The 72,089-nt window shown below is 33.6% G+C and overlaps 5 protein-coding genes and 1 pseudogene across 10 annotated transcripts; 4 read left to right on the top strand and 2 right to left on the bottom strand.

Annotated features, from left to right (window-relative positions):
* The first annotated feature begins 11,834 nt into the window (after positions 1–11,834).
* On the top strand, positions 11,835–17,275 carry LOC115979272. Of its 2 annotated transcripts, XM_031101253.1 has the most exons (4): positions 11,835–12,032; positions 13,489–13,543; positions 15,798–16,132; positions 16,519–17,275. In XM_031101253.1, exons 3-4 carry the CDS (start codon positions 15,800–15,802, stop codon positions 17,047–17,049), a joined length of 864 nt encoding a protein of 287 aa, XP_030957113.1. In that variant the 5' UTR covers positions 11,835–12,032; positions 13,489–13,543; positions 15,798–15,799; the 3' UTR covers positions 17,050–17,275. The 2 variants fall into 2 exon arrangements, with proteins under 2 accessions (XP_030957113.1, XP_030957114.1); XM_031101254.1 differs by lacking the exon at positions 13,489–13,543.
* An 8,308-nt stretch (positions 17,276–25,583) lies between these two features.
* On the bottom strand, positions 25,584–32,972 carry LOC115982777 (alpha-galactosidase-like). The gene is made up of 12 exons (XM_031105489.1): positions 32,848–32,972; positions 30,837–30,933; positions 29,784–29,943; positions 29,265–29,522; positions 28,957–29,131; positions 28,642–28,703; positions 28,211–28,374; positions 27,974–28,071; positions 26,486–26,544; positions 26,261–26,395; positions 26,119–26,170; positions 25,584–25,913 (listed from the first exon to the last, which is right to left on the bottom strand). Exons 1-12 carry the CDS (start codon positions 32,858–32,860, stop codon positions 25,699–25,701), a joined length of 1,488 nt encoding a protein of 495 aa, XP_030961349.1. The 5' UTR covers positions 32,861–32,972; the 3' UTR covers positions 25,584–25,698.
* Positions 32,973–35,696: 2,724 nt separating this feature from the next.
* On the bottom strand, positions 35,697–45,213 carry LOC115982409 (protein PECTIC ARABINOGALACTAN SYNTHESIS-RELATED). Its single transcript, XM_031105000.1, has 11 exons — positions 44,630–45,213; positions 43,558–43,608; positions 43,367–43,457; positions 42,511–42,587; positions 40,531–40,619; positions 38,138–38,257; positions 37,579–37,695; positions 37,334–37,477; positions 37,122–37,245; positions 36,832–37,023; positions 35,697–36,520 (listed from the first exon to the last, which is right to left on the bottom strand). The coding sequence occupies exons 1-11, from the start codon at positions 44,927–44,929 to the stop codon at positions 36,161–36,163; spliced, it is 1,665 nt and encodes a 554-aa protein (XP_030960860.1). The 5' UTR covers positions 44,930–45,213; the 3' UTR covers positions 35,697–36,160.
* Positions 45,214–48,409: 3,196 nt separating this feature from the next.
* LOC115981127 lies at positions 48,410–48,967 on the top strand. The gene has a single exon (XM_031103309.1). It carries the CDS (start codon positions 48,410–48,412, stop codon positions 48,965–48,967), a length of 558 nt encoding a protein of 185 aa, XP_030959169.1.
* Positions 48,968–51,135: 2,168 nt separating this feature from the next.
* On the top strand, positions 51,136–58,647 carry LOC115982408. Of its 5 annotated transcripts, none has more exons than XM_031104998.1 (5): positions 51,136–51,426; positions 54,114–54,481; positions 54,571–54,676; positions 55,350–55,699; positions 58,388–58,647. In XM_031104998.1, the coding sequence occupies exons 4-5, from the start codon at positions 55,368–55,370 to the stop codon at positions 58,395–58,397; spliced, it is 342 nt and encodes a 113-aa protein (XP_030960858.1). In that variant the 5' UTR covers positions 51,136–51,426; positions 54,114–54,481; positions 54,571–54,676; positions 55,350–55,367; the 3' UTR covers positions 58,398–58,647. The 5 variants fall into 5 exon arrangements, with proteins under 5 accessions (XP_030960858.1, XP_030960856.1, XP_030960859.1 ...); XM_031104996.1 differs by having other exon boundaries at positions 54,565–54,676; XM_031104999.1 differs by lacking the exon at positions 54,114–54,481.
* A 939-nt stretch (positions 58,648–59,586) lies between these two features.
* LOC115981126 lies at positions 59,587–68,081 on the top strand (annotated as a pseudogene).
* The last annotated feature ends 4,008 nt before the right edge of the window (positions 68,082–72,089 follow it).

Here is a 72,089-nt window from a genome sequence, read left to right as displayed (position 1 = left end):
AATGTACCAAATCGTGAAGGTGTACATAAGATGTACAGATAGTCTAGACTTGTTGAGAAATTTGACTTCGTTAAAACTGTGTACTAATGTACTAATCATCTTGATTTGATGAAAATTTCGAAATTGTTGAACATACAAAATCATGAAATCTTAATGGAAAATCGAAATTGTTGAATGTACCAAATCGTGAAAATTCAATGGAAAGTTTTGTACATTAGATGTACAAATATTCCGAACTTGTTGAGAAATTTGATTTTGTTGAAAGTACAAAATCGTAAAAAGTCAAGAGAAAGTTGTGTACATTAGTTGTACAGATCGTTCGAATTTGTAAAAAACAAAATTTATTCGTTGAATGTATAAAATCTTGAAAGTACAAAAAAAAATTGTGTAAATTAGATGTACAGATAGTCTGAATTTGTTGAAAAGTTTGAATTCGTTAAATATACAAAATTGTGAAAATTAAATGGAAAATTGTGTACTAATGTATTGATCATCCAAATTTGTTGAAAAATTCGAAATCGTTGAATGAACAAAATCGTGTAAACTCAATGGAAAATCAAAGAACGTACCAATTCATTGAGCAGCACATATCAGTGTAGCAATGGTGGACAGCAAATCAAGGATGCTAGTAAAAACGCTCTTCCCATAATCTGTGACTACTGGTTAGAAGTAATTGCACATGGGTACTACTGGTTAGAAGTAATTGCACATGGGTACTTCTGGTCAAGGCTCAATAGTGCCGAGCTGTTTATTATCTTTGGTCATTTGCAAGGATGCTAGTCAAAACGCTATTCCCACAATCCGTGACTACTGGTTAAAAGTAATAGCACATGGTAAAGCCATCTTGAACCTTGAAACTAAGCTGTCAAACAATCACATCTCAAAAATATGTACATTAAAATCATCACTTTGCTCTTAGAAGCATCACTCTTACAAATTAAGCAGCCCTACAGCCTGAAACACTGAAATATCTCTTGTAATTGTAGCCAATTACTATTACGCTATAGATTTTGAATACATATTTACTCAACTGTTTGATCAAACATCGTGGTCATATACGTTTAATTATGGGTGCTAATGGTGGACACAGCTCACCCCAAAAATTGATGCATAAACTTTCCAGGGATGCTCTACATCCTTGAAAACGATGCATTGCAAAGGGTTGCATATCTGTGTATTCACGTGGTGAGTCCTTGCTTTAGGAGCCATATGGTTTTTTTGTGAAAGAGTGGTTGGTCTGTGTGGTTTGGATGAATCTGTATGTATTGAATCTATTAAATTTTGCTACAAGTAATGTACAATAAATCTAATTTAGGTGATAAGTGTTATGTGTGTAACATTTCAAATTACACAAACAGAATATTGGAAACATCAACATATCTAACTGGAGGCATTTCACTTCCTAAGGTGTTTGCTGCATTACAAAGCAGAGGACATTGTCCAACCAAAGCACAAGAATCATATGTAGCAACAAAGAACAGCAGGGAAAAAATGAGCAAGTGATTTCATATAAACTTAGCCAAAACTAATGAACAGTTAATCTTTAAATTTGCAAAAGTTGAATGTACGTAATCATCAGTTGTCAGACATTAACAACAACATTCTGTATTGCACTGAACGTGTAGACATTAACAACAACGTCTAATGTTCGTAAATAGAAATTTTTGGAAATCATCATTGCTTGAATCTGAGAAGTCTGAAATATCTCTTTCATCATCTAACGCAGTAACTTCATTAATAGACTTGATAACTCGCTTTTGCGCCTTCCCTTTTAGATGCTTCCTAGCTTTTTGGATTGCGTGAAAACAGTCTAATCGCCTTTGCATTTGATTGTTCTCTTGTTCAAGACGAGCAAGTATGTTGGTAGGTTCATCTCTAGGTAACTCGGTTAAGCGTGCCTTAGGAACTCGTAACTAGTACCATCGACAATACACCTCCAACTCACACCTCTTCTCATATAGGGTTGACCATGGTGGTTCTGCTATGGTGAACTCTATTGCAGTGGTATCTGTACTTAGTTTTGTAGGTTTGCTGACCATGATGTGTCCGACGCTTCCAAGACTCTCGTACGTGTATATTGCACATTAAGGAAATCTCTCTTCTTTCCAACCCATTTTCGTCCATAGTGTTCTGTTGATCTGCTGGAACTTGTGATAATCCATTTGTTGAAGTAGATCCAAACTTCTTTCGCATCATATGATTTGATGTTGAGGCGTTGCGACTCATAGCTTAGTCAATCTACAAAGTTGGTGGGGTAGAAATAAGATCATTATTGCGGTGCATTTATAACCTCATTTCATGTTCCAAGCATTATAATTTCAGTTATTAGGGCTTGTCATGTCAATACAGGCCAGAAAAACATTACATGAACAGGACTTTAAATGTTCCCAATGTCACAGTGAGATTTGAAGATGTGAGCAGTGGTTGCAAGGTTCTTGAATAGAGCATCATATTTAATTGACACAGTGCTATGTCCCTGGCACCTGGGTACAATTATTCAAATATTTAAGTATTCACGTGAATATGGATGATATGACTGGACAGTGTATGAAATCATACCAAGTTGTTGAGCATCACATGTGAAATAGTGGCGTCTGTTGGTGCATGTGGTTCGCATGACCACAGTTGGTGCTACAGCAATGGGCTGGTGACGTGTCTTCAAAAAACTACTCATGCCACAGTTGGTGCTACATCATGTTTACTATATATTCAAATCTGCTTACTGCATTCCTAAAATTTGTTTTCTACATTAATTAAAACTATTCACTGTTTTTTCATAAAAATTGTTCACTATTTTCTGCATAAATTATTTTTAGCATTCTGCATAAAATTATTTCCTGTTTAGCATTATTTGAAAATTTGTTCACTATTTTTTCTGCATAAATTATTCACTGTTCACTAGGTCTTTTATGGTCCGGATTCTCTGATACCAATGACTACCCAGGGGAGAGCACAGCAGTAATATGGAAGCATAAACAATGATAAAATAGATAATAAAGAAGAAAATAGCAAAATAGATATTTTCAAAATAAGGTTAAAATGGAGTATGGAATATTAAAACAGAAACTAGTAAAATCTTACTTGAATAAAAACTTCAATCTTTGATAAACTTGAAAATAAACTGCTAACTTTGATACAAGCTTGAAAATAAAACTGTTTAAAGAGTTACAAGATTACAAAATAAAACTATCTGAAGAGAAAGGTTACAAGATTACAAGAAGGGGAGAGATTACAAAAGTCTTTTTGAGGGAAAGGGAAGGCTATTACAAAAGGCTTTCTAAAACTTAAAACTTAAAAGCTTAGAATCTTGGAAACTTAAAAACTTAGAAACTTGTCTTTTGTCTTCGTAGTCCGTCTCTTTTATAGGTGCAATGAACCATGGTAAAGTAACCTACGTAGGTAAATTTAACTAAAGTTAATCTGTTGGTGGCATGGAAATTAGTATTGATGAGTAGTAGCTTGTCTGGGAATCTTTCAAATCTTGGGAATCTATCAAATCTCTTTTTATGCATGCTAGTAAACAGTAGTAACTTTTGAACATCTATCTGTATCTATCTAGACTGTCTGTATCTGTTTGGACTATCTTGATTTCTCTGGAAGCTATTCACGCGTGCTGGTGAATAGTGATCTGTCGCCAATGAAATAGTGATTTCTCACCCGTGAATAGTGATCTATCGCCAATGAATAGTGATCTATCACTGCGAGAGAGCATTCTGTCTTGGCATATCTATCTTTCTTTCAATCTGTATCCGTGTAGTATATTCTGTTGGATTTCAAGGGGTAAGGTTCTAATGGCAAGTCTCGTTTTTTGCTGAATCTTAGGGTGGAACTTTGAAAAGCTTGTTCCCATAAGATAGCTTTTAGGAGACTGTGATTTTGTCTTTGTGGAGCTTGAATCTCCAACCTCCTTGCTAGGGAGTTGACAACCAAATGCTTCAATAAATGCACTAGCACTAACAAGATGTAATTCCAAAGCCTTAAGGATCTTTTGGAATAATGGTTTCTGTCTAAAGGTGAAGGCTGCTTGTAAATTATCAAGAAGTAATTTAATATGAAAAGGAACGTCTATAAATTCTCCGTCTCGAAAAATAAGGTCAGTGCGAAGCACTTCTTGCAGAATTTCACTTTTTTCACTACATGAATACATTGCCTCTACTAGCAACGTATCCTGAAGGGATATTGTCTCTATCGAGACGCCTTCATACTTATCTGAAATCCTTACTAAAGGCTTTCGAAATTGTTTAGGTTGCACCGCTGGTGCCTTACCCTTTCCTTTCATATCCGCCTGGGAGGTTCTTTTACTCATAGTAGTCTGCAAATGGGTTTTGGGAAAAGGATCATGTCTTGAAATATGATTTTGAAAATAAATATTTTCTTACAAAGCTTCTATAAAATTTATTTTAAAAACTTTTTTGTCAATGCCCTTTTGTAAAGTCCTTTTAAAATGTTTTATAAGAAAATCATCTTTAAAATTTAAAGCATATATAATAAAACAAACTTTTTCTATACACCTTTGTGCTCTTGCTGAGTAGTGGAAGTAGCCATGATGATCAGGGTGACTGGAATTCAAAAACTTTACAAATTCTGCCATGATTCTATCTATGTATATATTACTATATCTCTCACTCTGAGCAAATTTTATTAATGTAGAAACAGATTTTATCAATGTAGAAAAATAGATTCGATTATTGTGAAATTCAAACATGAAAAAGCATTCAGATTTGGCATTCAAATTTAGAAAACACGATTTCACTAGGTGTTTTATGAGAAAATAGTGAACAATTTAGGCAATGAATAGAGAATAAATTATTAAGAAAAGAGAGTGAACAATTTTTTAAATAATGCTGAACAGAAAATAATTTTATGCAAAATCCTAGAAATAGTTTATGCAAAAAATACAATTTTCGTTTTGGGTTCTAATCGTAAAACTTCAACTTTCACTAACGTACTTCTAAATCTCCACGGGTCGAATTCAAAGAGCATCCTTCTGGATAGTCAATGGTGGAACCCAAAAACATCATTTTGGATCGTTAATGGTGGAACTTTGAAAGCTTTTTCTAAATCTCCAATAATTTAATTATCACATTTTTTAATCGCCCCCCCCCCCCCCCAAAGACAAATTCTTGCCTTTGCCACTACTCATTTGGGTTCACTACTAACATCACTTTTTTTACTTACCAATAACCACTCACGACATCAACAGTTTGTAAAAATTATTGTAAAATAGTTTGTATCTCTAGCATTTTCCCAAATTTTATTACATTGAATTTATAAATTGATATGTCATCAATTATAAATAGACAATTCAAATATTCTTTTATGAGGTGGTTGATGCCCATTAATCACATTCATTGTCATATTAATTTGTAAGTTTTATATAGTAAGTTTGTAGTACCTTTAGCATTTTTCAAAATAATATAAATATAAAATTTGATCATTATGAATAAGTATTTATTATGACTGTATTTTATATGGAACTATTAAACGCATAATTAATTTAATTATTAAAAGGTATTTATTATAGTTGTATTCAATTTGTATATGGAACTATTTACTCTATTATTTAAAGGAAATATTATTCTTAAAGATTCTAATATCCTTTATTAATTAAAACCTTTTAGAATTCTAGTAGAGGTGTGTGTTGGCTTAAGCATAGTAAGTAGTGTTGAGGACCATTTTTTTGGCCCACATGGCTTTACTTCATTGGCAACCCATGCCACATCAACATATTATTGATTTTTTGGGTAAATCTATTTAAAGCCCAAAATAAACTCATATCTCATTCAACTACATGGATTGGGCTCACATGGCCCGCGAGATCCTTATTTCAAGAGGCAGATTCATGGTCCACATTTCCTCTTCATCAATTGGGATCATAACCCCACGACATCATCAACATCAACATATGGATCGGGCTTAAGCAATGAATCAAAACTCACGGCCTATATTACCTCTCTTACACTCATGACAAGCAGCTTCTTCAACAAGAGCCCATATTTACACAAAATGACAACAAAACCCGAGGTACGTCATCTCATTTTTGGCTTATGATCCAAGCTCATAAGTCTCTCTGGGGAAAATTTAGGAGTCGTGGTTTGGAGGACCAAGAGGTATGTTCAGTAAAGCTCTAGCGATTTAAAGTTGATAAAAGAGACATGTTGCTTGGCGTGTCTCCTCCAGCTCCCTGAACTCTGACGAGTCCATGTGTAGCAGGTAACATATGGTAAGCATCTCTTATCACATAGCACCTTAGATGATAAAAATTCCCTATTGCTCTTTTCCTAAAACTTAACATTCATCATGTGACAAATACTCAATATCTCCAACCACCTAACTGCTGGGAAGATAACTATTCATTCAATCCCCAGCCATTGCTATACAAATTTAGAAATTTCATTATATTATTCTACATAAATCTACATTACTACTTTCAGCTAAAATCCAACTCAAACACATGGCCAAATCTGATTGGCTATCTTTAATCTCCAACTATATACAAAATATTCATGATATCTCTGATAACCAACTGTTGTCTACAACAATCAGACCATATATTTCTCTGCCAACTGCTAGAGCAGAGCATTAAATACTCTTCTTGCTCACCAAGATTATGTCACAACACAATGAGGCCTTGACTAAATCTCTAAAACTTCATTAACTTTCAAACAATCCTTCATTACTTACTAGAAATGTGTTGTAATGGAACCTTGCACCAAAAACACAAACACCCAAAAAAGGAAACAGTTCCAACTAAACCCCAACAGTGTATTCTTGCACTTGACACCTGGCTGGAAGTGATGTCATCAGCCATTTAATGCTGAAATCCCAACAACCAACTGCTTTACCCAAAATAACAAGATACCCTTCAAAGAGATCTTACCATTTTTCAACCAAATCCATGAAATGACCTCTCCAGTAGTCTGAAATCACCTAACTGACTTCATCTGCTTCTGCCTAAAGCAAACAGCTGTCTTATGATAGCTGTGATAGCTGTCTCAGGATAGCTGTCACAGCTTTTCCTTGATAGTTGGGACAACTTTTTCAGAACAGCTGTGACAGCTGACCCAGCGGCCTAAGCATTACTGATTTTTCCACATTTGGCTAAAACCAAAACCAACTATTATAACTACTTTTTTCTTCCCAAAATACCTTCCTTTTCTGCTACTCTTTCCCCAACAACTCTTACCCAAAATAGAAAGAATACCTTAAAGTTAAACATACCTTTTTTGGCCAAATCTTAAGATGGATTCTCTGAAGATTCATTGCTGTTTGGCACAGATTTTGGCTAAGATTATTTGCTAAAATACCCCCTTAAACTCAGCTCTAAAAGGGGACCCATCATCAACACCTCAAAGGGGGACATCAATGGAGAAGAACAACTCTTTCATGAAACTTCTCTATTCTCTCTCCCTCTAATTATCTTCTTAAGCTCTTAACTGAGCTTCTGGGTTTTTGGTTCCCAAATTAGAAACTAAACTCTTTAGCCCTTAACCCATAAATGCCATTCATAAGCCCTCATACATCCTCCAGCAAAAAATCCTAGCAGCTTTGCTAAACACACTACAACACTATTACTCTCTTATACTCATTATCTCATTCTCCATATTCTAAAAATACATATATCTTACTACCCATATCTCTAAACATCTCTTTCTTCACTTCTCTTACAAAATCTCATACACACTTACTACACCATTACGTATAACACACCACAACTCTTCTAAGCTCCACTCTCATACTCTCTCACTCTGAAATTCTACTATTTTGTTGCCCATAAACACATCTCTATACTCTTTTCTTACAAGATCTTTCTTCTTAGAAAGCCATCTTTACAACTTCTCCAGCGGTTATAATCTCACATTTTTACTATCTTTAACCTCCATATCTCTCATACTTCCATATATCATACACATCACAAATACTACATCCCACAAAACATCTATATCTTTTCCCATCTCTACACTTGTCAAGAGATATCAAACACTCATACTAAACGCCCTTCTCATGGAAGGCATGAACTTCTATTACTAAAGCCCTTCTCCTAGAAGGCACCAAGATCTCATAAAAAAGCCCTTCTTTTAAAAGGCACAACTACTTCTTACAAAAGCCCTTCTCTTAGAAGACACAACTAATTCTTACATAAAGCCCTTCTCTTAGAAGGCACAAATACTCCATACAAAAGCCCTTCTCATGGAAGGCAAGACTATTCATAACTTCACAACAACTAAAAGAGCATTGTCAAGGGGAAAACTCATTTAAGTGCATGAGAAGAGGGGCAAGCTTAACCAACCCCTACACATAGCTAGACATACTCTCTCTCCCTCTAGTTGCACCCATTTTCCCCCCTCAATCTTGAAGTTATCATGGAAAACTGCATCTCTACCGTTGGGGTCACTCTGCCAGGATATTATCAACTCATAGAAGTTATACAGCTGGGGCTACAAACCATACAAAGATAAGTGACTTTGCTTCCTTATCTTTAAATTTACATCATTAAGTATATGATTACTTCACATTTAAATACATACTACTTTATTCCAAATACTATTACAACTATTAACCAAGGCTTAAACTCATTTAAATGCATGATAAGAGGGGCAAGCTTAACTAGCCTCTACTGCTGGCATTCTGTTGGAATCCTATCAGCTCACTGATGCTACACAGCTGGAGCTATAAACCATAAAAAGATAAGTGACTTTGCTTCCATATCTTTAAATTTACATCATTGAGTACATGATTACTTTACCTCTAAATAAATACTACTTTATCGTGATTACTTCAACTGTTATTACTTCAACTGTTATTACAACTACTAATTAAAGTTATCATATCAAACGCATATCATATATTTATTCGACCATTATCGTGATTCTTAGACTTTGGCTTTAATGGTTTTGTAGGCTTAAAAATACGCCGATAGCCATTGGACCACATGGCCCAATGTTGAGTTCCGGAGGCAACTCCCCAAAAAAAACCCGAGCCTAGTAAGATCATCCCTCCAACGGATCACACATGGCTGGGCAACCGAAAAAGGCCCCCGAACAAGTAGCTTCTTATTAAACTCTTGTAAACATTATACTTTGGGAGGTTGATAATTGGTTTTATGGTGGGTTGTTGTGTTGGAGCAAACGGGTAGCGTGCATGGTGTTATAAGGTGGTTTAAATTCATATTGAGAGTGTTTCTTATTTTTTGGGGAATTGTGAGTGGATATTGTTGAATTATATGTGATGGATATTACTTAATTTTTTTCAAAACTTGTAAGCATTATATATTGTTTTGTTGAGAATTAGTATTGTGATGGGTTGTTATGTTGGAGCAAGCGGGTGGCTTGCATGGTGTTATAACGTAAATTAAATTCATATTGGGAGTGTTTCTTATTTTTTTAGAATTGTGAATGGATATTTTTGAATTATATGTGATGGATATTATTTAATTTTTTTCAATACTTGTAACCATTATATATTGTTTTGTTGAGAATTGGTATTGTGGTGGATTGTTGTGTTGGAGCAAGCAGGTGGCTTGCATGGTGTTATATGGTGGTATAAATTGATATTGGGAGTGTTTGATTGTGCAATGTATATTTGTTTAAGTATTAATAAAGACTTGTGCATTCACGAATGGGATATGACTTTATCTAAGTAGCTTATAGACTTAGATATTAGAACACATTATGCATGAGTTGTCCTTATTTTGCTAAAGTAACATTCACCATAATACTATAGCTTTTTTTTTTTTTTTTGAGAAGAACCATAATACTATAGCTTAGGTACACTATTTGAGGCGCAAGCTAAGCAAGAAGAGGTGCAAAAGAATATCCTTAACTTTTGGAGGAGTAAGGGTTATGATGACACTCTTACCTATAAGGGTGGTTCGTCCATAGTTTTAAAAATCGGATCGGACCGGCCGGTTCGGCTGGTTCAACCGGGAACCGGACAGTAATCCGGTCCGGTTATGCTTAAAAACCGAAAATGTAAGAAAAATCGGATTTAACCGGTAACCATTGGTTCAACTGGAAAAATCGGAAAAACTAGAAACCAAGATGGTTGAACCAGTTTTGCAAAATGGATGAAAGAGATCTGAAATGGAGCTTTATTTTACAGAAAAATCTTCTTTTTTTCTCAGATCTGCTGGTCTAAATGGGTAAGGACAGATTTTTTGCTATAAAAATCTTCTTTTTTCTCAGATCTGCTAGGATTGAGAGAGTGAGAAAATTACTGAATGCTCATGCTTGGTGTTGAAACCAACCTCTTGGACTAGTATGATGCATCCACAGCTCTTCGGTGAGATAGGAAATGAGAGGAGCTGATGGAGATCAACTTCCAGAGAGCGAGAGATAGAGGTATTGGAGCCTGGAGGACAAAACAATGAGAATGAAAAAATAAAAGTTCCTGATAGTAAACCGTGTGAGCCTGTAGGGTGCTAGATTTATGAGGGGAAATTTTTATAAAAAAAAAAAAAAGAAATTAAAGAGGAGTGTACGTGTATGGCTGGGAATGGGATGGTGAATTGGTCATAATAATTAACAAGTCAGTGTGTTGTCTAATCACTTGACTTTAGGGGGGTTTTTTTAAATTTTTTTTTTTTTTTTGAATAGATAAATAGTTAAAGTTGACTATTATTTACAAAAATAAAAATTTGAAACTTTAATAGTAGATTATTCTTTTTTTGTCAATAATTACTGACTAGAAAAAAAAAAGTAGTATGCAAAAAAAGAAAAAAAAAATCTATATTTTATATTTTCTTAAAATAAGTTATTAAAATTTAAAATTCATATAAAAATTATTTAAATATTTAAATAATATTAATTATGACATCATTGGTTCGACCATCGGTCCAACCCCGGTCGGACCATAAAACCAGTAATCAGTCTCTTTTCTGGTTCTTTATCTGTTCTGGTTTTTAAAACCATAGGTTCGTCTTTGAGCTAAAAAACTTATTGGTTAGTATTTTATCTTAGCAATATGGTGTGACTACTTTTAATGCATTATTTGAAACTAATTGAATTACATTACAGTTGAAAATCTATATTTGCTTTCTACTACTTATATATTAGTAGTTGTGATTTTAATTCATTGGTATGCCTACTCTTAATGCATTGTTAGAAATGTTTCTTATAACATAGTTAATGTTTTTACTTTACGATTTTAATGTAGTATTGTTTTTATATTTGTGCAAATTTCTTATTGGAGGCTTTTAAGGCATTTTCTTTTGGCACTACTTGAAGACATCTTCTTTTGGCCCTAATTATATTATGCTAAACTTTTTGTATTGTTATAAAACATCTTGCGATATTGTATGTGTTGCAAACAATTTGTATGGATGGATTGAATTGGATACTTGTTTTATTTTTACTTGTGAAATGTATGGATCGTCTTCTTATAAATGTGTTGTTGAAATAAATGTGTTATTCAAATGTGAGGTTTTAATAATGTAATGACAGGTTACAAATTAATATCAAAGATAGGAAGAAATTAAAGACAGAATATTAGTTTTAGCAATGAATTTTTCCGTCACCAAATATAGCAACAAAAAAATTTTGTTTTAGTGACGAAATATTTCATTGTTAAATGTAGCAGAATTTTTTGAGAAATAGTTTTAGTGATGAAAATTTTCGTCACTATATATGCCTGAATTTTCTTAAAAATAGTTTTAGTGACGAACTTTTTCGTCACTATGGCTGTGTTTGTTTTGACTTCAAACTAATTTCAGAAATGCTTTTCCATAAAATAGGTTGTTTGGTTGGTCCGGAAAATTGGGTCAAACTCAATGTTGACCGTAAAATAAGTGACCCAAGGCAGAAAACCATTTCAATTCTCATTTTCACTTCAAACAATTTCCGTCTGAGCTCTCTCACATGCACTTGAAGCAGCAAGTGCTCTCCAAGCTCCGATCCACACACTGAGCTCCAAGCTCCAATCCACACACCGAGCTCCAAGCTCCAAGCTCCGATCCACACACCGAGCTCCACCATCTCCCTCACGCCAAACACTCAAGATCCTCTCCCTCACGCAGCCGATCCTCTCCACGCACGGTGAGTTTCCCTTTTCCATTTCTCAGTCCGATCCACCCTTGATTCAGCTGTACCCAGTTGTTGATTTTCTATTTATCATTGTTTAATTGTTAGAAGCTAGCAGTAGGTTGAGAGATCCGTTGGTTGGGAGGTGGATTTTTCTAATGTAAAAGAAAATGGTTGAAAGGGATTTGTTACTCCGGATGATGTGCTTCAATTGTATGTTTGAAGGGATTTTTGTGCTATGATGGTGATTTGGTAATTAACTAACTCCTGTGTGAAATGATAGTGAAATTTGAACTTGCTGCAGCTTGTTTTGATAGCTTTTAACTGGGTGAGACTTTGGTCACACCAAATAAGGGTAATATTGTTTGGATTTAGAGTGTATCTTGATATGTTCAAAATGGCTTTGAAATTTCTTTGTATGATTTCTACTCTGTAACAATGATTAGCATGTTAAATATTGCTAAAAATAATTTATGTTGTTTTTCTGGTGATGACAGAAAAGAAGAACTTTTAAGTTCAATTTTTCATGTGTTTACAACTTGGCTTCCCCATCTTTAGAAGGGTTCAAAATTAATTTCAATGTTGCGTGATAAATGGAGTATGATTGTGCCCTGTACTGTTTGAAATCAATTTGGAAAGAAGTAGGTCTTTGTGTAGAGGCTCAAGTTGTTGATGTCAAAGCTGTCTTGTTTGCAGCTTTGACAAATCATCACAGTAAGCATTGAGCAGGCATTCACTAATGTTCTAGAGAAGATTTTTCAGTTTTACAGGAGCTTAAAATTTTTGTTGAAAAATGTAAAGAAGCTTTTTATTAACAAACACGGTTAACCGCTATATTTCATTCTTATTTTTGTTTTTTGCCCTGTTTGATGATCAATTTTGGTTTATGTATTAATTCTTAAAGTTCTAGCACAATGAAAAGCCAATTGGATGCATCTAGCATCTACCAATTGGATGCATTTAATATCCATTACATATGGTATATATATAATTTTTTTTTCAGACATGTTGATTGTTGAACTGTAGTTCATTCATGTGAGTATCCAAACTTGCTGTTCATTGGGTGTTTGCAATCAACATATATCAATTATATGACTCTCATCAATAGTAGGCTTTTAGTCTTACAAAGAACTTTTTTTCATCTGAAAATCCTGTCAACTAGAGCATTCTCTTCAGATTATATAACCTAGATTGTTTATTAAGAAGTGATTGGTGAAATCATATTTGTAGATTTTGCATTTCTAGAGTGTAAACCTCTTGACTTATAATGGCAGCTGATTTGGGGATTAATAGAGGACATGACCATTTATAGTCATTTTAATATTATCACATTTATTATAGCTAACCATAATACTAAGAGTTTTGGCACATCTGTTTGATGATGTAGAATCCGTGCTACTTTGGAAGTATTTGTGCTTAGTTTTGAAGCTATTGTTTTCCCTTTTTACTAAATGGTTTCTTTTCATTGCAGACTTTCTCAAACACAGTCGAAGAAAAGGCAAAGTGGGTTTCCAACAAACTAAAAGGTTTGGAACTATATTTGAACTAATTTCAAAAATGCATGCATACAAATGCTGCAATATATCGGATTTGTTTTATACCCATATATTTATTTGTTTATTTATTTATTTATATAATTATTTACTTTATATAATTATTTATTTATTTATATAATTATTTATCTATTTATATAATTATTTATTTATTTATTTACTTTTTTTAATTATCCATTTTTTATTTAAGAAATAAACAAATAAATTATCCATTTTTTTAATTATCCATTTTTTATTTAAATATTGATTTAAGAATTTAATTTTGTTGGTGTTACAATTATACTGAAATAGAATGCTGTGATTTGTTGGTGTAGATATTGATTGTGATGGTATTATGTTGTAACTTTTGTTAGTGTTACAATTATACAGAAATAGAATGCAATGTGATTTGTTGGTGTAAATATTGATTGTGATGGTATTATATTGTGTACATCGTTGATGTTACAATTATACAGAAATATATGTGCATAAAAATTTTGGTACTCGTTATTAATGTGGTTTAGATGTTTTCTGTTTGTGGCTGTTTTTATTTACTGTGTAATCAATAGCATGCTTGTTTACATACCTCTTAGACCACAGTGTTTGTGATTTTTTAGATGAAGAAAAAAACCAAAGCTGCAATTCTTGCCTCAGTTGCATCTGTCCTCCTTGTGAGGGTTGCATTGTTAAGGAAATTGCAGCGTAGACGTAGATAACTGCCTAGGGCGCCTTATGTTAATCATGCAGCTGAGAGAGAGGAATACAAAAATAGTATTTTGCATGGAAGTGAGAGATATTGTGTGAATCAAATTAGGATGAAGCCTATAGCTTTCCACCACTTATGTCACATCCTCACTAAGGGGGAGCACGTACGCCCGACTATTCACATGTCTGTTACGGAGCAAGTGCTCATTTTCTTACACATTATTGGTCATAATGTGAGGTTTCGTGTAATGAGTAGTCGGATCTATAGATCAACTGAGACTGTTCATAGATACTTCAAGGTCGTCCTTAGGGGGGTCCTGAAATTATATAGAGCTTTAATAAGACTACGTAGCGAAGATACACCCCCAGAGATAAGGAATAGTAGAAGGTTCTACCCATATTTTAAGGTAAATATTGCGACTTGTGTATTTTTGTAAATTGTGAAGATTTGTGTAATTTTAAACCATTATGGCTGTCGAAAATTAGGATTGTGTTGGAGCAATAGATGATACACAAGTTCATGCATCTATGCCAACTGAAATACAAGGAAGATTTCGTGGTCGTAAAGATGGAACCACGCAAAATGTGTTAGCTACCATTAGTTTTAACTTAAAGTTCACTTATATATTGGCTGGATGGGAAGGCAGTGCACATGATTCATATGTGTTAAATGATGCATTTGCTAGGCCAGGGGGATTTTCAATTCCCGAAGGTATTATATGATTACTTCACCTTTTAGGTTTATTAGTTTAATAAATATTGTGCGTTTTCCTAAGCATAGTAGTGATTTGGTTTTATTTTTGAATATATGTAGGTAAATATTATCTTGGTGATGCTAGGTATGGTAATAAAAATGGAATATTGTCACCTTATTGGAGTGTGCGATATCACTTGAAAGAGTTTAGTGATCATCCTCCTAAGAATGAGTAAGGATTGTTCAACCTCTGACACTCTTCATTGAGAACTACCATTGAGCGAGGGTTTGGAGTGTTGAAGAAACATTTTTGAGTGTTGGATGCAGAACCATTTTGGTCTTGTGAAACCCAAGTGAAAGTAGTGTTAGCATGTTGTATGGTTCATAATCACATTATGGGGGTTGAACCAAATGACCATATTATGGAAGATGCAATGAACCAAGTAGAGTCTAGTGACCCCCAACAAGAAACACAATCATGTCGAGAGTCCATTGAAGACAGTGGACTGTGGAATGCTAAGAGAGATGAGATATGCCAAGCTATGTGGTCTGATTATACTAGGAGTGGAGAGTAGTACTTTATTTAGATTTCTATGATTGTAATATGTGTTTTTTCTTTTTTTTTATTTTGTAAAGACAGTGTATTTACTATAGACTTCTGGTGGTGTAATGAAAAAGTATTTTCAGCATGACATTGTTATTTCCAGTGTTAGCATGTTTCATTCTGTTGTGCACATCTATAAGCGTGGTTGTATGTGTGTTTGATTTATTGTTCATATTCTGAGCTTAATTACTAAATGCTACTCTCATTTTTAAATGCTACTCTCAATATACAATTTTCATATGTAGTAATGTCAAAGGGCAAAGAGAAGGTGAGCAGCAGCAAGCAGTTCAGGTGGCTGCCACCCATGAACTCAACGATGCTTAGGATACTTGCGCAAGAGGCTGCAAAGGGCAACAAGCCCTCTAGCACTTTCAAGGCAAGCTCCTTTGCGCTTGTAGCGAAGGAGATAACTGCCCAATTTGGGGTTGAGTGCCACCCCTCTTATGTTGAAAATCGGATGCGGACTCTAAGGACCATATGGTCCACTTTTCAGACTATTAGAAAGAAGAGTGGCTTTGGCTGGGATGATAACCTAAAAATGATAACATGCGATGCGAAGACATACCAAGAAGAAGTCATGGTATGGCTTCCAACTATATTTTCTTAATATAAATGATAATATATGTTTTTGCCTTTTATAATCTATGAATTGAGAACAAGACAAGGCTGCTTAAGTACCCTCTTTATATGAAATTTATAGTGTCATTCTTTTCAGGATTCCATTGCTTTTATAAGGTTTTTCAAATATAACTTTCATGTGCGGATCTATTGTAAAATCTGGTCTTAGCATTTGTACATTGTATTTTCTGTTGTACTTATCTTCAAAATCATGGGTTATGTCTCCTGTTCCCTAACAGATTTTTTTGTTTATCATTGACCTAAATGGCATCTATATTGAATTGAATATTGAATTTATGAGTGAAGTGATTATTGCATTGTTATTATATGTTCCTTTCTCCCTTACAGGCGCATCGAAAGCATGCGGAGTATCTAAACAAAAAAATTGAGATGTATGATGAATTAGCTATTGTTGTGGGGAAGAACACAGCCACGGGTGGCTTTTCTAAGTCCTATGTGGATATTGAGAATGAGCCAGACAATGGGGACAGTGCTGAGTTTGTTGCAAACAATGTAGAGGAAGGTGTGGTCGAGAAAGGGAAGAATGCAGTCGAGTCATCCACCACTAGGTCGGGAATTTCCAAGTCCCACAAAAGAGTGCGTGCACCTTTTAATGCTGTTGATAGTGTGTTGACTGATCTGTCTGATCAGCTGAAGGAAATAGTTGTGGCTCTGAAAGAAATCAACCGGGGCCCGGTGGATTACACAGCTCTTTACAATGAGGTCATGGCTATGATGGCGAATGGGTATAGCGAAGACATGCTCGCAACTGCGTTTGACCATCTTTGTGAAAATGAGAAGACATCACAGGGATTTCTAGCCAAGAATGCTAGGCTGAGAAAGCTGTGGTTGGATGGTTTTTTGTTCTCACAACTTTGACTTGTCTGTTTCATGTCGACTGTGACGATAGCTTTAGGAATTAACTTTTGTTGTAGTACTAGTATTGACCTACCATTGTATTATATATATAGTCTTTTGTATCATCGGGACAATACAATTGCCCAAATTATGTATTTGTACTATTCAGATACCACAAGTAGGTATCATTTTTGTACACCATGGAGGTGTAATGCCAATGGTGAACGATTGATGTGGTTGTTTTTATATAAATATTATGGGTATATTAAAATGATTATTTTTTATGTTGAAGTGGATGATTATTTTTGTACTATTACAGATATGTCTAGGCAATGCAGGTGCTTGAATTTGGATGATTATTTTTTATGTTGAAGTGGATGATTAGTTTTGTATTGTTACAGGTTTGTCTAGGTAATGCAGGTGCTTGAATTTGTAAGGCATTTCATATTTTCTGTAAAATGATCCACAAACCAAACATGGGAATTGAATTTCTGTAAAAAATGAATTCCAAACATGGGAATTGATTTTTCCGTAAAACGGAAAGCATTTTCCGTAAAATGTTTGAACGAACCAAACACCGGAATTGATTTTCCGTAAAACGAATTCCGAGTCAGCCAAACAGCCTGAATACATTTTCCTTTCCCGAAAATAGCATTTCCAGAAAATATTTATTTTCCGAAAATATTTTACATGAACCAAACACAGCCTATATGTACTCGAATTTTCTTCAAAAATAGTTTTAGTGACGAAATTTTTCATCACTAAATATGATTTAATAAAATAAAGTGTTTTTGGTTGAATAGTGTTTTTAATGAAGAAAACATTTAGCAACAAAATATTTTCGTCACTAAGACCTTTAGCGACTAGGTATTACCGACGAAATGAATTTTGTTGCTAAAGGTTCTTGGCGACGAAAAACTGGACATTTAGTGACGAAATTCGTCACTAAAATTCATTTTGTTGTAGTGATTAGAGTCTTAATAAATCATTTTTCAAATACAATCATAATAAATGCTTAATAATATAGTATATAACTCCATATACAATTACAACCATAAACAAGTGGTTATCTTCTCTTCACCACAAATCCTTATATTCTCATTAATTAAAATAGTTCACTTTAAATAAAACTCTATTATATAAGTTTCAAGAAATTTTAAATTCTACTCCTACTATAATTTTATTACCAAAAATTTTAAAAAAATTAAAATTTATTTTCATTATGTTAATCTTCTTGTCATAATTTTGTATTTTAATATATAAATTTTAATCAAATTTGTGTCATGTGTATTGCTTTTATAAATACAACAACAACAAACAACGTCTTTGTCCCAAAATGTTGGGGTCAGCTATGAATCTTCAACAATTTAGTTAGGATCGACCATGTATATTATTTACTTGTATTCTACCCCTATCTAAAGTCATGCTTTATGTTATTTCCTTAATTGATATGTCTTTTTTTATTACTTCTGTGGATGTAATTTTTTTTTTTTTCCTCTACATTTTTTTCATTCTCACAATCATTGCTTTTATAAATACATACATACATGGTACATACATACATACATATACATATATATATATATATATATATATATATATTTCACACTTTTATCCTCCTTTTTAGCTTATCTATATATATATTTAATCGAAACCTATGAAACTCCCACAATTTTCAATGTCAGCATTTTATTTTATTTTTTTAATTTTATTTATATGTTTTGATTTATTTTTTTCCAACCCATTTACTCACATCAGCATTATTAAAAATAAAAATTAAATCTCATTATTTCCCCCACCAAATACACATTACAAAATCGATACTTCTTCAAAACCTAAACCTAAAACCAATACTTCTTCAAAATCTCTCTTCTCTTCTCACACGCTAACATCACCTTCCCCTAAACCTAAAACTCACCCTTTCCTTCCCCCAAAATCAAAACCCAAAACTCAAATTCTCCCACCCATGTTGAGCATAGCTGAAAATTATGGTTGTCCAACCTATCAAATCAGGGTTCTTTATGTGATCAAATGCTTTGTGGCAATCTCCTACGCTTCCAGTTTTGGAGTACATAGTCATCAGTGAACTGCCAACAAAGACATCTGAATCTAAGCCCAACTTTGCAATATAGACATGCAGTTGAGTCCCAATGCTTGATCTATTCAAAAGTGCAACAGCTCCCAGCACGATGAAACTGTGATATAGTCCATGGCAAAATTAGCCATCAGCATATCACGGAACAACATAAGGGACTTTTCAATGTACCCATTTTGGCCTTTTCAGCATATCACCCTTTCCACACCCAATGCCTAGGTACACTTGCTTTCATTTTTCTCTTTCCTCTGAATTTAAGTTTTTCAATTGAAACCAAATAGAGGAAAGGCAGCCTACTTAATGATGAAAACAGAGGAAATATCTCTCTCTCTCTTTTGGTTTGGAAATATGATTTAGGTTAAGGTATTGTGGTCTGATTGGTTTTGATTTAGGAAGAACAGATGCTTGACATTGATTTGTAAAGCCTTTGCTTTTTTTAATTAGGGTTATTTTAGGCAGGGTACCAATGGTTGTTTTTATTTGATTTTTTAAATTCCCCAGTTTAAATTATTTAACAAATTTACCATCTTTTTCTCATATATTTGTTTCATGTTGACCTTTGGTTCTTTGCAGTTCAATTTTCAATAGTTTTAGTTGTGTTTCTCTTTGTATCTGTAATTGAGTTTGTGCACACACTTAGAAAAGTCTTTGTGTTTGGAACTCTGTAACTGAGTTTAGTATAATCAATTTTAATTTTTTTTTTTTTTTTTTTTGGTGGAAACTAAGCTATGGGTTTCAATTTGTTTAGTTGTGTTCTGTTTGTGTGTATATGTGTACATACTATGTATGTATTTAAGCTTCGCTAAAATTAATGCTATGTGTTTCATATTGTTCTATCGGTTTTGTATTCCGTGACTAGTTTTCTGTGTTTGTGTGGTTGGCTTCAATGTTTTGCTTAATGAAATGATTTGGGACATGAAATTTTCTAAACTCTGTTTTTAGTTTTTAACTGCCTTGATTTAAAGCTTTGAGAACTTCTAGTTTGTTCTCTTGATTGTGGTTTACTTTTATGCCAAAACTGATATAACTACACTAAACTTTATTTAAAGCTTTTTTTTGAGTTGTGCTTAGAAAAGATGAATTTTCTTTTCTGCATGTTGTAGACATTCATTACATTGTTCAGATTGTGTGTTGCAACACAATCTAAATTTTATATGTTAAGGATGCTATGCTACCTTAGCAAAATTGGTGTGGGTAAATTTTTTGTAGGCCATGTGACCCAAGTGTTTAAAACTTTTTTCAACACAAACAGAAAATTGTAGAGTGTAGCTTAACATTGTTAAAATTTTAGAAGCAGAAAGTTGTAAGTCAAACTTAATGTTGATTGAATTGTATTGCTATGTTTCTCTTTGTGTTTGAGCACACACTTAGATAAGTCTTTGAGTTTGGAACTCTATAACTTAGTTTAGTAGTGTGTTTTGAGGATAATATTTTTTGAAGTGAGTCACATCTTCAATATTTTAAATAGATATTAAAATGGCAATAATCAATTTGAAATTTTTTTTTTTTTTTTTTTTGTGGAAACTGAGCTATGGGTTTGAATTTTTTTAGTGGAAACTGAGCGAAATTGGTGTGGAGTACGTTTTTGGCTCTAGTGGAGTTATTAGCTTGCTTTCATCACACAACATTCTTGATAATCTTAGCAAAATTAGTGTGGAGTACGTTGAGGTTAGACATTCATTACATTGTTCAGATTGTGTGTCACAACACAATCTAAATTTTATATGTTGAGGATGCTATGCTACCTTAGCGAAATTGGTGTGGGTAAATTTTTTGTAGCCCATGTGACCCAAGTGTTTAAAACTTTTTTCAACACAAACAAAAAATTGTAGTGTAGCTTAACATTATTAAAATTTTAGAAATGCCCATAAGCACAGTGTTGTTTAGTTTTTCAAATTTGAATATTGTTTAGATTTTTTGTCTTCAAACACATGAACGCACGGACATGCAAGGTATGATGCAGTTGACACATTGCTTAGATAAGATATATTCAAATACTTGCAAGGTTGCAAGACTATAACTGAAAGTAACTGCATAAAACAAAATGGAATTCTTAAATCAATTAGAGGATTTAGTTTAGGCTTTTGCTTTTAATTTCTAGGTTCCTTTGCCTGTATAAATTACTGGCCACTATGGAAAACATGAGTTTAAGTTAGCTAACAGCAGCAACTATGGTGATACAAGTGATTGTTTTTTCATTGGATATAAACATTGAAATTTTTATGCTAATCTCTTTAATTCTTGAAGAAAATAACATATATAGGAAGAGTTCTCATTTTTTTTTTTTTTATGAGGGTAAGCTACCTGCTCTCACAATCAAATTGTTTGATGATATGAAGGAGATTAAAAAAGAAAGGAAGAATTAAGATCAAACAAGTAGGGTATTTGAATATTGTAGTCATAGAATTGAGAACATCTGTTTTAGTATCACATTGATAACCTTATGTACATTTTGGAAGGTACATATTGTACTTTGTAAGTGAAAGGAGAAATTGGAGATGTTTCTCAAGTGCAAATTTCTTGATTGATGCCTCAAAAAACTGTGTTTGAAGTGGTGCTGACGGGAGGCGATTTCTCTCTTGATCATCAACTATTATCTCTACAATTTTATGCAGTGGCTTTCCTTGCATCATTCCATTCTATTTGATGTAGTTTTGGTTTATTATTTGGTCTTTATAACTGTTAATGTTGATTAAACGCATTTAGAATATATCACTAAATCAGTTACCTATTTAAATAATCTTAATTTTTTGGCAAGTTTTTTAATTCTTTGTAATTCATGTTGACAATGACACTGATTTTGGGTTTTTGCTCATTTAATTGGATGTCTAATACCATCCTATCTTAGCAACTCGATTCATGAGAAAGTCAGGAAAATTGTTGGAACTACCTTGCTTGAGATGGTTTGACTTTTTTCTTCTTCTTTTTTCCTTTTGGATTTTTTTTTTTTTTTTTTTTTGGGACCACTGCACAAATTTTGACAACACTACCAAGCCACTAAGCCTTTGTGAACTGCACTTAGGCATGCCTTTAGTTTTGTTTTGGCATAAACTTGAAACAAATGCCATAAATATCTAGATTTTTGGCTTTTGTATTCTTAATGTTTGAATAAAACCATATAGTACAATTTAAACATGTTTCATATAAGCTTTTGAGGTCTCAGGTCATGTTGTATTTATATATGGCAAAAGATAGTACCATTTTCCACCTTAGCATAATTCGTACTGGTATTTTATTTATAACTTGGATATATTGAAGTTTTTTTGTGTGTGAATAATCTATTTTGTTATTTATTTCTGAATTCATGATGAAAACCAATGGAATACTTATTTTCATGAAGATTATAGAAATGTTGAACTTTTTTAATAATTCAATAGTTGGGGTAGGGTTATTATGAAATTTACTGACATTAAGAGTGTTTGGTTTTACATTGTAAATCTTTGATGAATTGGTATAATTTGGTGTTATACTTGATCCTAATTTGGCGAAAAATTAAGTAGCTTGAAGAAGTTGAGAAAAGAGAAGAGCCTAAGAAAGGGAGGAAATACATTCTTGAAAAGCATTGGATAAAGCTTGAAAATGTAAGCACAATTGTATATTTATTCTATTTACTGGGTCATTTGTAATACTTATTAAACCAAATGTAAGAGCACATTATGATTATTGTAATATATTACTTCATAATATTTGTATTTATCTCATTTTTTATATTACTTCATAATATTACATGTTTAAACCAATTTAGCTTTCAATAATTGAAATTTAAGAAATGTTTAAACCTGAACATGTTAACATTTGATTTAAAACAATCTCATGCATCGAACGGGTTAGCAACTAGTTACTCAAAAATCTGAAACCAAACCTTAGCTAACATACATATTTCAATTATAAATCCCAAATGAAACTCTAGCTATAACTAATATTTATTTTCCAATTATTGTTTATAAAAGAATCAGTCCACATATTTCATTTGATTCAAAACATAGCAAAAATGTACCAAATACTCCGAATATACCTTTTTGGGTTTAACTTACCTCCAGTACTTTATTAATTGGAATCTCCTTTTGTTTTAATGAGAAACTACCATATCACCCACTAACTAAATAAAACGTGGAGATTAAAATCACTATCACTTGCTATTGTATATTTAAAACAACAGAAGATGTTCAGTTAAAAAAATACTAGAGGTAAGTTAAATTCTTTATTTTCTTTATATGAGTGGATAATGATCGATTTAGATACTCCATTTTTTTTATGAAATATTTAGATATTCCATTTGAACTCTCTTAAAAAAAATAAAAAGATAAAAAGATATTCCATTTGACTCCTGGCATAACCACATTTATAAATTTCACTTCTTTCATCTATTAGGGAAGTAATAATAAAAAATAAATAAATAAAAAAAGGCCAAAATGGTTGAGGGAGCTATCGCTACATCGAATGGAGAGGATTTAATTCTTGATTCTCGACCAGCTAATACAATTGATTTACAAAGTAGTAATAAATATTAAAAATTATAAAGATTAAAAAATTGCAACAAAGTCATGAATGTATTCTCATAAATATTCTTGCATGCGCATTCTAGGCTTTAATTATGTGCCTTTCCAGCAAAGTTTGTGATTGCTGTTCAAAGAATTCAAGTAGATTTTATTTTATTTTGGTTCCACTTGCTTTTTTGAGTTAGAGCACTTGTGTTTGTTTAATAGAAAAAGTACCCTATTTTAGCAAACCAAACTCAAAATTTACCTACATTATATTATGCAAAGTTGTGTAAAAATACGTGGTTGCTACAATAATCATGTAAATTTATATTGATACTATTTATTATGCATTTAGTTGTGTGTGAAGAAAAAGGAACAATTAAGAAAGTCAAGAAAATTTAATATTTTAATAAAATGTAGTATAAAATAAATAATTTGATGCAGAACGTTTTAAAAAGTGAGTATATAAAATAAAATAAATTATTATACTAAAATAGACAATAATTATTGCACGAGCTCTAAGTTTTATTTGTCCTTTTTTTTTTCCTCATAGGTAACTAAGGGAGCGGGGCTGTTGGGATTCAAACCTCAATGCCGAGACACCACCACAAATGCCGGAACAACTAGGTTATCCCTAGAAACCCTAGTGGCTGATCTGTAACATGTTTATATTCCTATATTACTACTACAATTATTAGCTGTGAAAGAAAAGCAGCAGCGGTGCAGGAGCATTATAAAATCCAAATTTTAGGGAAGGGTTCGAGTTTGACTCAATTTTCTTGGTCTGTTTACACATACGTTTTTCCGTGTTGATAATATCCAGTTATCCACAACCAATTAACCAACCAAAAAGAAACACCTATTCCAAACATGATTACGAAGTCCACTGCTAGGAAAAATCCTGGGTTACTCAAGCACATGACATAAGTTACCGAAGAAGGGAAAATTCTTAGGTACTCTTGGAGCATGAAGAAATTATGTTTCCCCCTCTCACATTCATGGTGGACCTCATCGTGAATTTAATGAGTACAACCCACCATGAATGTGAGAGGAAAAAGCATCATTCTTTATATTCCGAGAATACCTAAGAATTACTCCTAAAGAAGAATACTTGTCATCAAACAATAAATAAAGAGATGGGTGTGAGAGAAGAGGCTGTGGTTGCGTTCTGGATCCTAACATTGCAACTTTCTCACACATCAACTCACCTTTATCTTGAACTCATCTCTCCTATCTATCGTTTTAATCAAATCAAACATTTCTTGCAATTCCATGGATACCTTTATAGCCTCCACAGCCTCGTTCTAATCAAATCCACCATACAGAAGCAGCAGAACCCTTTTTTTCTTCTCCAATATTGACTCTCTAATAAAGTCACTTAAACGATAACCAAGTTCATTGATTTATCTAACAATACTCTGTTATGCCCAGTACCGGAGCTAGAATTTTTTTTTTTCGGGGAAATTAAATTGATCAATAATTTATAAATCCACAAAATAATACACATATTCTTTTCAAAAAAAAAAAAGTAATATACGTATATGTATAATGTGTACTTAAAAGATGTCTTTAAATTAATTTATTCTGGAGACAAATTATAAATAAATAAATAAAAGATTTATTCTACATATCATTTTGCTCAAATATAAGAAAAATTCATTAAGTCATTTTTATATAATTCAAGACAAATATTTTCTTTCATTAACTCATGTATGATTTAGGGACTGATAAGATACATTAGATGCTTTGGGAAGGATTTTAAAAATTACATGATTGCAGCATAATGTTCCAAGATTTGTTTTCTATCGATGGCCAATAGATAAACTCTTGAAAGGCACAATGATACAAATGCATCATTTTAGGGTGTATTAAATTAAAACAGAGTCCAACAGATTTCTCATAATATTTTCTAAATATTTAAACTTCAGAAAACTAATACAAAAAACTGTGAAACGCTAAAACATAGAAGCGAGGGATTCCCAAGATTAAATGGCAACATACATAATGATATCAGAAACAGAGTCCAATAAAATTTCTCACAAAGAATTATCATTGCCTTCTTACATCTAAATTTGTTTTAATTTATCCACAATGCTAACTACAGTTCAGGATAAATAGTGCGCAGCCATGGCCTTCTACCGCCGTTGATAGAGACTGATTTAATACCCCAAAGTCTTTTCCACTCCATAGTTCATTGCACTTACAAGAATTCAAGTTTTTACCAGGAAGTACCTTAGCCAGGTCTGATGTCATTGCAGTCGTTACTGTCTGATCAGTGTTTACATTGAAAAATGCAAGATATATTTCTCCTAGAAATCATGAAAGAATAATCATTAAAAAGCGTTAAGAATAGCATTATTCTTATTATTTTTTTTAATTCATGAAAAACCATTATAAAAAATGTGAAGAATAGAATTATGCACTTTCAAAAAATAATAATAATCTTTGCACTTGGGCAATGCAGAGCTATGAGGCTCTACTAATTAGAGTTCTGTGTTGGTTGGGGAGTCTTACCATTTCTTCCAGTTGCAATCCAAGAACGAGTTCCATTAGTGATATAAGGAAACTGTACAAACAATTAAATAATATGTTATGTTGCTATTTAAACAAAGCTTATATTTCCTAAGACTACAAAAGATTAGGTGAGTACACATGCCTCCTTGTTGCCTGAGCTAAAGGAATTTATCTCCAACAAAACAGCATTTGTTATGAGGTCGTATGTGGCGTTGTCAAGGTTTCTCACATCTCCTCCAAACATGAGAGGAGACTTAGCCATAGACCACAATGTAATCTGTCGAAATAAGAAAGATAAGGTCAAAATAGAGTGCTTAGTTATTTCAAGGGTTATCGAGAACTAACTTCTTTGTTTTGATATAGATACCTGAGTTCTTTGCTCATCTGCAGTAAGGTTAGATGCTCTGTGTGGACCTTCATTTGCAGCTAAAATATTTGAAAAAATTAAAGTTAATTGTGGGTTGGAGAATGTAAGCATATATATTCTGGGCCTTTTGAAAATATCTAATTAACTGTCCACCGATGGAAAGTAGGTTGGAGAACTTGTTTCTGAAGCCATGCCAGTTGCCACTTGGTCTGGAGTCTAGACAGTACCTCTGTTTTAGTAAAAGTCACTCAGCGGACTTGGAATGGCAAGTTCTCTGTTTGTAAAGATTGAATTTGAAGTAATGCACATTTGAGTGCATGGACTGATGGACCTATTTGACACTCGAAACTGCTACGTCAAGAACCAATAAATGTATAACTAAGTTCATTGATTTATCTAACAGTACTTTGTCATGGCGTAGCGGAGCCAGAAAAAAAAATTGGAGTTAAATTGATCATCAATAATTTATAAATGCACAAAATAATACACATATTATTTCAAAAGAAAAAGTAATATACATATATGTATAATTTACACTTTAAACTAGGTTATTCTAGAGACCAAAAAAAAAAGATTTATTCTACTTATCATTTTTCTCAAATATAAGAAAATTTCGTCAAACCATTTTTATATAATTGAATACAAATATTTTCTTTTATATAATACGTTTTAATTATATTAGTCACAATTAATATTATTTAAATATTTTTTTATAAATGCGATTGGATTTAAAACTTATAGTGTGAGCTAAATAATAATTGTTTTTTTATCATTAGGTTAAGACACTATTTGCCATAGGTTGAAACTTTCTCTCAAAAAAAAAAAAAAAAAAGTTAAGACACTATTTAGATTATTTTTTGTTTAGGTTAGATTTGAGTCCATGTCTTTAATTTAACCACAAAAGACTTTACTCATTACCCTAATTGGAACCCACATTCTTTAAACAATATAAATCAATGTTTTTATTAAATAAATTAATTATTACACATTTAAAATTAAAAATAGGAAAACATAAAATTATACAAAATAATTTATTTCAATAAATTAAATAATAAATGTTAGGTTTATCTTGATGTATACAATGTATTATAAGAGAAATATACTAATGATCATACTAAATAAATAAATAAAAATGTCTTTCCTTTATAAAATATAGATGACAAAGTAGGTCATGTCTCCAAATTTTAATCTTTAAATCATTGCATCTCTACTTCTAATAAAAAAGAATATTCACGGATTTGTGTATCCGAAACTTTCTAAATACCAAATAAAAAAGATTTTGTTTGTAGAAAAGAAAAGAATTGTTATTAATAATATTTCCTTATAATGTTTTTTGAGGTATATGCTCTGATGCTAATAAATCTAATGTGTTATATATGGCAAAAATTATATTAAATTTTAAAAGACATAAGTGAGAGAAGAAAAAAAGTAACAAGAAAATTATTCATTTTATGTTAGAAGGAAAAGTAGCAAGAAAATTTTTATAACCTGGATCGGTAAGCCATCCTAGTGGTAGCATATCCAAGTCAGGCCATGACTTGCCCAGCAAGCCATCAGCTCCTATCAAATTAGCTGAAGCTAAGTCCCTAATAAAATAAATAAATAAATAAAATTGTGTTTTTCAGTGTTCATAGATCAAAAAGGCATTAAATGGAAAAGAAATAGTAATGATTAGTGTGACCTAAACTCCAAAAATCTTGAACAAAAACAGAACTGTCTTCTCACCTTGAAACATCGAAATGAGATGCAACATCTCCCCATGAATCCCAATCATCCGCAGTTATTCGATACATATTCGCAAATCCACTCACAGCCTTGGCCAATTCTGGGGTCACACCAGTTCCAGGAGATAGCGAATACAATATGGGTTGGTCAAGTTGCTTCAAAATCTAGGCAAAGGCAAACCATGTAATAAATCAACCGTACAAATTTTGATCAAATTATTGAGTTTCACAATTTTTATCAAAACTTTGACATGGTAAACTATGACCAGATATCTCACACATTTACAAGAACCCATCATTTGTTCTTAACACTCATCAGTCACATTAGGGTTATGGCACAAAAGTTGTATGCCTAGATTTTTTCCAAAATATCGCAGCTGTAACAGTTATGTAGAGAGAGAGAGAGAGAGAGAGAGAGAGTATGCATCTTACCTCTGACACAGTGACTATTTCATACATATCCAAGTCAGCACCAAATACACAATCAAGTTTCACTACAATAAAACATAAGCAATCAATGTCAAACTTAGAAAGTGGAAAGTAAAGATTGAGCTGCCAAACATGTGACTGTCCAATTGAATTTGTTGTAATCAAAAGATTGAATAAAGTTATGGTTGTATGCACAAATCAAAAGTGTTTAGATGCATAAATTCATGGGATGTCAAGAACAGTCTTAACTGATATGTTGTAGCAATGCATACGGAGTAAGAAGGAAAACTTCGCAATAACAATGGTCAAATTAATTACCCAAATCAACACCCCACTCAGCATACTGTGTATAGAGTGACCTCAAGAAGGCATTTCCTGCTCCCAACGTGGTATCTACACTCATGAAACCATTTTGCATCCATGAACATGTCCTTCTCTTAAGCCCTATATCTTGTGAACTCCAATTTCGCTGACCCGCTTCATAAGCCTTTCCCTGATAAAAATAAATATATCAAAACAGAAGCTTTTGTTTAAATTTCTGAGGATTAAGCTTTAAAGTCGTGTGTGCTTCTTTGTTCATTCATAAAGAAACTATAATAATTAAATGAAGCATGCTCTGAGAATACCGTGGTTATGTCCAATATAGGGGTGTTTGCATTCACTGCTTGTGTACTTATTCCTCTCATAACATGAATCCCAAACTTCAAACCCATGTCATGCACTTTCTTGGCTACTTCAGTGAACCCTTTTCCACCTCTAGAGGAAGGCCACCTATCTGGGTCAGGGACCATCCTCCCCCATTCGTCAATTACATCAAATCCTAGAGAGTCAGCGTTAGCACCTTCCACCTTCCTCCGATACCATAGATAATCCACCACAACATACTACATTGCAGAGATAAAAAGGGGGGAAAAAACACATTACTAATAAGTTTCATTAGTTAATCAATATGTCAATCTTAAGACCCTGAAAATGAATTATAGATATCCACCAATACAAGTCTGATTTTTTTCCCCTCATTTTAAACTTTAGTATTTTACTCCTAAAAGGAAAGTAAAAGGAATATTTGGCATGTTTTGATTGATGGAATATATTGTCAAAAATAAAAAGTGGGATAGAGGATTTTGAATCCGCAGTCTACCTACCTCATATCCACTAGAGAGTAGACGCTCAGATATGATTTGAGCATTTTGCAAGAACTCTTCTTCAGAAATGGTCCAACTAAAGGAATCATAGGAGTTCCAACCTCTAGGTGGAGAGCTCGCATGTTCTAATTTCACATCAGATAGATTTTTAGACAATACCCTGAAACATGACACCATTTATTGACATCATTTTCTTCATAAAACCAATAAACTATGTCACATAATTTTGACACAGTTCAATAGATGATTCAAAAAAAAAAAAAAGATACGAATCATAAAAATAATACGCTCATAAATAGATGATTCAACAAAGACAAAAAAATAATAATAATAATAAAAGATACAAATCATAAAAATACTACACTCATAATTTATTTTCTTTCTAATCTTGTACAAAGTGAGCCGTTCCAAAGTTTTTAGGACTAAGGCTTTTATGGAGTCTGGGTTGATTGTAAAGTTGAAAGATAATGTTAACCACTACTTTTATATTTTATGCACTAATCTTCCCTGATATCATGAAATTTGTACAAAGAAACTAATTTTGCATTGGAAAACATATTGATTATTATTGAGAGATAAAGGGAGAAACATTTGGTGAATTCGATCTCAATCTAATATGCAAGAAAATTCATTCTCCAAAATGTTAAGTAAAGAAGACCTAAATAATTGATTGTACATCTATAGCAAAGAATTTAGCAAATAGCAAGCGTTGAGAGAGTCCCGCCAAAACCCTTTCCAAAACCTCTATTATTATTTCTACTCCAAAGGTCCTAAAATTGGTTAACTTGCCAAGAGTTTTCTAACCTCTGATATTTTCAACGGAGAGATCCAGGGATAAAAAAATAATAATAATAATAAGAATGTAAGTGAAATTTAACTGCGATTAATGTAAGAAAAGATAATTAAAAAGTTCAGACAATTATAAAATCACATGATATCTTTATGTTCAAAGCTTGGCAGTTGATCATTATAATTAAATGTAAATGCAATGCAATATTGGGAGTATTAGGAAAGAGAATAATAGAACAGAGGTAGAAGAAGAAGATAAAGCACCTTGTTGGATTTAGAAGAATGAATAGAAAAGAGAGAGAGGCGAAGACGTTAACAATGATCTTCATCTTCATCATGATGGATGGTTTCCAGTTTTCAGCTGCCAAGCAGAGGAGAGTAGCGTTTTATTTAAATACTACTACTTCTGCATGTATTGAATACCTTGCAATTGGTGTTAATCTTTAATGTCACACATTTGATGATAATAATAATAAGGGTCATGCTAATGGGTGCCAACTCCATAATAATAAGGGCCATGCTAGCTCCATAATAATAATAGGAGTTAATAGTTTTACAACTAACAAGCATCTCTATTTGAAACAGGTAATTGGGAGTAGGGATATCAATGGTGTCACTGTCTAATTTCGTCTCCTAGCTGTTGCGTTTTCTTTAAGGAAAATGCTTTATTCCATGGAAAATAAGGAAATTGCTTCATGCCAAAAAAAAAAAAACTTGTATGGTATAGTTAGTGGTACGCACCATTAATGTCACAAAATTGATGATAATAATAGGATTTATTCTAATTTTATGGACCAATTTTTGAATACCATTTATGTAATATTTTCTCAAATTTTAAATTATCATAAGCACGGATGAATGCAAATGTGAATAGTTTCACATGTATTTGTATCTGGTACAGATAATTTTCTTTATCTATCATTCTTATCAATTATCTATTATAAAAAAATAATTGAATAAAAAATCTAAAAACCTACTTTTTAAAATATAGAACAATAAAGAATATATAATTAAACAAAGGGGTCTTTAATGGTGCCCTTAGGAAATTTTTTAATAAGCTATTTTAAAAAAAAATTGACACCAATTTTATATAAATTTTAAAAAGTCGTCAATGAAATAAATTTTTTTTAAATAATACTAGAGATATAAATTATTTTTCAAAAAAATTTACAAACTGCTGATGTGGTGAATGATTATTGGTAAATGAAAATGTGATATTAATGGTGGACCTAAATGAGAACCAATAAGAGGTTGGTCACATCAACATTTTGTAAAAATGTTGTAAAATAATTTGTAACTATAACAGTACTCAATTTTTTTTTAAATAATGCTAGAGATACAAACTATTTTACAAAAAATTTTACAAACTGCTGATGTGGTGAGTAATTATTGGTAAATGAAAAAGTGATATTAATGGTAGGTCTAGATGAAAACTAATAAAAAGTTGGTCACATCAACAATTTGTAAAAATATTGTAAAATAGTTTGTGACTGTAGCATTACTCTTTTTTTTTTTATTAATCTTCCGGTGTATCATTTTTTGGTCCAATAAAATTCATAGATATAGGAAGAAGTCCTGTCAATAGAAATTTTTTTTTTTTTGTCCATCTTTTTCCATAAAAAATTTTAAAAAATATTTCCTAAAATAATATTCTTAAAACATCCATTGAATTTTCCCTTAAATAAAATCTAATTTAGGACCTTACAATAAATCTTGGTTATTATCCTACAAAACCCAGCAAATCCCATAATTACCCTATGTTACTATAGTCAACCATCTTCTAAGAAAACAATCACCCAATATTCTCCAAACAATCACTCCATTGAATTATTGATACCAAATTTTACCTTTGTCAACTACCATTTTACTGCAGCCCTCTAAATAAAGCAATAACATGATCTCCTATAATCCCTCTTTTATAATTTATAATTTATAATTTAACTTTTGCTTGATCTTACAATATTTTGTCATAAAAGCTTTTGAGATCTCATAATTTTGCACTTTATTATTCTATTATATTTTTTTTAATTAATTTTAAATTCAATTCTATTTTTTTAACCCTACATTTTTATTTTTTAGTTTTTGAAAGCAACCCTACATTAAAATCTTACCTATTTATATTTTTTTTAGAATAGTAGATTTTATACTTTCATATGCAAGCACAACAATAATAAATGTGTAATACTAAAATATAAATTTTATATAAAAATTAATCATCGCAAATAGTCTATTAAATAACTACCATAATTATTTATAATCTCTAGGATTTGCTTACCTTTATTACACATTTTTGCACGCAGTGGATGGGATTAGACATGCAGTTGGTTTTTGCCACCATCTGTTATCATTTGCTCTTTATGTATTTATAATTGATCAGTTGTGCCGGACCATGTGCCTTACCAATCCATCCAACGACCAATTAGTGAAGAATGAGGGGGCACAAATTTTTTATAGCATTCGATCGTAGACCAAGCCCATTGGTATTGGAGAGAATTGTGAAATCCCTTACAATCCCTCCCTCACAATGCGGCTCCAACGACTCAAACCTATGACCAAGCTCTGATACCACTTGTCAGACCGTGTGTCTTACCAATCCATCTGACAAGTGGTATCAAATGGTTTTATAAATATTTTTACTATTTTCTGTAAACATTTTTTTTTTTTTTAGGAGTTGGAAACATTTTTTTTAAGAAACCGCTTTTATTCTTTTCATTTTTTTATTGAATTGTTCTCGTCAACTCACTTTTTTTTAATGGATGACTCTTTTAAGCTTATCTTCTTCTTCTTCTTCTTCTTTGAATTGTTCTATCAATGTAACGGTTTTATTAGTTTTTGTAAACATCCCTTTTTTAAATATATATATATATTTCATACTTTTATCCTCCTTTTTAGCTTATTATTCAGAAATCCGATACCAAACTTTAGCTAATATACATATTTCAATTATAAATCCCAAACGAAACTATAGCTATAAGCCTATAACTAATATTTATATTCCAATTATTGTTAACAAAAGAATCAGTCCACATATTTCATTTCATTCGAAACATAGTAAAAAAGTACCAAATACAGTCCCTTTTTTTTTTTAATGAGTGGATAATAATCTATTTAGATATTCCATTTAGTGGATTCTAATTAGCTCAATTAGTAAAGTCTCTTATTGTTGAATAAGAAATTTGGGATTCAATTCCCATTTATACCAAAAAACTATTAATGTTTTTATCATCAAGAGTGGATATTATAGGTTGAAACTCTCTATAAAAAATAATATTCCATTTAAACTCTCTCAAAAATAAAATAAAAAAGATATTCCATTTAACTCCAGGCATAAATATAGTACAAGCGTTTAGAGGACACCACCCTTATAAGTTTCCCTTCTTTCATCTATTAGGGAAGTCAAAAAGAGAGAGAGAGAGAGAGAGAGAGAGAGAGACCAAAATGGTTGAGGGAGCTATCACTAAATTGAATAAGAGGGGTTTTTTTTTTTTTTTTTTGAGAAAAATTATCAATCTAAATATTATTAAGGAGCTGGTAAATCAATAGCAACAAATTTATTTATATAAAATGGAATAGACTCCATCCAAAAGAAAAGAATGTCTTGTTCTCTAGGCTAAGAAATAAGCAACAACATTACCTTGCTTCACAAGATGAGAGAGAGAATAACTCCACATGGAAGTTGTCTCTAAGTAAATGACCAAAAGAAGATGAAAACATATCTCCACCCCTTAGAGCCTTGACAACAATCTCAGAGTCTCCTTCAAAACATGAGTGATTAAGACCTATCTCCTTCACAAACTGCACAACTTGTCTTACAGCTAACATCTCCAGAATCTCAACTGATGAAGGTTTTTTAATTTTTTCTGATTGAACCGCCATAACTTCACCTAATGAGTTCTGAACCACAACCCCAATCCCAGCTTCGTCTTACTCATCTCGCTCTTCAACCCCAAGTAAATGACTAAAAGGGGATTTAAGTCTTAATTCTCGACCAGCTAATACAATTGATTTACAAAGCAGTAATAAATATTAAAATTAAAAATTAGAGATTAATTTGAAAGTTGCAAAAAAATAAAAGTCATGAATGTATTGTTAAAAAAATTCTTGCATGCGCATACAAGGTTTAATGAGCCCTCCCTGCAAAATTTGTGATTGAAGTTCAAAGAAATTCAAGTAGATTTTTATTTTATTTTGGATCTACCCCATTGCCCAGACACCACAAGAAGTGCTAGAACCACTAGGTTATCCCTCTAAACCCTAGTGGTTGATCTTAAAATATATCCAAGTTACACACCTGTTTATTACATGACTTCATAATTAGGAAATGGCATCAATAGTAACATGTTAAATTGTTAATATTCCCATATTACTACTACAATTTTCTTGGTCTCTTTACACAATATGTCATGGATTCCTTTTAATCAAACCAACCATTTCTTCGCTTCTTGCAATTCCATGAATACCTTTATAGCCTCCTCAGGCTCGTTCTAATCAAATCCACCATGCAGAACCTTTTTTCCTCCCCAATATTGACTCTCAAATAAAGCAATTGCCTTTCAAGCCGAAGGAGCAATTATTTCCACAGCTCTTCGATGACTTGGAATCTGCAAAAGGAATGGGTCTTGCATTTTACACTTTCGTACCACTTGCTGATGATAATCACAGTTGATTGCACGGCTATACGAGGCAATGCATAAACTATCAGAATAAAGTTGATGTGGTGGCCAAAACCTTTCTAATGCTTAAGTCAGAAAATAAAGGATGATGGAGCTTTGGTAACAGATGTGCCTTGGATAAGAATCCTAGGATTGGCATTTCATTTTATTATTTGTTTCCTGAACTCTTTTTGAGTTGACCGAGCTGTAGAGTAGCAACACTGTTATGGCTTTAACCCTTCCTACCCTGTACAGGTGCATTCTACCATATATGATTCTGCTGGTCTGCCCTCTATACCATATTCACCAATAAATCTACAAGAACTAACAACGAATGTGAACTAGTAAAGATATCAAAGCACCACAATCACCAACAAATAATATCCTGTCAAACCTCCTCTAAGATTCAAGTCCTTATTCCTGAACAAGTTGCTTTTTGTAAAACTTGGACTAGCATAATCTGGAGGAAAAATGCAAGAAAGCTCAAGAGCTGAATTAACAAGTTGCTTTGGATTGTCTGTGCATTTTCACTTGCAAGAATTGCATTAGTAAAGGACATCTGTCACGCTAAACTTAAAATTTACACGATTTCAAATGATACATTAGAAATTATCTAGTGTTTTTGTACCAAAAACTGGTAAAAAAATGATACAACGTTCTGAAGTCAAAACTGCCGCATCTCTTAAAAGAGGATATAACCAACGATCTTACAATGAGAGCCCCCAAAAGATTCTGTTAAAACTTCTCTCCTGCAGGCCACTGTACCTCCAATGCATATTGTAAGTCTCCCACCTCAAAACTGTATTAGCCACTCCGTGCAGACTTTTCTTTAGGGGTGGGATAAGTCTCCAATTTTCGATTGAGAATGTTTTAGGTTATTGGAGATACTCCAAATCAATCTCAGTGAGAAACATTCGTGTATATAAATCCCTGTGGTCAGGCTTTACACATGCAAGGAGTCAGAGGGTTCTCCCAGAGGTCATAGTTGGGAAAGGTCTCTTCCGGCAATCCAGTCCGTGTCTGATGGGTAACAACCACATCCTCTACAAAGTTGGCCCATCCCATGTAAGGGTCTCCAAAAGATTTAGACATAAGCCCCTTATCCGGTTTTATAGATTTTTGACTGTGACCCATGTACCTGCGTGCCCCAATTATCAGTTTAGCAAAGTTGCCTCCATGGGTCATCACAAATACATCAGACTTCAAGCAGACCAAGAAGTCTAGGGCTGCTAAGCTTGTAACATGCTTCCTGAAACCAGCCATCTCCTCCTTAGTCGCCAACTCCTCTTTTGTAACCTGTCATAAACACTCAAAATGAACAATGAATTAAGAAAAAGAAAGAAAAAATGGACAATTTAAAAATCTTCCCTCACTCAACCCAATCAATTTCTTACCAAGCCAACAGAAACAAAAAGTTGTTTAGCTACCATGACATATAATTCCTTAGAAGTTCTAAACTTTTAAATTCTTCATGATCCAAGACATATTGCATATGTGATGATACTTTCAAAGATTTTTTTGTTCTCCCTAAATGCCATCCATGAGAGGGGGAAGAGAGGGAATGAAGAGTGGGGTGAGGGGATTATTCCAAACAACTGCTACTTTACCAGGTTCGGGAACATGTTCCTGAGGGGCGCCATTCTGTTATGTCCACCATAGACCTGCCCCGAAGCTACATAAATTTGAGTTTCCTTAGGATAGCCCATTGCCCGGAGAAGCACAGCCACTTCTGCAGGCTCAAGAGGACATCGTCCTTCCTTCCGCTTCTGCAGGGCCAATTGCCAGAGATGGGAACCATTCTGCATATCAAATCACCACAAGATGAGAAACATTTGGTAAATTGTTTCTATTAACTTCTATCCCAGAAGCCAATCAAAGTGTCATCATTCCAGCTCACCTTATAACGTCTAGGCCATTCCTTCTTTCTATATTCTGCCATTTTCGCTTTCTCCTCCCTTGTTCCCACGAAATCACAGAATGATAGGCCTACCATCCCTTTTTCAAACCGAAGATGAAGAGCCCTATTATTTAAGGTAAATTGTTAGTACAGTTGGGTACTAGAAAGAACCAGAATATTGTTCAGAAACCTTCACAACCAATTTCACATACATGTAAGGATTTGAATTGCCTGTACGGTTTCTCATCCTTGATGCCAGCGAATCAGCCATCTGCTCAATCTCTGGAAGAAATTTCAGAGCATGATAATTTACCCTGCACCTTAGCCTGTTGATTTCTTGAGGAACATTGTCATACCTGAACCCAGATCATTGCATGTGACAATCATTCCATTTTTTTTGGATAAATCCAGAACTGCGACTGCAGTAAAACATAGACAAAAAACACTCATGACTTACCCAAGCCGATCGACAAAAGGTTTAAGTGCCATTATCTTCTTCTCCTTGATTCGGGGCAGAACATTATCAATGTAAAATTGTGCTGGTGCATACTTAGGAATGTTTTTAACCGTCCGTCTATATGACATAACATAATTTTGCAATCAAAACAAGTCATAAGCAATTTGCATAAATTAAACATCAAGATAATGTTTAGTTCGTTCATAAATGTTGACCTTATAATTCATAAGGTCAATCCAGGCATTTTGTATTCAGTAAAACCTTATGACTTGAAGTCCTATGTGAAAAAGTTTTCAATTCCCTCTATGGTCATTAGTAAAAGCAACAACGATTTCAAATTTATTTTTCAATTAGTACAAAAATCCAAATGAACAATTTCATCCAAAGATATAAATTATAAATTTAGTGCAAAGATATATTTGACTGATAACCACATTTTGTCAAGCGTAAAAGATCAAAGAAAACAATTTATAAATCCTGCAGAGGAAGAATATATGTTTTATTCGGGTTATTGTATTTGTTAATAGCTCCAAATCAGAATCATAGGAAGCAATCAAACCTTATACTTGTGAAAAGCTCTGATTTGTCAGTAAACCAATCAGGGATATCACGGACAATTCGCACATCATGCTTCAGGTAGTCAATGAAATGATCTACATCAAAGATGTCTTCAAATTTCCTGCAGAAATTTAAAAAGAAAAGTAAAGATAGGTGTTCCTGAAAAAACACATTACCATGCAGTGCTCAATGACATGATGGTATCCATTGACCAACTGTTTTTTAGGTGGGAATTTGCTCAATTTAGCTCTGAGAGACAATACTAATGCTCAAAATAGAACAATGGCAATAAAAGAAACTATTTGGACATGATGATTGAGCAGAACTTCATAATATCAATAAAGGTTTTTTTTTTTTTTTGATTAGTAATATCGATAAAGGTTAGCCAATTGAAATCAAATTATAAGTGGAGTTCCTCTAGAAGATGCATTGAAATTTCATATGGTAAAATTTCTTTTGAGATGCATAAAATTCAAGTGAAGACTATGATCTGTACTTAGTGAATGAATTAAAAGTCTCACGGAATTACGCAATCTAATCTTCCAACGCACTCATCTGTGAAGTTCTAAAGATGTGATGGTGGAACAGGTGGTTGTGGCAGCATAATGGCAGTGAGAGTGGTTGTGGTGGGTGCAATGGAAACAGTTCTGCTGGGGAGTTTATTTTAAAGGCTTTAGAGAAAGAAAAAAAAAAGGGGGTCACATAAGCACTGGCACTAATGATATTGGAAGCAGAAGGCAGCATTTGGTAGTGGTGTTCATGTATATAATTGTGATGGTAGTCTGACTGGCAGCCATGAGGGCTATAGATGATAGTAGTGTAAGTTCTACTGGAGTAGGAAATTTAACTGCTGGTGTGGTGATAGCAGTTGTAGGTATCCTTGGAGTGGTGAGGATAATAGAGGTATTTGGGGACTGAATTATATTTTAGATCATGAATTCCTCTCCATCCAACTATGCAGGAGACTCAAATAGATATCTCTTTTAATTTAGCATTATTTAATTTTGCTAGTCTTTTGTATGTTTGGTCAATGGTATTTTAATTTTAGGTCATAGTATTTAATTAGGTTATTAGTCTTGTAATTTCTGGAAGCAAGGTTATTTTTGTAGTGATGCAATTAGGGTTTCTTACACCAATTAGAATAAGGGTTCAATATTCCAATGTAAGCAAAGTATATAGGAAGAACTGCAATCAGGGTTGCCTGAATCGCCTCTCAAGTTCAATTCTCATCGCTGAGTGACAACCTGTCATGAGAACCAGTCAGGTCATACAGGGCCATTACTGTCATGTCATCACTTGAGAGGCTGACACTTACAGATATTTGAACAGAGCCTTTGAAAACCTAAATCAGTAGAACGCAACCAGAACGATGCAACAGAAAAGTTAAAAAGCGGGAAAATAAAGGATAGGAACCTAGGAGTCAATCCCTAGGCCTACTTGAAGTCAGCACCAAGCATAAAAAACCACTAGAGTCACCATCAAGCAATGGGACAATTTAAATAGAGACTTTATTCATCAAAATAATCTCCCTTTGATAGGAGTACATACTTTGCTTATGTAGGAATACTAAACTATAATTCTAAATGGCATAGGAAACAATAATTGCCTTCATACAAAAATAACCCCGCTTATTGAAATAAAAATACTAATAACCTAATTAAATACTAGGACCTAAAAATAAAATACAATTGACCAAAAATACAAATGACTTGCAAAATTGAATAATACCAAATTGAAATATATACCTATTTGAGTCTCTCACATCAAAAGCAATTAAATTTATTAGCTGTTTTGGGGAAGGTTTTAAATACTACATGATTACAGCATAATTTCTTAAGATTTTGTTGTCTATGAATGAGAAAAAGATAACTCTTGAGAGGCACAATGATACATGTGCATCATTTTAGTCTGACAGATTTCTCACAAGGTTTTCTAAAATGTGAAACTTCAAAAAACTTAAAGATAAAATAGTAAATTCTGAAACATAGAAGCAAGGGATTTCCAAGAATATAAGGCAACATAGATAATGATATCAGCCAAAGTACAGATCAGGGTTTGTAGAGAGTCAATGATAAGACTACACTTGGTGTTTTCTTTACTATATTGAAAAAAATATATTTCTTGCTATTGTCAGAGGTGTAATCCTGATAAACGTGATGTTACAATCACAAAAAATTCTCTAATGACAAAATCATTGTTCGCTTTTTATACCATATAAAAGAAAAAATTTGAAGCAGAAATTTTTAAGTTTCAATTCTCATGACATATATTGGAAACAGGGACCATTACTATCAGGATTATACACTCCAATTATTTATCTATACTTATAATGTGACTGGGTGAGTATTTTAGACATAGAAATGTATAACAGTATCAATCAAGATGTTGTCTCACGTTTGGTCTTTCCAAATCTGGTCTTGCTTCAACACTGGCAAAATTAAGGTAGCATTCATTATTTTAGCCACTGCAACTGCATTGCATATCTGCACACAAGAAAGATTCACCATAAGTAAATTGTTAGAAAGCTATCGGTCATTTAATTATAAATATATGGCAAAGCTTTACAGAAATTAATAAAAACTGAACTGATACAAATTTTAAATTTACATGGGAAACATAATATCAAACTACACCATGACTAACAAGCAACCAGCAGAAAAGTTTAACCCTGCTTCCATAAGTACACTTAGGTTTAATAACTGTAAATCTGTAATCAACTGTGCATGACCTCATTTAGAAAAAGATCATAGTGGTCATTAATTATAGGTTAGCACAACACACAAAACCTGTATATGCTTTACAGAAGTCTATATAGCTCAATGGGCCGCACAGAAGAAAACCAAAGATTTTAAGAATGTTCTGATTAATTTCCAAAGATATCATGTCACCATATTAATGGCATGAAACTTCTATTTTCAAGCGAAAAAGCATGAAAGTTCTATCATGTAAATGACAGTGGCGAAGTTTTTTTAAATGCCATTGAGGCAAGTCACAAGTATCAAAATATTTGGGAAAACTTTCCCTTTCCTTCCTTCTTCTCATCATGTATTACGGTTTTATTTTTTTATTTTTTTGGGAAAATCTAACATTATGATTTTCCTTTATATATAACCATTGAACCTCTGCAACCTATTTTTGTATGTGGTTCTTCAAAAATTTGTTTGGAGTTTGTGGTCCACATGCATGATTTCAGAACCTGATAGCTTTCTTACATATCAATTCCCAAAAATAATAAAACGGGCACTCATAAACTTTAAATTACAGCCCCACGTCCCTAAGAAAATCTAGTTTGATCAAATATATAATGTGCAATGAAGCTAAGCTAGGCAATAAATCATAGCGCCGGTCTAAGAGGATAAACATAATAGAAATGGCACTTCAATCATCAATTTTTGCAACCCATATCTAGTTGGTCCATTTCTGTTAGTTAAGTTATATCCTTAGATAATTGCCCCCTCAAATCTTCACCATGAAGGTAAAATCTTCCTTTATATACAACAATTTGAACCTCTACAATCCACTGTTTTATGTTATTCTTTAAAAAAAAATGTTTGGATTTTGTGGTCCACATACATTATTTTTTAACATTATAGCTTTTTTACATGTCAATTCCCAAAATAATAAGAAAGACATTCATAGAATTTAAATTACAGCTCTACATTACTTAGAAAATCTAGTTTGACCAAATATATAATGTGCTACAAAGCAAGGCACAATAAATTATAGTAGTGCGAGTCTAAAAGATAAACACGACAGAAATGGTGCTTCAATAATCAATTTTACGCATCAAAACTAGTTGCTACATTTCCATTAGTTAAGTTATACCCTTACACAATTACTCCCTCAAATTTGCCAATAAGCAGTAGCTCAACTAGCACTTCCTACCCTTATAAGATCTAGGCAAAGGGTGAGATTGTGGGTTCAAGACCCACTGAGGTATGAGGTCTATTTGGATACTGCTTATTTTGCTAAAAACGGAAAACAATAAAAAAATAATTAAAAAGTTACTGTTCACTCTGCGATTACTGTTCATATGCCTTGGTGCACTGTGCACCCGGTGCTGGTCCCACAAAAAAAAAGCTGAAAACTCAAAAAACACCAGACGCAGGGAGTATCCAAACGCATACATAATATTAAATTAAGCACATGCATATATACTATATCACACTAATGCATCTTTTCACCCATTTCATTCACTTCAACTTTTATTAACACAAAAAGATTGAAGAACCATGAAATATGCGGCAAAATATAAAGAGAGAGGCATGGGAGGAAGAAGGGAATAATAAATATGTATAGATTGAAAACAATACAAAGGAAAAAAAAGGGGGAATTTCTTGATCAGATTACAATTTTGCAGAAAAGAAGTCATACAGCAATTCTTTGTTGATTCAGACCACCCTCAGCATGGATGAATATATAGCCATTTGTTTCATTTTCAGGAGGAAGATCTGCAAATAGGCAAGAAAGTTGCTAGAATAAAATGAAACACATATAAACAGCAAAAGAGAAGCTAAATTTGAAATTAGCAATCGAGAATGTTGCAATAACCATATCAGAAGAAGGTAGGAAGAATAGAATAGCATAACAGATCTTTTTTTACATGAACAAGATAGGCACAATCTTCGTTAAAATGCAAATTTTAATTTTAACACATCTTTTAACTCCATCATACAACTTTAAGGCATGCATACAGAAATATGTCTTCATAATAGATTTGAGTGTATAAAGGCAATAAATATATGGCCCAGGCCAGGTCTCCTGTGTGACATAAAGAAAATAAAAATTACACATATATAGTTATAGATCAACCCAGAGAAGTTCTCCAAGGGGGTGAAAACAATAACAAAAATAAGAAAGAATCCAAAAGAACAAGGCCTTATGGCAGTTGGGGAATTCCAGTAATGCACTAAATGCTAGATTTTGTTCCAAATATCCCACAGACCCCAGAACACTAAATAGCAATCCAACCTAATTATGACCAATTTCACCCAAAGCATATTGACTATACTAGTTAGATGTGAGATGAACGGATTAAGGATCTCACAGTAGATAGAAAAACAGAAAACTAGAAGTCAGCTTCCTGAATGACACTATCCTTACTTCAGTTCCACAAATATAAACTCTTCAACATGGCCCTAGAAGTATAAACTGAAAATTTATAATTATATGTGTGTGTGTGTGTGTGTGTGTGTGTGTGTGTGTATTATTCAACAAACCCAAAATTTACCTGATATTCCACCATCACGGCGCTCAGCACAAGGCTTCCAAGATGTGGTTGTTGAGTAAGGATTCTCCCAGAGTGAGGGACCTTCCTTGACCTAAAAATAAAAGATAAGATAAATGTTTGGTAAATATACCAAGAATACATGTGATCAAATTGGAAAGAAATAACCAAAAGAAGAACCTTTGAGAACTTACAAGTGGGCAATGAAGAACAATGCCATCTTTTTTACACAAATAAGGGGCATTCTGCAATAAGTTGAAACCAAAGTTAGCCATGCAGATTATGAAGACAAGAATATATTTGAGACTATCAATGCTAAAACTTTTCTATACATGCTAGATAGTAGATACACGACCCTGCCTGCAAGATCCGTGTATAGGGTAATCCCAAGAGTTGAACAGGAGACCTCACGGGCACAGAGGGGTTCCCATGAGGCCAACCAATTGAGCTACCTTGTGTGAGCGACCTTTTCTTTCATAATAAATTCATGCATTTCATTATTGACGGAAGTCAGACCATACAGTAGACAGAATTGCCAACACCATAAAGAAACAAAAACTATGACGATAGTCAAAACTCGATCAGCAACAACGTTTTACCACAAATACAATACATCTCATTGAAGAAGCACCAAAGCACATAACCCTAAACAGTAAAATGTGAGTGTAAATAATCATTTTTCAGCTCCATCCACATACAGCTAATTTTCAAGATCAATCCAAATTTCACCAAAGCACCCTTACATTCGTACAATAAAGAGAACTGCTACATCTACAACATTGTCGCAAAAATTTCACAACAAATCTAAGGTGGCAATCTATTACTGGTTCTCACCTGGGCCCACTACTAACATCATTTTTTTTTACCTACCACTCACAGTTTACCGCTTGGCATTTGTTGTGAAAATGTTTTGTCGCTAGCATTTCTCTACTATAAATGTTAATACAAACAAAATACAAAGCTTGATACAGATTAGCTTCCTAATCTCCTAAAATAAAATAATTATCAGTCAAAATCCAACTGTTCTCTGAATGTTTGAAAACAAAGCGTTCATAACAGTATTAATAAAAACTAAACAGTGCCTAATTTAGTATGTTTTTTCAAACTGCAACCAAAATCCAAATTCTCATTCCTTTTCCACATTTTCTGAGCAACCAAACACAGGCACAAGTAGAGGGGAAAAAAAAAAAACAGAATTTCACAGAAACACAAACCGAATCCCCAAAATGCACACAACCAGAAATGACATGAAACGAGAGCACTAACCCAATGGTTGACGATCGAGAAAGCGGAAATCAGGCCAGCGAGGACGAGAACGAAGAGCAAGCAAAGCGAGATCCTGGAGTTGTAGGGAGAAACCCTAGAATCGTCGCCGAAGAAGGGGCACCAGGAATGGAAATTGTACCATGAAAACGGACGGTCGCGATCTTTGGAGGAATGTCGATCGCGATCCTCGTCGTCGTCGGGATAGTTCTCCGGAATCAGAGGTGAAGAGTCACCGTCGCGCTTCATCGGCGACGAAGTGGCTCGAGGCCCGATCGAGCTTGAGTGCCTGAGCTCGATCATGGCTCGCCTCGGACTGAAATCCAGCTCTCTCTCTCTATCTGTGAGTATGTGTATTTTGGGTTTTGGCTTCTTCTTTTTTTCCGCTTCTTTCTTTCTTTTTTCTGTTTGGATTTTGGATTTTTTTGGTTTTGGTTTTGGTTTTGGTTTGGGGCTTTGTGTAATTGTCGTGAGTTATTGTATACTTGCTAGTCTGTGAGTGGTGGAAGGTTCTTTCTCCTTGTTACACGGAGTCCATGTGAGTTCAGATCAAGTTCTGCTGTATCGTTCGTACATCTTAAAGTATATCTCAATCTCAAGGGCACTCTGGTCATTTAAAATGGCAACACTCCTCTTGATATAATAGGAAATGTTTTATAAAAAATTGAAAGAATTATTAAAAAAAATAATAATCACTTTCTCACTTCCCAATCAAAATTTTCTTAAAATGGATTACATTAAAACCCCTTTGTGTTAACCAAAAAATAAATAAAAAAAGTTCACAAGTAGGATTGTTTATGAATAACTTGAGCTCGACTTAAAAAATGATTGTTTATGTCCGTTAAGTAAACAACCCAAACTCGAACCAAGTTTTGGCATGATTACTAAATGTACCAAGCTCAAACATAATAATGTGTTTGTGAACAAGCTCGTTAACTTGCACGTTCAATTTAACTATGAACATTTTCCCTCTAGATTCCCTAGCACTTTGTGTATGGGGAAGTATCAATTAAGTTACAAAACTTCTAAATTAATAATGGATTGTGTAAGTTTGTAAATAGGATAATATAATAGTAAATTAGTATTTATAGTTTATTGATAATATAGAGTCCATTTATTGTAAAAATTAGGTGTGTGCATCAATCAAGGTCAGTGTAAGACAAAATGAGGCCTAAGGCAAGAATTTTAAAGAGGCTTTTTATATTAAATATCACTTAAATAATATTTAGTTTATTTATATTTTTTTTTTCATTTCAAATATGTTATTGTAGGATTAAGGGCCCAAATGGTATTTGGGCCTTAGGCCTTGGCTGAAAGCATAGTAATCTGAGAATGAATGAATGGTGTTGGATGGGTCAAGCTTAGAATCTAACGAGTAAGATACGAATGGGAGGTTGGTCCGAGGAGGAATGTCTCCTCGGATAGGCTAAGCACGGCTCAAATGTGTATCCTAAGGTTCAAGATAACCTTCCAAGAAGCTCTAGTGATGGGGTGTGTATCTCAAGTGTACCAGAAGGCTGGGAGCTCAGAAATATCTAAAGAAAAGCTACTGCCACCGCATTGAATACTCTGCAGTTAACTTTCTGACCACATTTATGTGGAAAAAACCCCTAAACAGTGCTGTCTTGGCCTTCCCAACTCATAGAGGGCCAAAAAGGGTGTCCGATGGGACAAGCACTCAAGTAGTGGTTTAGATGACTAACAAGTGTAGGACCAAGATCGTTCATAAGAGACTATATAACGTGAGAAACCCTCCATGAAGAGGAGATCGGAAAAAAGAAAGGAAAATACTGTAACAATTAGGAATCAAACTTGTAGTAGAACTTCAGCAGCAACTTATAGGAACCAATCTCCTCGGACGTTGCCGAGGATATTTTTCCTTAGTGTAAATTTGTTATCTTCCTTTCTTTGTCATCAAGATCTATTTAATTGCTGCTTAATTCATTAAAACTCTGTTTTCCAACTCATTCTCTACAAATTTATTGTTTTGGGGCTTTTTGGGCTTAGGTCCATATACCTTTTGGGCTAGGAGTTCAAACTAGGTCCTTGCAGTTATGAATTTTAACTTTTTAATATGATTGATTCACCCATAGTGAGTTAATGATTCTACAATTTTTACTATTGGGTTTTACAAATTAACATGTCACTAATAAAAAAAAGTTTTTTATAAATTCATTTATTATATTGTTCAAGTGGCACTAATCATATTCTTGCTATATTACTTCGTAAGGTTTTTGGTTATAAATGTGTAGTAACTTTAGTACTTATCACTCACTTAATGGTGATTGGATTGAATTTCTATTAATTTTTAATTTTTTGTGGAGAAAATGATAAAATTACCACAAATTTTATTATAAAAAGCTTACAATTTATGTGTTAATGATGTGGTACTTCAATAAAAGAATAAATCAATATTGACTTATTGGTTTGGTTACATATCAATTTATAAGACTTATGTAGTAAACATGTAGTATTACTAATAAACCTCTAATTTTTTTAGGCCTCTTAAGAGTGGGGAGAAATATATACAACATTACTCACATACTTCTTTTAGTTTTAAAATAATAAAAAATTAAAAAAAAAATTATTGCCCCTATATTTTGGGGCCTTATATTCGGGGGTCCTAGGCCATGGCCTAAATGGCCTAGGCATAGGGTCAGCCCTGACATCAAATCCACCAACCCAACGCCTCACGTTGGAATTTTATTTTGAATGTTAGGCCCGCTTGGAATTAAGTTAATAATTTTTTAACCCCTCTAACCCAACACAATCCATAGTGTATTATCCTTATTTAAATTTTTGTAGTTTGATTGATTTTGGTATTTTAAGAATTATTTTTTATGAATTTGGAAATTTTGAATATAATTTAATCATATCATACGGATTATAACAATTTATTGAAAAATAAACAATTAATTAATGAAAATCCAATTTTTTATGAGGCATAAAACATGTATGCACATCCCAACCACTCAACTTAACCTTGTGTATATCCTTAGAGGGAGAGACATCATTCAAAGGGGGGCAATATGGAGGACAGGAAGTGGAGAAAAAATTAACATTTGGCAGCAATGCTGGCTGCTAAGAAAACACCCACCATTGCAACCAAGTTATCCTTTAGAGAGTTTTGAAAATCACACCGTGGATACTCTTATTGATCTAGTCACAAGAAGATGGAATGAAGAGCTGGTTGACAGTCTATTTGTGGTAGAGGATGCGAAGTTAATCAAGAAAATTCCCCTTAGCCGAAGTGTAGCAGAGGACACCCTATATTGGCCTTATTCCACCTCCGATCACTATTTGTGCAGGTTTGGGTATAGATTCCTTCAAGCGGAGTCAGAGATGCAATCTTATCCACAAGCTTCCCCAATATGTGACAAGAAGGTTTGGAAAGAGATATGGCAGATGCAAGTTTCACCGAAGGTAAAAAATTTTATTTGGCGAGCTTGTCGTAATGCATTGCCAACCAAACAAGCTCTAATGCGTAGGAAAATAGTAGCAGACTCAATCTGTGAAAGGTGTAAATTAGTTGTGGAAGAAGCAGAGCATGCATTATGGTCATGTTTGGAGTTGGATGTGGTGTGGGCTGATCAAGAAGAATGGAGTTTCAGGTATGAAGTTGGGTTCTCGGGTGTGAAAGAGTTGCTGTCATGGATGATTGGGAAAAGAATGTCCTTGGAGCTATTTGCTTATACAGCTTGGAGTGTTTGGAGTCAAAGGAATAAAGTCCGGATGAACATTCAGGTTAGTTTGCTTCATTAGGTTGCATAACAATCGAAAGCTATGTTGGCGCAATACCAAGCAAACACGCAGATTGTAGAGATGCAGGTTGTGAGCAGCGGCATTGGAGGAACAAGGTGGAGTCCTCCACAATCTGGTTTTATTAAGGTTAATTTTGATGGCGCCGTGTTTGGTAATTTAAACATGTCAGGCATTGGAGTTGTAATAAGGAACAATAATGGAGTTGTTATGGCATCTTGTGCAGAAAAAATAAATCAAGCTTACAAGGTAGATGAGATAAAAGCTTTGGCAGCACTTAAAGCATTGAAGTTTGCGCACGAACTAGGTTTCCAAAATGCCATACTCGAAGGGGACTCTCTTGGTCTGATTCAAGCTTTGAAGGCAGAAGACCATAATCTATCCCCACTGGGTTTATTGGTAGAGGATGTGAAGTTGTTTGCAAATAATTTTGTAAGATTGTCGTATTCTCACATTAAGAGAAGTGGCAATAGTGTAGCTCATAATCTGGTGAAATATGCTATAGATTTTCAAGTATGGATGGAAGATGTCTCATCACATATTGTTTCGTTTTTACAATCGGATGTAGTTGATTTACCTTAATAAAATCACACAAGTTCATTCTCAAAAAAAAAAAAAACCTTGTGTAGGTTGGATTGGGTTGATTTCTATGTATGTGATAAGTTAGGTTGGGTTGAGAATTTCTTAACTTGACAAGGTTGGGTTGAATTAAAAAAAAAAAAAACACTTCACACTCCTTGTAAAAACTCATAGATTTGTGAAGGTTCAAGAAATTTCAAATCATAGTTTTCTATAGATGAAAACAAAAAATAAGTTAATTAAATAGCTCATGAACAAGCTTGAACTTGTTTGATAAGAAAACGAACCAAGCTTGAGTATGTAATATTGTTTGGTGATGAGCTTATGTTTGAAATAAAATTACATGAACAAGAAACTTTTAATACTCGGATTTGCTCGGCTCCTTCACAGCTTTAATTGATGGGTCACCAATTGGACTGTAAAGGTATTAAAAGTTGAGTTAACCGGAATCTACACATTTATAATATTTTTATAATAAATTATAAGCAGTAAAGTTATAAGATAATTTTTTTGGTTAAAATGCAAATTACACTCTCTAATTTTGACTGAAATTCAACTTAGTCATCTAATTTTGCTTTCGTTTAATTGAGTTCTCAAAATTTTAAATTTATTCAACTCAAGTTTTTAATCAAATTTCATTAAAAAATTACCACTAAAAATATTTTTCTCACATTAAAAAAATCTATAAAATTAATAAAAAAATTTCATTAGATTATTTTTTTGAGAATCAATTTTTTCATTAGTTGATTACATACTTTCTTTTTTTTTAGGAAAATTTAATTACATACTTAATAGCAAAATTTTTAATGGAATTATATAGTGATCTAATTATACAACTTAGACCGGTTTAGGTTATGGGTCTGAGCTTAATAAACCATAAGTCTCCTAACCCATGTGTTGAAAAGCAACCCCAAAAACTCAGATCAATTTTCCATTGAAACAAAGAGAAGGCCTTAATCAATATATCAATATTATTATTATTATTATCTTATATTAAGGTTGTGTTTGTTTTGGGTGAAAATCACTTCCGGAAATACTTTTCCGTAAAATAGGCTGTTTGGTTGGTTCGGAAAATTGGATCAAATGGAAAATAATTTCCGTTGACCGTAAAATATGCCCTCTAATTTCGGAAAAGCGTTTCCGTTTTTTATTTTACCTTCAAATCACTTCCGGAACTGAGATGCGCAAAGAGAGGAGATCACAGGGAGAAAGAGAGAGAGAAAGAACGACTCACAGCGGTGAGTTCGCGCGGCCCAATCCTAAACGCAGCGGCGAGATCGCACCATCGAGTTCGCGCCGCTGATCTCTCTCTTTCTTGATCTCCCTCTCCCTTTTGAACTAGGTCTGATCGTCGCAGCACCGCGCCGATCGCGATCTCACCTTCGCGTCGATTGCAATCGCAGCACCGTGCCGATCGCGATCACAGCACCCTGCCGCACGATCTCGCCTTCGCCTCTCGTCGAACCCAGTCGCCTCTCTCTCTTCCTTCTTCTCTTAATTTGACCGGATTATGAATTTTTTTTTTTTGGGTTTTATTTGTGTTTCTGGATTGAGGAAAATTATATATTTGTTTGGCAGCTGAGAAAATATGAGCAACAAGTAGAAAATGTGTTTTCTATGGTATTTTCAGGAACACAACCAAACACCAGAAAATATTTTTCAAAATATTTTCTAAAATATAACTAAACACTTAAAAATATTTTCATTCTCTAAAAATAGCATTTTCAAAAAATAAGTATTTTTCAAAAAATATTCTACATGAAACAAACACAGCCTAAAACCAAAAACTCTTAGGGTGTGTTTGTATTGCGTTTGCTGCGTTTGCGTTTTACTTTTTACGTTTTCTCCTTTTTTTTTTTTTTTTTTTTTGCTCATCACAAGCGGCTACTGTTCATTACTGTACATGAACAGTAGCCGCAACATTTGACCAGATTTACCAGAACAGTGCATTCGTGCACTGTTCACGGACCCACAAATTTCATTTTTTATCAATTTTTTCATTAAAAATGGGTCCCACGATACTATTCACACATTTAAAAATTATTTTGCTACAGTGTTTTCAGTTTTCAGTTTTCAGTTTCAGCAAAATAAGTTCTATCCAAACACACACTTAAACTCTCGTAAATTTTCAAGTTAGCGCAATATTAAAAAAAAAAAAAAAAAAAAAAAAAAACACCTTTTCACGCAACATTTCTAAAATCCGATAACGCAAAACCCAGTCTCTGCCTTCTCCTTCCTCAGTCAAAACCCACCATACCCACAAACCAACAGAAACCCACTATACCCACAAACCAGCAGAGATCTCCTTCCTCAGCACCAGCACCACCCACAACAACCGCAAACTCTCTGGATCGAAGAAGAGCCTTTCTCTTTCTCACAGTGTATCTGAGTTCCTTCCTTCTGTCTTCCTCGCCTATCTAAGTTCCTTCCTCTCCTCACAGAACGAGACTGCTTCGGTTGAGGTATCTCTCCATTCTTTTGCTTGATGATTTTTGTTTCCCTTATTACATTTTGTTATATGGATTGGTAGTAATGGTTTGCTGCTCGGTTTTGAACACACAACTCAGTTTCTGAGATTATAAGGAAGACAAACACACATTCAAAATTGAATCTTTATTATTGGTCTGAGAGTTTGGGTCTTTGACAGAGATATAATTGATTAATTGAGAAACAGAGAGAGAGAGAGAGAAAAGCCCAGGAAAATTGATACGGATATGGACTCTTTAAGTCTTATCTATATCTCTGCGCTGTTCTTGTAATTCACGGGTTTGATGGAGTGTGCTTTGGCAAATCAGAGAATTGTGGGTCAACTTTCCTAGGTTCTTTTACTTTTTATACTTTCCTTCCTACCGTTTTGCTTTTCTGTGTCCTATTTTTATGCTTAAGGGAGGTTTTAATTTATGAAATAAGCTATAGGTGGAATTAATACCCAATTAGTTGTGGTGAAATTGTACTTCTGGCTTAGGCAACCATGCCTACTGACTGATTGGAAATAACTTGGAATGTAAATGTTCAAAGCCTTGTTGTTTTGCAACTTATCTTTTGGAATCCAGGTAGGACAGGCTTAGCAGAGGTACAGACATTGTAATTGTTTGTTCAATTAGAAATAACATTGAATTGCTTTGCTGTGGTGTGGATGATTGTTTTGATTCCTGTGGTTTTTAATTGGAGCTCTGTCTTTTGGTTCAATTCTGACAGACGCTACAGAAAAACCGCCAATACTGTCACATGCTGTATTTTAAAACTACAACCATAGTGTCATGTTTTGTCACCAGTTGCTTTTTTTTAGCACATTCATTTCTTATTATGCTTTGTGTTTTTGTTTTTTCAATTAGAAATAAAAATGAATTGCTTTGCTGGGAAATTCTATTGTTGTGAATCTATTCTGCTTTACTTGGAAATAACATAACAGTTGATGAGATCCTATGCCGTGTAATTTTAATCTCTAAGAATATGTGAAAGGAATGTTAGGGGATTTTTTTTTCCAGATAGTTGTCTGCAAACCATTTTTTAAGGTTGCTTTGAATGTTGTGTAAAGAAGAAAATACAGATCGATCTTACTTTATTTACTTGTTGTGTTTTTTGGTTTGTGAGAAATTAAAAGTTATGCATAAGTAAGCAGAAATAATGTGCGAACCAAATAACTTGAATATTTGTTTCAAAAACTTTAAAATATAAAGAAGCAAAAAGAAAAAGAATAAAAAAAAAAGGCATATAGAGCATGTAGGTGAGAATTCGGGGCAGAGCACAAATTCAATTAAAAATAAAAATGAACAAAAGCAACAGTTAATTGCATTGCTGAAGCTATTATTTATTTTTTTATAAAAAGATGCAAATTGTATGGGAATTTAATATTTTTTTGCCTTTATGATCAGCAAATGATGAGTGTATCAAATAAATTAAGCCACAACCTTATGTGGGCTATGGTGTTCGGGTTGTTTGGAGTGAGTTGGGTTATGCCACAATATGTAGTGGGGCTTCTAGCATGTTGGCAAGGCAGTTTTGGCCGTCATCGAAATGGGTATATATGGCTTATGGTTCCGCATTGCTTATTGTGGTGCCTTTGGAGGGAGAGAAATAGTCGGTGCTTTGAAGATAAGGAGAGATCCATATCAGATTTGAAGCTATTTTTCTTTAGAACATTAATGGATTGGTTGGCTGCGTTGCGGAACCAATCCTTTCCATCCTTTCTTGATTTCTTAGATTCTTGTAATTTTTGTTCTTGATTGTTTGAACCCTTGTACACTCCCTGTGTACTAGGGTGTTCCATTTTTTGAGATCAATAAACTTTTACTTATCAAAAAAAAAATTAAGCCACAACCTTGCTTTTTCTGTTCTTTAAAGCAGTGTAGATGCCAAGTTTATTCATTTTCTTGACTGTAGTTTTATTTCTCAATCTATCAGTAAAATATATAACTTTTAACTTTATACAATGAAGTTTTGCACAGTTCTAGAGTCGTTATATTTTTGAAAAATAAAACTCAGACTTCTTGGCTTTTGCAGCAATTTCCTCAGCTGGCAGACCACCTATTATAGCAGCTATCAATCAGTTATTCTTCATCTTTAATAGAAATGATTATAGACTTATTTAAATTTGATAAAGATTTAAATTTTAGGTTCAAATGTATAGTTAAATCTGCCCCCAAACACACTACAAATAAAGAGGTTGAACATGACCCAGTTACTCTAGGTGAGTGCCTAATTGTTATTTCCATATTCTTGAAGAGATTAATATTCTAGGTACATGAAGGTTTTGAGAGCATGATTTTTTTCCAAAATAATTTCTAGACCAAAAGGATTCTGATAATTTCCCTTCGCTTTGTCAGTGGTAGTGTATGGTTAGTGTGGAAGGTTCAAAACTGTTGTTCATAGTAGTGGTTTCTGTTCTGTTGTCTTTGGCTTATCTTCAATTGTCATGAATTTCATATCAGTTTTGTGTGTCCTGTGATATCAGTGGTGGTGAATTATAATTGGTAAGTGTTGATTGCTATTATCAGATATGTTGATCTCTTATTTCCCAGCCTTTGTTTTATTATCAAGTATCATGGTCACTGTCTGATAGCAATTTCAAATTGTCTATTAGTTAGTCTGATTGGGGGCTGCAAAAGTAGGAAATGAAAATTCTGGAATTCTGCTTTTGTTTGTGAAGTTTTGCAAGGCAGGAAAGTTATGATGGGGGAGCTTTAGTTGTAGTGCCTGATAGAAGAATGAAGCAATCCAAGAGAGATCCTTTGGGATACAATGTAGAGTCATATTGTGCAACTGTTACAATGTTGCTTGGGAAGATACAAATTCTCACCAAAACTAAATGGAATTATAGATTCTCACCAACATGTCTAACATTTGTTTGATTTGGCAAAAGCTTTTATATCACCAAAGCTATGAAGCTTAAGCTCCAATTCTTCCAACTACTGATGGCACTTGGAGAGCCTGAGCATTCAAGGAAGAAAAACAAAGAAGAATCATATTAAGAGTAGTATGAGATTTTAGTTGTAAAATAGTGTTCAGTACATAATAGTAAGTTTATTGATTTTCATCTGTTCATCTTTTCCCAAAAGAATAGTAGTTTCTAGAGAGCTAACACTTTTCCTTTTTGGAAGTTGAAGACAATTTGGTGGGTTAACATAGGTGGACATGGCTAATTGTTAGTGTTACAAATGTATATGAAATTCTAGGAAGACCTCCGGTGGACAGTGAGCATATGTTGAATAGGTGAGGCTCTATCACTATTGGTGGGGCATCACACCATCACTACAAATATATATAAAGGGCATTTTGTAAATTTAGTTATTGTTTTAATACTTTGAACCAAATTCTCATGTTGTAGTTGCTTTATGGTTAGAATTGTTAGATACATATGTTTGATTGTTAGATACTCCTTTTTTTTTTGTAAACAATTTCCACACCATGCTGTTGTTGATTAGTCATAAATTTGATTAAGCTATTTGTATCTTAGTGATCATATATTTTCATGTTCTATAGTTCCATTAGACACTTTATACTTTGGATGATATTTTGGCATATGAAAGAAAGCATTACTTTACAATTCTACCAAATTACTCTCAGTTCTTGGTTTGCAAAAGTTTGTGTCTTCCTCACTCAAGGGCTTTAATCATTTAATATAATGCTGTGAAACAAATGTCTTTGTTCTTTAAATTTAATGTAGTTGTGAATTTTCAATTCATTCATCATGATAATATTTGATATCATTTTCATTGTCCTTACATATGTACGGTTTTGTTTTTAGGTTCAATTTCAAAGAAAGTAAAAACTAATTGTATTTTTTACCAATTTTTAGTTGAACCTTTATTTTGAACTAAATTATTTATTTTCCTTCATTTTTAACTCAATTTTATTTAATTATCCTGTGCATTGCATGGGTTAGCGACTAGTTTCATCGAAAATGAACTCAGTGGCGAGGCAGGCATGGAGGCTATTGAGAGGGCCAAGTCAGAGTGGGAGCATCAACTCAGTGAGTTGGGGAGGGAACCATTATCAGACTCAGCAATGGAGGGGGATCCGAGTGAAGGTTCGGGACGGTAACTTGGAGCAGGCACTAACGTGGATGCAGAGGAAGATGCAATCGAGCGGTATCGAACGGCTGATCAAGAAGGAGCAGAGGCACCACATCAAGAACTCCGAGAAGCGCATCTTGGCTCGCAAGAACCTCGAGCGCAAGATTCGATCCCAGGACCTTGCTCGCAAGCTCAAAGCCATTCTCGTCAAGAAAGTCAGGTTGGTCCTTATTTCTATTACTTTCATTTCATCTTTTTAGATGCAAGTTGATGAAACTTATTAGTTGATTGTTACTAAATAATTTAAATTTGATATTTGGTAATTTGAATAATCATCAACTTATAGTATGTTTGTGCAAAATTAATGAACTATGGTGCTTCATTTGATTGTGATTAGTAATTATATATGGCCCATGATTATGTTTGTTTCTTGGGTGTGTGTGTTTTTTTGTGCGATTTAGGGTTTGTTTGGGATCTACTACTTACTTTTAGTGAAACTGAAAACTTTTTGCTGAGTACTATGGATAAAGGTAAAAGTTAACTAAAATAACACAGTAAACTCATGAATAGTATCAAAAAGTGTAGTGGATGTGAATAGTAGAAAAATAAGCTGAATAGTAAAATAAGTTGTCTTTTTAATCTGTAGCCAAACGCATACTTAGTTTGAACAGTTAGGAAATGATGAATTTAATCATTTGATCTCACTTCATGTATGGGTTGCTTGAACTTAAGTGGGACCCAATACACATAAGTTTTTTAAAATGAGAGGTAAGGTGGACACATGGAATTGAACCCAAGATGATATTATGATAAATTACCAATGCCAAGAGTTTGTAATTATTGAATTATCAAAAAAGACTTGTAAAAAAGGGGATAAATTACTGATTGTCTTAAAAATGTTCGAAAATAGGGAGTTTAATTATTTAATCTAACAGTGTCTAGAAAATTCTTTCTAGAATTTGTTTGAGTTACCTGTCTTGTTTTAAAGTTCTTCATTTTGGGTTAAATTATAAAGCTTTGTTGAAGCTGGTATTAAAAGTGAAAGCTTTGTTGAAGCTGGTGTTAAAAGTGAAAGCTTTTGTTGAAGCTTGTGTTTTTTTTTCCCTCTTCCTAACCACATATAGGGCAGAGCTGTGGAGGAAATGAGTTGAAACTGTAAGACCAAACTTTTGTAGCTAGTTTGAGTGTGTGACTTCATACTTAGCCTATATGGACCTATCCTCTTGGACTGATAACATAATGAGTGAATTTGCTATCTGATGGGCCTTAGGTGAATCATCTATTGCATTTTGGCTATAAACAATTTGTTGAAGATGGATGTACTATATTAATCTGAGAACTCTTCTAGCCTCTTCTTGGGCTTTCATGTACTGTATGTGCAGTGGCATTTTTTTCATGGTTCTTTAGAGATTGGAAAGGTTTTTCTTCATCTAGGGATATGATGCTTAGGATTGGCATAATTTGGGATGCTCCTATGGAATTGAACTGATTTTGCCAAGAGTCTTATGGGATTTATGAAAATTTTCAAATTTTAACGATGGGGAGATAGAAGGGGTGGTTTCATTCCTCCATTTGTTAGAATCTCATGTTCCCATTAGAAAGGGGGGAGATAGGAGGAGATGGCAGTTAAAGAGAAGTGGCGACTTCACTATTTGATCTTTTAAAGAGACACTAAGGGGTTCATTCCCATGTCTTTCCCTTGGAAAGCCATCCATAGGAGGGAGGAGGGGGGGGGGGGGTTATGGCTCTTTGGAGAGTTTCTTTCTTTGTATAGACAGTGGCTTGATTGAAAATGATTACATGTGAGAACCTTCTCAAGAGGCATTACTCTTTATGAGTTGGTGTTGTGTGTGTAGATGTAGTGAGGAGATGGTGGACCATCTTTTGATACATTTTAGTGACTGGTGTGGCATTTGGATTGTGGAGTTATGTTTTTAGGTCCTTTGGGATCCTGTGGGTATTACTCGATAAGGTCTTTGATCTATTATGTGGGTGGCATTGGGGAGCTACTCATTCTTCAGATTTCTGGAATCTTGTTCCTTTATATTTGTTGTGAACTATATGGAGGAAAGGAATCGATGTACTTTTGAAGATGTGGAATGCACTAGGACTCAATTGCTAGTAATCATCAATAGTTCTTTATATCAGTGGTCTTATGCATTGCATCTTATGGATAGTGATTTCATTGAATCATTCAGTCATTACACATGTAGAATGTAGATATTTCTTTCCTTTGTAATTCTTTAGGCTCCTTTGTGTATTCTTATCCAAAAAAAGAAGTCTTGTGGCTCAATTGGCAACTTCTAGTGTTTCTAACAAAGACATTCATGATTCAAACCCTCCTCCCCCACTATCCAATTATAAAAAAAATAACAATAATAATATTTGAACTGATTATTATTTTCTTAAATCTAGGTTTGGGTTTGGGGTACTGTTGCTTGAGTCCATAGCATATAAGGAGTTATAGTTGTATTTTGTATTTTTAGGCAGGTAATAAGGAATGCAATTTTTTTAATTCCGCAAGTGAAGGTAAAATAGTGGTAATGTCATTGGTTAGTTGTGAGCAACAAGGTCCTTGGATTTTTTTTTTCTTCTTTCTTTTTTTAACTTACTTCTAAGGTGACTTGGAGATATAGGTAATGGTTCTTGAGTTTGGTTACTTTGTTTATTTATGCACTGGGAATCTAAATAGGGACGCCAAGGGAAGTCTATCTCTTTGAAGCATTATGGTGAGAATATAATTGTCTTATTTTGTTCTTCTTCGTCTTCTTATCTTGGTTTTTATGTTTTTTTGCTCATTCTTGAGATGCACCATCACCTGTTTGCTTTCTCATTTCCACATCTAGAATATTCTTATATCTTTATTTATTTTTACTCACGTACACTGATACGCTTTTGGAATTCGCAGGGGTCTATGAGAATATCTGCAGAGCAGTTTCTTGGTAGAAAAAGAGTATTCATCATAAGTATGCTTTTAATTTGCAGGCATCTTGTTTTTGTTCTGGAACTTAGGGGTTAATGCAGCATTCTCTTCTGTACTCACTATAACAAATATGATTGGGTTGGCTTTTCTTTGAAGCTTTCATAAATTTCATTCTCATTTTGAGACTTGATACTCCACATGCATTGAATTGTTAAATGGTAGATAAACGGTTCACGATTATGAAATCTTGTTGCAGTGTGCTCAAGGCTGAAACATGAACATGGACTGCAAAGTTGAAATCGTGAATCAGTACGTTGTTAAGTCAATCATATTTCAAGAATCTAACCAACTTTACTGTACATGGCATCTAAAGAATAGGTCTACCTACATACTATTGTTATTCAATTTGCCCAAGAACACTATTAACTACAAGATTCTTGGCGAAATATAAATTAATTGACATAAATGATCATTATAGATGTTTTACTACAGAAAAGTGTATATCCATTTGTATTTCCAACCTTTTGGATGCCAGCAGTATGTGCGATTGGTTAAAAAATGAAAATTGTATTTCACTATTGCGATTAATACATATACACACATATTTGGAGAATTTGATTTTGATTTTTAGCAGCAGCCAGGAAGACTTTCTAGAAATGCTCAAAGTTTTATGTTTTGAATCGATATACTGCCAACGCATATTTCCTATTGATTCTGACTCCCAAAAATATTACCTACTAGTTTCTGCGATATAGATTAACTTAAAATTTTATGCTAAAGGAAAAAAAAAGCTATAATATTATTGTAAGTTTGTAACTGTTATAATAATACGCGAGTCCTTTAAAACACACACACACACACACACACACACACACACACACACATATATATATATATATATATTGAGCCATGTAGAGACAATATGTTGCTGGCAAATATATTTAAAAATATAAAATTGTGATAGATGATTAAAAATTTTAAAATAAATATTAAATTTTATATTAAATTTATTGAGATTTCTGGTCATAAAATTTCAATTTCTTGAAACTTAGTTAATAAAGTTTTTTGGCTAAATAAAACTATCATAGTAATTAATAATTAATGAAGGTGTATCAACTTGTTTTAGAATTATGTAGTGACTTGAAACAACTATGTATTTTATTTTATTATATAGTATATGATGTTGATTAAATCTTAAGCAGGAAAATGATAATAACATGGGAGCTAACTTTCGGTTTCCAAATATATTATTGTGACAAAAAGATGGTCTTGATGTTGAAAATCATTTACCTTCTACAATGTCAAATATAAAAGTCTCTCAAGTTACATTATTGTGTCATTTGTCTTGAATAGTGGTAGGTTTTGGTTAACTTAACTGGTAAAGTTTCTTGTTGTTGAATAAATGATTTGGGGTTAGTTGCCCGTATGAGATTTGATTAACTGTTCCCTACGTCAATAAAATTTTAAAAAAAAATGGAAAAAAAAAGTATTGAATAATTAAAAATGAATAAGTACTCAACAACAAACAAAAACCAAAAACACATTAAGCTTGAGGTAATAATCTTCAATCGCGTATAAGGCCCAGTTCTGGGGCAGTAAATATACCCCAAAAGGGCCCAAATCTTAAGAGTAATGATAACTGGTGTAGCGTTAAAGAGTTTAGAGGAAGGAAATGTCACCGACTTTCAAAAAAACATTTAAAAAATAAAAAAACGCGGGTTTTTGGGTTCTTTGTACGCTACTTTCAGAAAACAAAATAAAACCCTCAAAACAATGGCTTTCACCCTCACTCAGACTCTCTTCCTCCATTGAAAAACCCTAATTGCAAAGGCAAATCCGTTCCTACTCCATGAGGTTTATAGATAACAAGGTCAGTTTCTCTTTCGCTCTCTCTCTCTCTGATTGGTCCATTAGAGATCTTTCTTTTCTTCTTCTAATTATTGAGGAAATTTTGTATTCAATTAGGGGTGTTATAATTGTCCCCAAAGATTTGATGGAATCACCATAGATCCCAAGCCCGATTGGAAGTTCGATGATATTTTATCAGAACTTAATTCACTGCAAATTAAGCTCCATCTCTCTGCACCTAAATTTGCCAAAACAGGACCTAGGTATCACATTTTTTTCATAAATATATACATGCATGTTGTTATTGTTTTTCTAGTATGAACATTTTTCATCTTGAACTCTGTTTAGAGATTTCTCCAATACAAGCTGTAAGCCTTTTACAATGCGCGTCTCTGTGGATGAGAATGACGACGACACTGAAAGCGAGGTTAAGGAGTTTGGAAGTTTGAGGTGCTAACTTCTTCTTCTTCTTCTTCTTCTTGTTTTTCTTTTAACAGGGGAAACTTTGTTTGACGATATAAATGGGTGTTTGGTTTGGAATTTTATTTTTAATGATGGTATTCATTCATTTTTTACCTTCCAATAACGGTGATGGCGAGTCGACTTTTGAAAACCAATGCTCCTACTTGATGGACGAAGAGGGAATAGTAGGAACTGCTTTGCATGAGCTAAGCCATGAAAATCACCTTCAAGTTAAGGTATGTAGCTATCAATGTTGATTTTGATTGCGCAGTGATTGTTGTATTTTCCACTTACTATAGATTGACTAAAGATTCAAAACCCTTTTTTTCCCCTAAATAATAAAAAAGAGATGAAATTCAGTGGATTTAAAATTTAGAAGGAATCATTTTCTATTTCAAGAATGTCTATTATATGTTTTAATTTTATGCATTTTCTGCGAAAAAGTTTAATTTTCATTAAGTTGTTATGACTTTTTGAGGCAATTATAAATCCTAGGGGTCGATTCTGATTGGTCTATAAAAATCAATTTTAATGCTATTTCTTTTGGATTTTTCTAGACAATCTATCATGTCAAATAAAGTAAATTGAGAGCTATACATTACATTACACTATTGTTTCAGAATCATGACATGAAAATTATGATAATTTCTTCTCTACATCCATATCCATAAATTTATTTTTATAATCAACTTCTGTTGCTGCTACTTCTATAGTCTATTCGCACTTAGTTATGGAGCTTTCCTTTTCTTTTTGCTATACAATTCTTTGTTAAGCCTGGATTAGTAGAAAAATGAGTGAGTTTATAATATTAAACGTGGATGCAAAGAAATAAATGAATTTATCTTTTGTTCTTTACTCATATTTGACCTTTTTGAGGTGTCATAGATAGCAAAGAAACCCATGATTTGATTTATGTCTGTTTGTAAATGTTTCATTAATATTTTTCCCTTTTGCTTGGTGCATAAACATAGTATTTTGATTGATGAGCAGGAGGAGATCAGGAACAAAATTTCAGCTTTAGAGACAGATTTACGTGAAAAGTATACTTCTGCCCTTACTCAAGTTGAGAGATACAGAGAAGCAAGATGTGAAATGGATAGGAGATTTGATACTCAATACCAACGCAAAATGTAAGACAATTTACTATGTCATGATGACATTCTTTATTTTGATGAAATGGTGGAATTTTTGGAATGTCGTCCTAGTTTCTGTAGTTGTGTCTTTCTGCTACCTTTGCCTGTGATATCTAAATTCTTACCATATCTTTGTAATAAACCTATCAAGTGAATGCAAACGTGACACAATCCATTTAGTTGATGATTTGTCAATTCCTTTATATGGATTTCGTTCTCATAGATTCAATTCTGTTTGTTTCTATAAAAGATAGTAGAGAATAACAAATGACAGAGGGAGGGATGGAGAGCTGTAATTAATGGGCAGGTAACTTAATATTGTTATCCAAGTTGAGTGAACGAAAAAAGGTAGAGGAAGACCAAAGATCACATTAGTAGAAGTAATAATAGAGAGTATGACTTTAGATAGAGTAGATTGGAGACTAAGAATACATATGGTTGGCCCTAATTAATATGTTGAGGATCCATAACTGGCCCCAAAATTTTGGGACTAAGAGTTTGTTTGTTGGTGTCGTAGGCAACTGAAATTGTTTATTGGTAGGTTTTATTAGAGATCTTTTGATGCTTGGCAATGTTCTCATTTGCAAAAGATGTGGATATAAGAAATATATTTGAAAAAGTAACTTCATGTTTTATCTAAAGGGGAATAAATCTGGAGTTTCATTTAGGTATTTTGATATATAAATTGAAGCCCTTTTTCTTGTCATTGTCAAAAGATAGTGTTTAAGCATCTATTGCTGCTTGCTGGAGCATGATACAATTTGATTTAATATTGATAAATCTTGAAATCTGAATTTTTTCCCCATTCCCTAGTTGGCTTAATGGATGCTTGTTTTCCGCTGCTCTTTTTTTTTTTTTTTTTTTTTCCGGTTCCATAAGGGTCAAATCAATTAAAAGAATCCCAGAAATTTCTTTTGATATTTTCTTACAGTCATTGCAGTGCAGAAGCACTTGATAATCACTTGACTACTGTTCAGCAGGACCATGAACTGAGGTCACAAATAGAAGAAAGGAAAATTAGAAGTGATGTAGCTTATGAAGAGGCCAAAAGAAAGGAAAAGGCTTTCCATGAAGAAAAACTACGCCAAGAAAAAGCTAAAGCAGAATCTGAGGTTTGTTGGCTTGACCTTTCAGTTTGATGTTTTTCTGCTAAACTTTTTTATATTAGTTCTTTCAAGCCTCCTCTATTCATGTTATTCCTATAGATATCCTTTGAAATGCATGCCGAGTTATCTTGAAAGCTCTTGGATTATGAGCAATCTGGAACTCCTTTGGCGCTTGCCATGCCTTGTGCTTTTTGGGGCTTCATTTTTGCACTTTATGCGAACGCTTTCCATTAAACTACACAAGACTTTGTTATTCCATTTCTTTGTCAGATGCATTTTGTTTACCACTATTTCTAATTGGTTTTCTGGCCATTTGGTGCCCTTCCTGGTCAGTCTCCTATTGTGACAAAGTACTTCTGGTATAGCTATTGGAATTTCAGGGCTGATACCATCATCCTTCTAAGTAATAAAAATATTTTGGAATGTAGGCCAGACTTGGAGTTGAGGAAGCAAAAAGAGCTGCTTTGGAAGCTGAGAGAAGAGCCGCGAAAGAAGTTGCAGAAAGGCTAGCTAGTGAAACCTCAACAAGAGTTGTTGCTAGGGTGGCACAAGAATATGCTGGACTTCAAATGAATGCCAATGCAGGAACTTCAAGTAAATTTTTTGAATAATTGATGGATTTTATTATAGCATGCTTTGTGTGTGTTGTTTAGTGACTTGTCTCATTTAATATTTTTTCCTTGTCAATTGGCAACGTGATGGTAGGTAAAGTACTTTGGGCTGCAGAAAGTGCTCTAAATTTTGAACAGGCAAGACTACATAAATTTAAAGAGGTAGATGAAAGAAACCAGGCTTTGAGGTTGACTTACAATAAGGTATTGCTGACACTACAGGGATTAAGTTTTGAAAAATTGGAATTAGTATATATATTTTCCTAAATTTTAGTTGGGCCTTATTTGAAAAGGCTAATGTTATTATTTATTACTCACCTAGGTACCATTATTGTAGATTAGAATTCTCATTTTGTGTCTATTATTTTATTGACTTGCTTCCTTTATATTGGTAGGTGATGTGGTCTTATATTTTGTTAGGATTTGAGCAGTTATGAAAAGGTCGATAAATCAAATACGTAGGTCAACGAAAGTTGTTAGGTGAGATGGATTTGATTTTTTCTGCATTCTAGCGAAATGTTTCATTATCAAAGAATTTTTTTTGGTTCGTCTTTATTATCTATATTACTTTATCTAAATTTTGTTATCATGATGAGTATACTAATGGCATCAATGTTTTCCCTTCACCCCAGCGAATTGCAGCATGTCACTGATACGAAGGACTTAGTTTTTGCTATCCTTGTTTTAAGAAAAATGTTTTTGCTTGCCTTTACAGCTGGTCAGACCAGTAAATTAATGCCAGCAATTTTGCCCTGGACTGCCTTTAGGGTTTTTAAAAATAAAAATTTACTGTATTATTCAAGGCTTTGAACTAAAAAAGTGATTGTTACTGATCAAGATGGCTGATTTATGATCTGTCATTCATTCGTGAATGTTGTAGACTTGTAGTTGCTGCTTCAGCCTCTTTAGATAGAGGAGGGTTTTCCTTATTCTTGAGATGATTTTTGTGTAGTTGTATTATTTCTGTTTGAGCCTGAATGAACTAAGACACTTTATTGTTTTGGCATGGTATCTTATAAGGCCCTGTGATTGGCTTTGGGAATCCAATCCTTTAGCTTCAGCTTGAGGAGCTGTACACAAGAATCATTCCCTTCTAATGCTAAGAAAGCCTCATTGTTAAATAACTCAAATTCTTGTTTTATTCATGGCATTGATTTTAGTTATAATTCTTCACCACAAAAGTAACTAATACTTCTGGATCTTGTTTGTATTGATTTACCAATTGCAGTGAAAAGGCATGCGAAATTGTTAAGATTTTCCATGATCCTCATTGCCCTCAATCTGTCAGCATGGCAGCATTTGCACAGAAGGTAATTTCATAAATCTGGCCAAAGACATGCTCTTGTGTTCTACCTAGATTCATTCTTTGGTTGGATTGTTCAGAGAATGGCAGAAGTAGACAGAAAATTTTGGAACATGCATGTTAACATGCTTAAAGTTGGAAAATGTGGAATTTTATTTGGTATCTGGAAAGAGTTCAAAAGATATTTTTTTTGATAATTAAGTTTAAAAAGAACATTTAGAGTTAGATCTTTATACACATCAAAACAAAAGAGAATGTAGAATTTGGAAATTAGGGTTAGCCAAGTCTAGAAGTTCTGTACTAACTACTATGAGTCCAAGTATGGAGTTAAATAAAAATTGTCTGATGATAGGATTTAAATATTTGTTTCCTCTTATTTTAATACAGCATTGGAGTCACTGTTGAGAGGCTCTGCAGCTCATAAATTTTTAGTAAACAGTAAACTAAAAGAGATGATATTAATATATTTCCCAATTTTGATGGTATAGGTTCTCTCCTATTGTATCAGCCCTGATAATGATGCTTTTGCTTGTGCGTATGTCATTGTTCTTGTTACCTCACAGGTAAAACATGTTTAATTCATTGTGTTTAGGGCTGGATGTTCGTTAATGAGATCATTGGTTGGTGACGGTTGGATGCTCCTGTGTTTTACCTTCGTCTACACATTAGGATGCTACTCAGTGGTTGTAAAAATTAAATAATTTGTTTCAAAACTTCAAGATATTGTAACATTGAGGACTGCTAGTTTCTAGGTTATTGTTTATGCCTGAATTTTCTTTTAAAAAAATGTTTGAAGTTTGATTTTGAATGGTGTAATTGGTTGTAGTTAGGGTTTGATTTTAATATGTTTTAGGGATATCTCAAGGATACAAATTCTAGAAGCCTTCATGGAAGGCTTTCTTTTTGTATAAAGTTGAAAAAAAAGGGTTTGAATTTCATGAATTTGGTTCAAATGACTGAGGAGGATAGCCTTCAGGATGTAGCTCACTGTTCATATATTGTTTCTTGAAATAGACAGACAGACATGCATTTTTCACAAACCCTCACACCAATCACAGCAATCCTAATCACAAGGAAGGTGCATATCATTTCTTCGTATGTATGTGTGTGCTTGTGCTGCATGCATGTGTTTATAGAAAGCAATCAGATGCTCCTTTCCTTGGAGTTAGTATTATGTAAGAATAAAGTTTTGTTATACCAAAGTAACTGTTGTTTTCTGAATTTACTGAAGGATATTGAATTTTCTCTGCAAATTGCTTAATAGATCGGTTTGCTGAACCAACCTAATTTCTGAGTCATTAGTCTGAAAGTCTTATCGTGTCATTAGTTATGTTGGAAGAGGATTTAAACCCAGCTGCAGCTCTTGTATGTAATTACATTTATTTGCTTATATTTTTATGATATGTGAATCAGGTTCCACATACAATGGATCTCCTTCTTGCTGAACTCCACAGAGCCTGCATTTACACTGTTCCAAAGCATATAACCTACTCAGAGGTGATGTTTATCAACTCAGAGAAGCTATTTATTGATGTTTTTAGTGTCATGATATGGTTATTTTGAATTTGACACTTCGACTTTGACTGTGTTTTGGGGAATTTGTCATGTCATGTGTCATGTTAGTATTGCATCTAGAGCATGAAGCCATGGGTTCAAGACCTAATAGTGCATGTGTAAATTACTAATAAAAAAAATTGCATTTAAAGGAAAAATAAAAAATGGGCATCCTTATTTATACTTATTTTGCATACTTGGTTGACCTATGAATGGTTGGAATGGAGTATATTACTAATAAATCAGAATCTGCTCGATATTAAGTTTATTTTTTTGGAGTTTTGTTCTTCCTAATCCTTAAAAATTGCATAATCGTTTGGTTATCTTGATTGAAGAGAATTGCTGAGTTCAATAATAAATGTGACTTTTATATATGGTTTATTTACTTAGAAGTCTCATCTTAAGTAAAGGTTCCTGCTTTAAAGTAGACAAGAAAAGTCCTGAGTGACCCCTGACTGGATGTAGTGGAGAACCAAATTGTGATCTTCTTACCAGTGCTAAGCCTTGATGGTGACTTTCAAATGTTGAATAGTTATGTGAACATGAGAATAAATTTATCTACATTCCATTCTTTTGCTTATTTTTTTTATTTATTGGAGTGGCAGATTGTATATTTTGAGTTGAATGGTAATTATTTTTACACACATGTAGCTATTTTCCTAAATCCAACATTTTGAAAATAGTCCAAGTTGGGAGAGTTTGAAATTTGCCAAATTTCTCTTAATTTTCTGAATTATCCTTTCTATCTATGACCAATCCAATAAATTATCTAAGTCAAAAGTTTAAATTCCTTGGCCTATTTTTTGTTATTGCTGTTTTGTTTCTGATTTTGCTGCTAATGCATGGATATTTAATTACAATGATATTTTCTTACTGCAGTTGGCATTTGAATGCAAGGGGGCTTATTATAAGGTTCTTGGATACAAAGAAAGTGACGGAAAGCTTGAGAGCACCAAGGACTATCTGAGACGGTTAGAGTCCTACATGAAATTGTATGGGGCTCTAGTTCAGGTTTGCAACTATGATCTTATGCTTTTGACTTTTGAGGTGTTGAAATGCTTTATTTTTAGCAATGGGCAATTTACAAAACCCCAGCTCTCTTGACATAGTGCTATTGTCACACCTTTCCTTTATCCCTTACTCCCTTCGTCTCTGAAAGCTTACCAAGAATGATTGTTTTGGCAGACAGAAGTACAGGGTTTCCAGAACACACATGGCCTGAAAGAAGGTTGGGCATGGATTGCAAGGTTCTTAAATACTCTGCCTGTCAATAGAGATACAGCGGTTGCACTGAGTGCCTTCCTGAAAGTAAGTTGATACAGAAACATGATGCTATTAGCAAAACAATATTTGAAAGCCCTTAGAGTAAAAAAACAAATTGATTTACAGATGGCAGGGTTTGCTCTCTTCAAAAAATATAAAACTCAGTTCATCAAAGTACTGAGCTACATCTGGAACAACTTTCTACAAGAATTGAAAGCATGTGAAGATCCAGCTCGTGAAGATCTAAAGTTAAGTGCAACAATCAGGGATATTCAAAACTACATGGAGGATAAGTTGTTTCTTAAGGAGCCGGAGGGAAGGGCCCTGATGGGTGGTGTATTGCTATCAGATGTTTTTCTGGTATAACCAGATTACCAAGAATTTGTTACTTGCTTTTAGATAAGATAGAATTTCAATATATGACGTCTATTCTATGATGATTGCTTTTATCACAGTGTAAGACACCCGTTGGTTTTTGGAGTAGGCAAGGTTTGAATCCCAAATATTTTATTTGATAAAAAGAGACTTTATCATTTTAAGAATTTATTACTTAGTACTTCATCTGTCATATATATATTTTTGTAGGATTAACTGAGTTTTGAATTATATAACTTTTTAAAAAATGGTAAAGATCTTTGGGAGTGATGGATGTTTAAATTTTAAAATCTTAATATGTAGGCAAGAAGTAATGGGTGGAGATTTGGGATGTTCCATATGGCAACGACCAAGGGGGTGTTTGGTACATGTGTTTGAAAACATGTGTTTTGTTGTTTGAAAACATGTGTGGAAATATGTGTAGGTGAAAAAGTGTGTAAAAATGCGTGTAATGTTGTTTAAAAAGTAAAAACATGTATTTAAACTGTCTACCAAACAGCCCCTTGAATGTCCGTGAATTTTAGATAATTCATTCCCCGAGCAACAAAGACTATGGATAGATTAGCTGATTGTTTTGTGTTAGGCTCTGCCCCTGCTGTTCTCTCTAATGTAATCCTCTTGGAGCAAGCCTTTGTCTTAGGCTCTCCTGTGTAGCCCTCTGGGTTTTTTTCTTGGCAATAAAATCTTTAAGCCAATTTTGAAAAATAATAATAGTAATAATAATGAAAATGTGACCATGAACGCTTTGCCTGGTACCATTTTTTTACTTTTCATTAATGGACAATTTCAGTTCATTTTTTATGTGTGTAAAAGAGTGTGTACAATAGACACTACTCCTTGATCAATATATTTAATTCTTCTTTTGTCTATTGTCTATTGACCAAATTTGGCCATGTCCAATGAAAGTAGGACTGTTGAGACTGGATCTCCAAATAATCGATGCTAAAGAAAAATTAAAAGTTTATTTGGCAACAAGTTGATTAGCAGCCAAGTTAAATTTTTCAACAATTAGGGAGGGTAATATGAACTATGGATGTCTCCGTTGAAGATACTAGGTCTCAATGAGTTGAGCTATATTTATTGAATAGGAGGACCATTGAACATTGATGATGTAAATAATTTCTCATATACTTAAAATAACTATCAAAGACAGTAATTTTTTCTTTAAATTAAAAATTTTGGCCATTAATAATATTTTCAGCACTAATATTCTTTTTTCCCCTAAAAGGCATTGACTACTAAGAATTATGATTTTTTTTTATAAGAAGATGGTAGCCTTTATTAAGACGAAAATAACAATAGTATTTCATGAATCACAGCAGATTCAACAGAATTATGATTATGGTTGTTTCTATAAGTGTTGAGATTGATTTATTACGTTATAAGATTTTTTACTATAATTTTTTTTAATGAATTTTCATTAAAATTTAAGTTTAATCAGTATATCAAACATACAAGGTAGGGGCATAAAAAAAAAACACAGGGAAATATGATAAATTTTTCATTCAGGTTGGTTTTATGTCTTTAATGAAAAATTTAGCAAATAGTTAGATTATATATTTGTTATTGCTCATGAAATTTTTTAGAGTTCTAACTATCTTAAAATATATGGATATGCCTATATCTTAAAAAGTACTATGCATGTAAGAAAATTATTTATGGATAAGAATTTTTAGTATTGTCTGTTCATGTATATTTTAGTATGAAACTTTGTTGTTTTATATTTTGCAAATAAATATACCAAGCAAGGAGCACGACCTTGCACACTCTTTGCACCCTTAACTAAGAGTAATTCTTAGATATTCTTGGACAGGGACGAATTCAGGATTTCAAGCTAAAGGGCTGGAGTATAAGAAAAAAAAATTGAAATAGACATCCATATAGTATTAACAAATTATTAACCAAGACAAATACACAAAATTAGGGGTGTGTATGGGTCGGGTTGAGTCAGGTTAAGGGGATTTTTTGACCCAATTTACCATGGTGAGTTTAAAAAAATTCAACCCAATCCAACCCATCACAAAGGTTCAATCCAACCCAACCCATGTGGATCAGGTTGGGTTGGGTTGAACCCATGGGTTGGGCAGTTTTTTTTTTTTTATTACTATCGTTATTAAATTAAGCAAAAAAAATAAAAATAAAAATATCACACTTGCCACTTGAATTGGTAAACAAAATATACATGAATTAGTATTCCAACTCAGTTATAAACAAAATACATCCAACTGTGTTTATAAACAAAATATACATGAACTAGTATCCTAACTTAGTTATAAACAAATAAAAGTGGAGTGGGAGAGTGGGAGTGGGAGGCAATAAAGAGAGAAAAAAAATTGTTAGGGTTTGTGACGTAATTGAGTTTTACATAGGAAGAGACGAATAGGAGAAAAATATATAATATATTTCTAAATATATATTAAATATATAATTTAAATTTTAAATATATATGTGGGTCAGGTCGGGTTAGGTGAGTTTGTTATTATTATGACTCAAAATCCAACCTGATCCACTATTAAAAATATATTTATAACCCAATCTAACCCATCAATCCCTAAAAACTAGGAATGGCAACGGGTCGGGTTTGGGCCGGGTTTTTCTATACCCGGGCCCGACCCGCGGGGCGAGACCCGTAACCCGGACCCGGTCCGTTTAGGATACCGGGTTTTTTTCCTGGGGCCCGGACCCGCCCCAGCCGGGCTCCACGGGCCCCGCGGGCTCCGTTTAGGGATTGGGCCCAATTCGTGGCCCAATAAAAAAAAAGCCCAAATTTAAGATTGCCTACATCAAGCCTGCATTTTTGGGCCCAATCCAAAAAAAAAAAATTTGAGCCCAGGAGACAGTGGCACCGAAAACACAAAGATAACTTCAAATTCTACCTCTCAAAAAAAAAAAAAAAACTTCAAATTCTATCCAGTAGACAAAATGTCCGCAATCAATCATTCCATTAATTTCAATTGTACACTTTCCACATTGGTAATTACAAAACAGAAAACTCAGAAATGTTTTAAAATCAGGAAAAAAAATAAAAAAAATTAAAGAGAAGACAAACTACAACACAAACTACATATTTGACCATTTAAATATGCTTAAAGTCATGCTTCAAATTTTGCAAATCTTAATTTTTGCCTACATTAAGCCTGCACATTCACACCTCTGAAACCGAAAGTCCAAGATCCTCAGTGATTGCGGTTGGAGTAGGTGATGAAACCGAAAGTCCAAGATCACTCCCGTCGTGATCGGCGATCTTGAAGCAGGCGACGACGTTCCAGAGACGCTGACGGTACCAGAGACACGAACGGCTGCCGTAACCAGGAGTAGAGGGAGGGTAGCCGGAGCCGGAGGCTTGTGAGGGTCGGACTGAGGGACTGACGGACGGAGGGTACCAGAGGCGCTGAGGGACGAAGTGTGGGAGTGAGGGTTGTGAGGGTCGGACTGAGGGACGGCAGCGTGAGGGAGGGTCGGACTGAGGTGTGGGAGTGAGGGTGATGGAGTGTCGGAGCTAAAGCCTGAAATGAGAGAGAGGGACTGTCATACTGAGTAGGGAGGCTGCTGAAGAGTGAAAGAGTGAAGAAAATTAGGGTTAGAGTAAGGTATATATATATAGAGGGGGTAGTTTTGTAATTTCAGGTGCCGGGTTTTTACACGGGTCGGGTTTCGGGCCGGGTCTCGGATTTTTTAAATAAAACCCGGACCCGACCCGGACCCGTTTCGGATTTTTTTTGGAAAACCCATACCCGACCCTATTCCTAATCGGACCGGGTAAAATCCGGCCCATTAGGGTCGGACCGGGCCGGGTACCCGCGGATCGGGCAAAAATTGTCATCCCTACTAAAAACCAACCCAATTCAGCGGGTTAGGTCGAGTCGGGTCGGTTTTAGTGGGTTGGCTGCACACCCCTACACAAAATTATTATTTTTGAATACATTAGATGAACTATCTACGAACAATGTCAAAAAAAAAAAAAAAAAAAAACACACACACACACACACAAAATAATATTGTTTCTTTAGAACATTTGCATCAAATAATGCA

Source organism: Quercus lobata, chromosome 3 (assembly GCF_001633185.2).
Source record: "Quercus lobata isolate SW786 chromosome 3, ValleyOak3.0 Primary Assembly, whole genome shotgun sequence".
Classification (NCBI taxonomy): Eukaryota; Viridiplantae; Streptophyta; class Magnoliopsida; order Fagales; family Fagaceae; genus Quercus; species Quercus lobata.
This window is presented reverse-complemented; position numbering and strand designations above follow the sequence as displayed.

What these genes read in the sequence shown, in the direction of transcription:
- LOC115981127 (XM_031103309.1), top strand. Translation starts at nt 48,410, where the DNA reads ATGTTGGCGCAATACCAAGCAAACACGCAGATTGTAGAGATGCAGGTT.
- LOC115979272 (XM_031101254.1), top strand. Translation starts at nt 15,800, where the DNA reads ATGTCAAAGGGCAAAGAGAAGGTGAGCAGCAGCAAGCAGTTCAGGTGG. An exon ending in CATACCAAGAAGAAGTCATG is followed by an intron (nt 16,133 to 16,518) that starts GTATGGCTTCCA and finishes TCTCCCTTACAG; the next exon opens with GCGCATCGAAAGCATGCGGA.
- LOC115982408 (XM_031104995.1), top strand. Translation starts at nt 55,368, where the DNA reads ATGAACTCAGTGGCGAGGCAGGCATGGAGGCTATTGAGAGGGCCAAGT.
- LOC115982777 (XM_031105489.1), bottom strand. An exon ending in ATTCTTCTAAATCCAACAAG is followed by an intron (nt 29,944 to 30,836) that starts GTGCTTTATCTT and finishes GTCATGTTTCAG; the next exon opens with GGTATTGTCTAAAAATCTAT. An exon ending in AGGATGGCTTACCGATCCAG is followed by an intron (nt 26,545 to 27,973) that starts GTTATAAAAATT and finishes CAAATATTTTAG; the next exon opens with CTGCAAATGAAGGTCCACAC.
- LOC115982409 (XM_031105000.1), bottom strand. Translation starts at nt 44,929, where the DNA reads ATGATCGAGCTCAGGCACTCAAGCTCGATCGGGCCTCGAGCCACTTCG. An exon ending in TTGTTCTTCATTGCCCACTT is followed by an intron (nt 43,458 to 43,557) that starts GTAAGTTCTCAA and finishes TTTTATTTTTAG; the next exon opens with GTCAAGGAAGGTCCCTCACT. An exon ending in GGAACATGTTCCCGAACCTG is followed by an intron (nt 36,521 to 36,831) that starts GTAAAGTAGCAG and finishes TGTTTATGACAG; the next exon opens with GTTACAAAAGAGGAGTTGGC.